Source organism: Miscanthus floridulus, chromosome 10 (genome assembly GCF_019320115.1).
Source record: "Miscanthus floridulus cultivar M001 chromosome 10, ASM1932011v1, whole genome shotgun sequence".
NCBI lineage: Eukaryota > Viridiplantae > Streptophyta > Magnoliopsida > Poales > Poaceae > Miscanthus > Miscanthus floridulus.
In genome coordinates, this window is record NC_089589.1 from 122694332 (window position 1) to 122766420 (window position 72089).

The window sequence follows — 72089 nt, forward strand, 5'->3', positions numbered from 1 at the left end:
TATACAAAAAGAAAACAGAGAATGAAAACAAGCAGACAACTGGACTCGATCGCGAGCTGGCGTAGTCCCGCAAGGTTTGTGAGCTCTATCTGCTGACACGACATGTACTTGCCTCTGTTCCCCTTCCCATCCATAACTTGGCAGTTGGCAGCAAACACGGCTCTCCCTCTTTCTCTCTCCCTCCCTACACAACCCAGCACAGATCGATCTCATCCATGGCTGCACTGAAAAACATTTTTTTTATTTTTTTATCCTTTTATTCAATATTTTAATAATAATGGCATCTAAAAAAATTACAGATCTAACCCTTTTGGTCACGCCACATCCAGAAAATTTTTACAAATCTAACCCTTTTGGTCGCGCCAGTGGTACTGGCGTGACCAAATAACACTGTCGCGCCAATGCATGTGTGAAAGGACCTAGGATGCCGCCTAGAGGGGGTGAATAGGCGTTTCTAAAAATTAATGCCTTTAAATGCGAAAATGATTAGTAAATGGGGTTTTCAAAATGGAAACTCCAAATAAAAAAGTAATACCACCCCTCATAAGTTAGACACAGAGTTTGCAAGGTATGAAGAATATATATATATATAGAAGCTACAACCCTGCAACACAAAGTTAGAACGGAGAACAAATATATTCAGCACAGGCACGAAATACCGGACGTGTCCGGTATACACGATTTCTGTAGAACAGTCCCAAACTTGCTCCTTTCGATTTTTATCATCAAACCAAACTGCAGGTACCTACTAGAGATGACAATAAACACAGAGAACCTGCACAAGAGCTGAAGCAATACAAATATCAAATGAAATGCAAATTGAGACATGATATTTATTTTACCGAAGTTCGGACTCGTTCGAGTCCTACTCTCCGTTGAGGGGGCTGCGGGCGGCCCAGCGAATATCAGCCCTAGAGGGTACCACGAAGGTCACTCTAGCCGGAGTCTTTTCCAACTCCTTTTCCTCCTTCCACTAGTTGATTCCGAGACGGCGGAATCGACCGTTACAAACTTTTCGAGGCACACCACAATCTCTCGGGTGCTCTCCGACGACGCCTAGCTGTCTAGGACCGAAGAGTCCAAGAGTAACAAATGCAAATCACGAGATTGACAATATGCACAAGTGCCCAAGTCGTTGGATTACTCTCTTTTTTATTTTCTCTCAACCCACTAATTGATTTGGCAATTTGGATCACACACTCACTAAGAGAGGGTTTGGGAGAGTTGGCAAGGCTTAAAAACGTGTATAACAACCAGCAGAATCAGCAGCCTCCAAAGGTGGAGGCTTGGGGATATTTATAGCCCCGTTGAAAAAACTAGCTATTTTATAGCTGTTGTCATACCGGACACATACCGGACACGCCCGGTATGACTTACACTGCCCTAACGGTAACTAAGTTACAGTGACAATGTGAGGCGTCGGAACTCCCGATGAATGTCAGAACTCCTGACCGTCGGAACTTTCGACTCGCGTCGGAACTCCTGACCCTCAACATATTTGAAAACTACGGTAACTGAGTTAAAGTATGTGAGGTGTCAGAACTCCCAACGCATGCCGGAACTTCTGACCCTCAAGGCTTTTGAAAACTAGCCGTTGGTCTCTGGCCGTCCATACCGGATACGTCCGGTATGAATACCGGACACGTTGACCAGGACAGTGAACACTTCCAAGTCAGTTAAGCCCAAGACATCGGAACTCCCGACGAACCAACCCGAGAACAACAAGAATTTTATCATGGCTGGGCACATACCGCACACGTCTGGTATTGCAAGATCAGCAAAACATAGGTTAGCTTTTTTTGTCTCTCAAACACTCAAAACCCACATGGGTTGGCTTGAGCACTTATAAAACATTATCTATCAACATGATGCATCCCTCTTAATAGTACGACATTCCTAATAATTCAAATTTAAAGAGTATAACAAATTTAAACCTTTTGAGTTGATCTTTTTCAACCGAAGCCGTGTATTCCAATCTTCATCAAGTGAGGGTGTCAACATGTCAACTTTGATCTTTTTCACTTGAGCATAGCCATCTTGAGCACATGACTTGATTCCATTCATCAAATATGAATAACTCCAAATGCATCAACTCACTTCCAACACTTTATCCAATATAGATTTGATCCTCCACATCAATGTGACCATCATAGCTTGATTAGTACATCAACTAAATGTAATTACTTTCTTCTTCACCCTAGCTAGGTTCTTCAGCCGCCAAGCTATCGCTTGCCCTTCACCCTTGCTTAGTACCTCGAAGCCTTTCCTTGCTATCTTCACCATCTCAAGCCATCAAGTCACATCTTGTGTTGAATCATTCATTCATTTGTATTATTATCTTTTTCATTTTAATTTAGCAAGCTTCAAATATGAGACCATTCCATATGCAATTCCTCATGTCTCATCAACTAATTTTTACTGGGCTTGCTTTCACATAGTACATGAAAATCCCACAATAAATAAGCCTTTGCATGAATTCCATTTGCATTGTTGTCTTGTGCTTGAACTACGTTGTTTATACAACAACACATCATTTTGACTTTCATTAAGTACCTGTGAGATAACCTATTACCTATCCACACTTAAAAAACGTGTTAGACCTTTAATCACGTTGTCACTCAATCATCCAAAACCCACTAAAGGGCTAGATGCACTTTCAATGTGGCGCAGCAAGACCTGCCATGTTGGATAGTATTTCCGACATAAAAAAGCTTGTCGCGCCACTTCCGTTGGCGTGATAGTATTGTTTTGTCGCACCACCGGGAGTTGCGTGACATGACTGAAATTTCAAAAAATCATAACTCTTCAATACGATATTGGATGAAGATAATTTTTATATGAAAATTATAGATCTCGACGAGATCCACAACTTTCTAGTTTTGAGTTTTTTCGTTTGAGGAAGTTAAGATGCTCAAAAAATAATATAAAATTTCAGCACTCTTGGTACATTATACCAGATCTTGCCAAATTAAACAAATAATATCTTTTTTGTACGGAGTCAAATGAAGATACTGTTTATACCAAAGTTGTAACTCTCAATGATATCTACAACTTTATAGTTTTGAATTTTTTTATTTGAGATTGTTAGAATGCTCGAGAAAACAATATAAAGCTCAACAGCACATTAATTGTGCACAAGGGCTTGTCGCCTCACAATATTTCTCTTGATATGTGTCAAACGAGGATATCTTTTATATCAAAGTTGTAGCTATCGACTAGGTCTACAATTTTGTAGTTTTCAGTTTTACATTTAAGGTTGTTAAGACGCTTGAGAAAATAATATAAAGTTTTAGCACATATTAATCGTGCATCAGGACTTTCGTCTCACAAAAATTATATTTTTCTTGAAAAGTGTCAAATGAAGATACTTTTAATATCAAAGTTATAGCTATTAATTAGGTCAACATCTTCTTACACTACTGGAAACTCGAATTGTTCTGTGGGTGACAAATTTTTTTGTGCGTTTTTTTGGGTACGCACAGAAAAATTACGATTTTTCTGTGGGTTTCAAAATATCCCGACAGAAAAATACAAAAACCCACAGAATAATTGTATGATTTTTCTGTGCGTGACAATACACACACGGAAAAAATCAGCACCCACAGAAAAATGAAACTTATTCTGTCGGTTCTTTAAAAACGCACAGAAAAAATATATACACGCACAGAAAAAATATAATTATTCTGTCGGTTATTTTAAAATGCACAGAAAAAAGGTACACACGCACGGAAAAAAACAAAGAAGTCCTAACCCTAACCCTAACCCGCCGCGGACTCGCCCGCTCGGCTCCTCACGCACGCACGCTCACCTCCCTCCCCTTCTTCTTTCCCGCCGCACCCTCCACAGCCCCCCCCACACTCCCCTCCCCTCCCCTCCTCCCGCACCCGCACCTGCCCCTCCCCTCCCTCCCCTTCTTCCTCGGCGCGGTACCTTCTTCCCGAGATCCGGATCGTACCTTCCCAAAATCGTTGTGCCGCGCACGCTCACCCCCCAATCCTCCAAATCGTACCTACCCTCCAAATCACGCTGCCGCCCTCCCATCCGCTGTTGACCCCAAATCTCATGCCACCCCGCCGCACTCACCTCCCTCCCCAACTTCCCTACCTCTCCGGCGACGCTCTTTCCCTCTCCGGCGGACATGGCGGCGGCGACGGCGGTGATGGTGAGCACGGCGGGCTCCCTGCTGTCGATGCGGCAAGAGCCGGCGCCGGAGCTCAAGCTCCACGCGCTCGCCAGCCCCAGCTCCCTCGTCCATGCCTTCTGGCACCAGATCTCCACCAGCGTCTCCTCCATGTAAGTCCCCTACTCCCTTGGCGCAGCCCCAGCCACGCGCTCGACTCCTGCCCCCCCCCCCCCCCCCCCTCAATTTGCCCGTTCTGCCGCTGCCCCGCGCGACAGCGGGTGCTGCAGCGCCCGCTTTGTTCTCGCGCGCATGCTTTGATTGCGTTGGTTACTGATAGCCTGATGCTACGTGGGTGGAAATATCCTGGAGATAGGAGACCTCTACAGATTCTATGCTTTTCAAGATATATTATATAATTTCTACTACATTAGTTCTGTTGCCATTCAGCACTGGTACCTCCAATGCAAAATAAGCAATATAATTTTTTGTTGTTGTTAACACCATGCCTATAAAATAGATATATGAATGATGAATAACCTTTGATGTACATGATTAGCTATACATTAGTCAACTCAAAAAGATGCAAGAGAATCATTTGACTTAAACATTAATAGATTTTTTTTTGTCTGTACATACCAGTCAGTCAGTCACCGGACCATCAATTTGTCTTCTTTGGTTTCAGAGGAAGAGACTCTGGCCTTTATTGAAAGGAATATCATGGATAAATTCGGTATGGACAGGTGATGATTCTGAAAATAGATTCCATAGTATCAAGGAGGTATTCTTGTGAATTTTGGACAGCTGAGCTCCCATCTCTGTAAACCACAGTGCGTTTATATTTTCTGAAGCTCTTATATTCTCCTACACATAGGTTAGGCAACATTGTATGAAGTAGCATTACTGAATTCTCACATGTGATTCAGCGAAATATTCTGCACTACTGCTGCCTTGATGTTGTTTCAGGTAATCGACCATATATGACTGTTTTAGTGTTTTACACAGCACTGCATATAGGCTTTAGTGTATTAGGAGTATGCTTCTTTCTAATTCCACCTTTTTTATATGGACTGTTTTAGTGTTTTACACAGCACTGCATATAGGCTTTAGTATATTAGGAGTATGCTTCTTTCTAATTCCACCTTTTTTACTGTGTGCAACACTGCAAATCAAGACCCGAGTTACAAAACTGATTTTTATTGTACAATTCTCTTAGTATGCACTATCATCATTCAAGTTATATCATGGTATGCAGAGATAGCACCTGCCTTGATGTTAGTCCTTTTTTTTAATGCCATTGTTGATAAAAAACAGACATACCCTGTTATGCTTAAGGAAGATGAAAGTGACATGTAAGATTACTCTGTGCACTTCATTTTTGCTCTTAGTTGATGTTCATGCTGTTTTGTCTTCTCTATTTTAAGTGCCTACTAGGTGTAATATTAAATTATTTTTGTAGTCAACAATCTATAGGCAACAGATAGAGCACACTATGTGATTGTAGTTAACAAAGATGGTATTGGTGAACCCAGCTAGACATACTAGGCATTCAGGGAATTTGCCAATATGAGATGACCCAAATGATTTAAGTGAATAGCTCTATCTTGAGTTGGTAGTTACTATCAGACACTATCTTGAGTTGGTAGCATCTGAATTGCCCATTGGTGTTGCAGCCAGATTACCCCAGGAGTCTTCTGCGCCAGATTACCTTAGCATGCACTTCCCATGAATTATCTTGATCTGCTGGCTTTGCAGCAGCTCCAACTCCACTACCCCAGCCTCCCCAGTCACCAGAATCATTCGCAGCACTAGCATTTTGTTCCCAACTTGAGTTCATTGTTGTGCCATTTTCCCATGAGCTGCCTTTTTGAATATTTTGCTCTCCAACTTAAGTATTATACAACACCTCAGAATATCTAATTAACCCAATCAAACTAGAATAGACACTGATCCTAAACAAGGCAAGATCTACCAATTCCCAAAAGTCCTTGGGTGGGGAATAAATGTCCCTGTGGTGTTGCTGCAGTCAAAACTGCTGACTTAACCATTAATATTAAAACATGCTTGGTTGACAAACCTGCACAACTTGATTGAAGGCACATGAGATGCCAATAAGTTCCCTCACTTGCTGAATGCCATATGGAATAGACCTCCGTGTGTCAATGAGGTCAAGTATAGGTAAGCAGGCATCAATTGTTGTCCTCCGAGCATCACCGTTGCTTACAGCATCATCTTTTTCAACAATGATTTCTAACGCCAGTCCTTGTTACCAGAATCAGTTGTCTCTTTCCATTGAGCAGTACCATTTCCTATGCTTGTGTTCTCTTGGCTTAAACCTTTTTTTAGTTCAAAATAAACTCAATTTGGTTGCACTGTTCACCCTGCCAAATGAATTTATCTTCTCACTTGTAGGTAATTTGGGCGTTTGTCATAATCTCTGATATATGAGGGAAGAGAAGGTAGTTTCTTTCATGGCCTTGCAATATCAGTTACTGCATTGATAATGAATAATCTTGTATTGCAATATTTGGTGAGACTGATGAATAGGACTCCTACTTATGCTTGCTATATTGTAACGATCATCTGCAAAATTCTTTAGTTATCATCCGAATGTTCTGCTGTTGCTGGGCATGCCCTAGCATAACTAATTTGTGCAATATTCTACTTCTTGGTTTACCTTGAACAGATGTATATATGCCCACACTTGTGCTCGGTCTGTAACCAATTACTTGGCTTTCCAAGTTCTTCATCCTTAAATAATTTTGTGATTAATAACTGTGCTTTTTTAACTCTCTCTTGTGGGAGTCCTTATGTTTTTTACTTAAATATGTAATGGTTATGAACACCTCTTTTTCTTTTGTTCCATCTTTCACTTTTTTTTTTGTCCTAATGGGGATCATTGGTGCTAACTACTCTGGATATTTTTTGTGTACTCTTTTTTTTATGGATCTTGTTTACTTGTATGGAAGGTATTTTATCGTCTGTGAGGAAAAGATCATTTTGATTTTTTTTTTGGTTCTTATGAGTTCACCTGAAAAATTAAAAGCTGAACAAGTTGTTGAACATTTGGTTCCTAGACTTTTACACTCCGACTTCTTCCAATGGAAAGGCAGTGCTGCTGCTGTGGTTCAAATAATCAAACCAGGTTCTTAAGTCCCTTTTTATTAATTCAAAGGGATTGTTGCTTAAGTGAATCACACGTACGTATTTTGTAGGAACAGAGATGTATGATTTTCCTATGTAGTTGGGCCAAGCTATGAAGCTTTTACACTAGCCTGTGCTCTCTTTTTTTTTGTAAATTTAATAAGCTTATGTCTCAGTGGAATGTTTTACCATCTTATTAGGTTCTTAACAAGGCTACTGTTTTCTCACATTGATGCATGTACCTTTTTAAGTGACTAAAACTCTAAGAGGCTTAGTTTCTTTCTATTAAATTTCCTGATATGAGACAGTGAGTTTCATGGATGTCAAAATTAGTCTGCTTCCTTTTCTTTGCTAGTAGTGTGCTGTATGCTAATGCTTGCATTTTGTTAGCACTGGCACCCCTTGTTTAGTAACTTCATTTTTCTTTTTATTGAATTATCTATTTTGATATATGGTTTTCATTTCATTGCTTCTTAATTTTTTTCTTTTCTTACTCTAGTAGCCGTGTTGTCTCATGCCATTTGGTCCTTTTGTGAAAAAAATGTAGTCATGTTATTTCTGATGATAATATGTTCAGGGATCTCATGTATATGTATTGTTTTGCCTATACTTATCTCTTACTGCCATTTCCTATGCTTGTGTTCTCTTGGCTTAAACCTTTTTTAGTTCAAAATAAACTCAATTTGGTTGCACTGCAGATAAATGCCGATGACGTGAAGAGGAACTTTTATCCTGGCAACAAGCTACCCCTGTGGCACGACGAGCTGGAGCCCCATAACTCTTTGCTTGATATTCTTGCTGATAGATCAGACTGATTCTATTTTTGACATAAGTGTTGACTCCATTCATGATGAACTACTGATTTGTGTATTATTTGAATAAAACCTTGTTGGTCATGCACAGAAATTACTGTATGGAAAATGTATATTTTAATATGCTGTTGCTACTGTTTTAAAATAATTTTTTTTGTGTGTTTAACTCTTTTTTTCTGTGAGGTTGGCTACACAGAAATATTTTTTTTAATCTGGGTGAAATGAATTTTTCTATGAGTTCACCTAGACCGACAGAAAAAAAAACATGTGTTTTTCTGTGCGTTTATTTCTTTTTTCCTGTGTGGATTAACACACAGAAAAATTAGTTTTAATCTGGACGAACACAATTTTTCTGTGCGTGTGAGACCCATAGAAAAATTATTTCTGGCGGTGAACCCACAGAAAAATTCGATTTTTCTGTCATTATATTTCTGTGGGTACACCGTCAGAAAAATATTTTTCTGATGGTATTCGCATTTTTCTGTGTGTTTTCGCACACACAGAAAAAAGCGAGATTCCAGTAGTGTTAGTTTTGAAATTTTTCATTTAACGTCGTTAAGATATTCAAGGAAATAATATAAAATTTAAGAAACATATTAATTGTGTACCAAAGCTTACCTTTTTTTAAAAAAAAAACATATACTTCATATCGGATGTCACATTAAAATAATTTTTGAATGGAAGATATAGATCTTATCAAGAGTTAAACCTTTCATATAAAAACTGTATTTATTCAACATTAAATGAAAATAAATTATTTTTTCCAAAAAAAAGTATGGTACAAGATTAGTGACGAGATTCAATGGTTTCCGAATGAAGAAGACCCCCGACCAATCCCTTCAGGATCGCCCGGGGACTCAGGGGCTATGCCCATCGGTCACGCTCACGCGCACCCTCCGGCAAAGAGATTCGGCCGAGCCTGCCTCGACCGCAGCCTTCACCTGGGGCTCGGGGGCTTCCACGAGCCTTGGGCTCCCGATCTACGGCACGACAAAGCCTAGTCCTTGGCTGCTGCCCGGCTCATGACGCCAGCCAAGGCCCAGGCACAAGAAGACAAGTCCCGAGCTACCGATGCTCGGGGGCTCCTCGGCATCGCTCCCCAGGCGTGGCCCTGCCAACTGCTCCTCTAACAGGGTCCTGTCCGGGGCGTGACACAAGATGACAAAGCTTCCCAAGCCCTCCGGGGGCTCGCGGGCTTCCAGGCCTACGCGTCAGCCCCTAGAGCCGATATCCTCCGCCACCAAGAAGACTGCAGAAGGTTTCACCCTGGGGAGGCCGATCCAAGCTCTCACCGCCTGACACGCAGAGTGTCAGAACAGAGCAGCCGGACGACGTCCAAGGCTTCTTCGGCTCTAAGACACCGCCACGGTCCACGGGACACCGCTGCAAGATCCTCCTAGACTCCGGTGCACGTAGATCGTAGACTAAACCCCCAAACCGCCATGTAGCCGACCTATCTCGTTATATAAGGGATAAGGTCAGACCTAGAGGAGAGAGGATCCAATTTCGATCACTAGACACTCCATTCCATCTGCCTCCGCTCTGCACAGAGGATAAGGCAACCCGGAGAGGGGCACCGAGATCCTCTCCTCCAGGGCATCCGTCGTCTTCCTTCTCTCCGACGAGGGAGAAGACTCCACTGGCGGCGAAGCAACCTTAGGATTAGCACCGAGCTAATCCCCTACCAAATCTTTTTCCTTTACATTCTGTTGTAACCCTCCGATTTTGGGTGCTCTTGAGTATAAGGATCATCAGCTACTGGACGTAGGGACCGAATTGACCCGAACTAGGATAAACCGGTGTGTCTCCTCTGCGTGATTCTTGTGTTTCTGAGTCCACCGAGCCACCGTAGACCCGTACTCTGACACCAACTCGAACAACAATGTTTGTCGCGGGTTCGACCCCGCGACAATTAGTATGCCTCTTAATTTTTGTGTTATTTTCTTGAGTATCTTAACGACCTTAAATGAAAAACTTCAAAACCAAAAACTTGTAGATCTTGTCGATAGCTACAACTTTTGGTATAAAAGGTATCCATATTGTTGTGAGGCGACAAGCCCTTGTGCACGCATATTGTTGAAGCTTTATATTATTTTCTTGAGCATAATATCAAATATAAAAAGGTATCTTCATTTGACTCCATACAAAAAATATAATTTTATTAATGCGGCAAGCGCTATTACGCGATTATTATGGTGCTGAAATTTTATATTATTTTTTTGAGCATCTTAACGTTCTCAAACAAAAAAAACGCAAAACTAGAAAGTTATTGATCTCGTTGAGATCTACAATTTTTATATAAAAATCGTCTTCATGAAGAGTTATGATTTTTCGAAAGTTCGGTTTTATCACGCCACTGTCGGTGGCGCAACAAAATAATACTGTCACGCCAACGGGAGTAGCGCGACAAGCTTTTCCACATCGGAAACGCGGTCCAACATGGTAAATCTTGTCACGCCACATGCGTTGGCACGACAGCGTTATTTGGTCGTGCCAGCAGGAATTGCGCAATCAAAAGGGTCATATCTGCAAATTTTTTGAGCGGTTATTATTAAAATATTGAATAAAAAATGATTAAAAATAAAAATTTGCCCACTGAATACCCGGCCTGCATGACGACGTTGCTACCTAGCCAACGGGAATGCCGAGTTTCCGGGTCACCGGTGCCTCTGGGCCACAACCGTGCCCACAAATACACCCCCACACGGACGAGTTCGCACAGCCTCCCGTAGTCTGTGACTTGGACACTTGTGCACTTGTGCGTACGTGCCGCAAGTCCCAACACATCTCATCGTCGTCTCTCTCGATCGGCCTTCTCTCCATCTCCCATGGCTCCTACTGCTCATCAGGTACGGCGTGCCAAAAGCATGAATGCATCTGCGATGGAACATTCAATCATGGCCTTCCTTTCGGCACCCCATCATGCATGCATGGCTGAGCCGCCGCCGCGCGTTATTATCTTGTTCACCAGCAGGGGGCGGCGCGGGAGGAGCTAGAGGAGAAGAGCCGCCGGAAGGCCATCGCCAACGCTGTCGCCAACGGCGGAGGCAAGGCGGTTGCGGTGCGGTGCCACCCGGCGCTGGCGGATCATCCGGGGCGCAAGGCGTCCATCAGGGGCGTGGTGGGCGAGCTGCTGGCGATGGCGGGGAGCGCCGGCGGCAAGGGCGGCGGCGGCAAGAGCCTTATCTCGCTCGGCGTCGGCGACGCGTCCTCCCACGCCTGCTTCCGCCGCGGCGGGGAGTTCGCCGCCGAGGCCGTCGCCGACGCCGCCAGGTCCGGCGCCTTCGACTGCTACGCGCCGTCCCACGGATTCCCCGACGCCCGCCGGTGAGTCGTCAGTCTCCCGTTTGATCGGTTTGTGTGGCTGGTCCACGTTCCAGTCTAAGCTACACTACGAGCTATTAATTTTTTGTGTGTGTGTGTGTCTATATATATATATATATATATATATATATATATATATATATATATATATATATATATATATATATATATATAACTACTATCTTGTAGCGGGCTACAAAATAACTTATTCTGTAGCCACTTTGAATTACGATAATTACTATGTTAATTTACGAGATTATAGTAACTCCTTGCTAAGTGATTTACTATAACGTTATGATAAATATTCCCATATGTTATAGTAACCCAACTATCGTAAATATGTATTGACATTATCGTAAATTAGTATATAAAATTATCGTAAATGGAGGTGGCTACAAAATAACTTATTTTGTAGCTGGCTACTGAATATATATATATATATATATATATATATAGAACTACTAACCTGACTACAAAATAACTTATTTTATAGCCACTTTGAGTTACAATAATTATTATGTTAATTTACGAATTTATAGTAACTCCTTACTAAGTGGTTTACTGTAATGTTATGATAAATATCCCCATGTGTTATAGCAACCCAACTATCGTAAATATATATTGACATTATCGTAAATTAGTATATAAAATTATCGTAAATGGAGGTAGCTACAAAATAACTTATTTTATAGCTGACCATCGGTTGAACCGAAACTTTCATCGAGAAATACACTCACATCATATATTTTCTATCCTATAAGGCCTGGTTTAGTTCCTCGAGAAGTTTGCATCCTATCCCATCGAATATTTGGATACATGCGCGAAGTATTAAATATAGACTAAAAAATAACTAATTGCACGGTTTGCGACTACTTTACGAGATGAATCTTTTAAGCCTAATTAGGCTATGATTTGACAATGTGGCGCTAAGTAATACATGTGCTAATGACGGATTAATTAGGCTTAATAAATTCGTCTCGCGGTTTACTGATGAATTTTGTAATTTATTTTTTATTAGTATCTGAACACCTCATGCGACAATTCTATGTGACACCTGATGTGACATCCCAAAACATTATACCCTAGAACTAAACCAGGCCTAAATTTTTAATTAACATGCTTAATCTAAAGAAGCCCGTGTTAAAAAAAACGAAACACAAGGACACTGCAGGGCAGGATGGCACTAACATATGGCTGCAGTACGCCAGTCACGCACATTGCGCGCTACATACACCACACCGTGAAACCTGGCCCATGCATTGCACGCCAATTCCCATTTTCATCAAAGCAAAGTACTACAGTTAGATATATATATTCAATTCAACGGAAGCAGTCCTGTCCACGTGGCACCAGGACCTCGAACCACGTGGTTTGTCAGCATCTTTAACTTTCCCCTCACAATCTGACCCAGATTCGATCTCCACGGACAAAGAAGTTACATGGAGTAAAAAAACACTGTCCACCGAAAATGAACTCCGCATCTGATGTCTCTGTCTCAATTGCAAATTTACACACTGCATTTTTATTTCCATGTTCGAGTTCGGTTTTTTTTTTTTTTTTTTACAAACTGCAAGGTAGTTGTACAGTGGCAGTTGCCGACCACGTTTTGTTAAATAGGCAACACGTGGCTGCGAAATGACCTCTCAAAAAAAAAAGTTGGAAAACAGAGCAAAGTTCGAAGCAGTAGGCATCGCTTTTCTTTTCTCAACACTATTCCAGTTTCTGTAGACTGAAGTCCGCACCTTTCACTTCAGCTTTGTCGGAGAAAAAAAGCTTTTTTTCTAAAAAGGAGTCAAGAAAACATGTTTCACAGGAGAAGTAATAGCAAAATCTGTTTTACACGCTCTGCCAAACACGTCTTAAATTGCACTACTCGTGACAATGCAAAAAAAAAAAAAAAAAATGAATGCGCAAATTCCAATTTTTTTCAAGCCGAAATAATTCTACGTGCACATTGATATAGGCCCCGTTTAGTTGAAGCCAAAAACCAAAATTTTTTTATAGTACCCGTTATATCAAATCTTGCGGCACATGCATGGAGTACTAAATGTAGATGAAAAAAAACTAATTGCATAGTTAGCCGAGAAATCGTGAGACGAATCTTTTAAGCCTAATTAGTCCATAATTGGACAATTTTTGCCAAATAAAAACGAAAATGCTACAGTAGTCAAAAGCCAAAAATTTTTTGAAGTAAACGGGGCCATAGTCTCAAGATAATTACCGAGCATGGTGCCATCTCTGACTAATGCCACGTTCTTCCGTGCACGTGCGCTCTGCTCCGTGTGCTGCTGAACTAACCAACCAACAGCGCGGTCGCCGAGTACCTGTCCGCGGGCGCGCGCCACCGCACGCACGACGCCGACGTGTTCATGACGGTGGGCGGCACGGGCGCCATCGCCGCCATCACCACGGTGCTCGGCGGCGCTCTAGGGGCCAACATCCTGCTGCCGCGCCCGGGTTTCTCGCCGTACGAGGCGGCCTGCGAGATCGCGGGCGCCGAGCCCCGGTTCTACGACCTGCTGCCGCGGCGTGGCTGGGAGGCCGACCTGGCCGGCGTCCGAGCGCTGGCTGACTCCGCCACGGCTGCCGTCGTTGTCATCAACCCCAATAATCCGTGCGGCGTCGTCTACTCAGCTCAGCACCTTCTACAGGTGAGGTGATTGTTCAACCGCAAAGTTCATGTCATTCAGTGGTAGTTCATGAATTATCCGTATATATTTCTAAGAATCTATCAAAACAAGCTTCTACTTCTACAAATACTAGGAACAAGTAGACCTCATGCTGGTATATACAATCTTGATGTCCATGTAGCAAAATTGCACAGTTGATATCTCGCTGATTACAAACTTCATATCACTGAATGCTGCAGATTGCTGAAACTGCAAGAGATTTGGGGATTCCAATCATAGCAGATGAGGTATATGCACACATGGTTTTTGGTGGCAGCAAGTTTGTGCCGATGGCCTCCTTAGCGCACATTGCGCCGGTTATCACCATCGGAGCTCTGTCAAAGAGATTCATGCTACCAGGATGGCGTCTTGGTTGGTTGGCCTTCTGTGATCCTAACGGCGCACTCAAGCATGTAAGGCACTTGGCTCTTGCCATGTCTTCACATTTCTCTGTATATATATGTTCAAATGTCGATTCATAATTTTGATCTTCAAAAGGTTAGAACTGCGACCGAGAGGCTGCTGAATGTGACTTCTGGACCTGCCTCCATAGTTCAGGTCAGGAAGCAATTGCTGAAAATAGCTCTGCATATAAATAAGTGAATACATACTGATGCAGATAAAATTTTTGGACACATAGGCGGCAGTTCCGAAGATTATTTCAGTTGAACATCAGGAGTTCCACAGGAATGTTGTTGACCTCCTTGAGTCTGCAGCTGACGCTCTGTACAGAAGAGTGAACCAAATTGAAGCTCTGAAGTGCTATTCAAAGCCTGAGGGTTCAATGTTTATCATGGTTAGTCAGAGATACACAAGATTTATTTATTATTCAAAACTTTGTTACTTACCAATAATACAAAGTATTGATTTTCACGAAATCCTACAGGTTGAGATCAACACTTCAATTCTATGCGGTGTTGCCGATGACATGGACTTTGCACGTGAATTGATCAAAGAAGAATGTGTCCTGGTTCTACCTGGTATAGTTCACTTGATTTGTTGCAATATTATTTATCCAAACTTAAATAGGTGCATTGGTTTCTCTGGCTGCTGAAAATTAAATGTTTGTTATAGGTTAACTTGTTATTCTAGTACAAGAGTCTTCATACTGGCATGCTTAATCTACTTTAAATTGATCTGTAGTGACAATTTCAATAACCTTTTTGTTTCTTATTATTTTACAGGTTCGATCATTGGGTTGAAGAACTGGGTTAGAATATTTTTCGGAGCACCTGTCAATTTAATACTAGAAGCCTGCGACAGGATTGAGTTGTTCTGCCGGAGGAGGATGCTTAAGCAAAACAACTGAAAAATTGACGATGTTCTGAAACCAGCAATTAGGGATTTTGTTAGCCCAGTAATAACATATATATAGCTTTTTTTTCCAAGATATCTGATGCACAACATGAGGTTTGTATATAGAATCTGAGAACAGATGCTTATCTATAGTTGAATATAGGTTATACATAATTCGGAAGTAACGGTGTACACACTTGTCACTTCTTTACTTGCACCACTTACTTGACAGATGCATTAAGGTTAGTCTTTTCAGTGATCAAACAACAAGGAAAAGAGCAAGAGCAAGCTAACTTCAAATTCATATACTGACAGTTCTTATTTGTTCAATCCATCTCAATTTCAGACTTCACCGGAATAGCAGGAGTTACAAATGTCAAATGCCATGTTTACAATTGTTCATACTAACAGGACGGTATAAAAATATATTGCTAGTTATGACATTTGGGCAAGGGAAAATCCAATCAGTTGTGACTTAACATTAACCGTCAATTTCCTACAGCAGCCTGACAAGGCCAAAAAGCCATAGAATCTGTGGAAAACTGAGTTCTTTGAATTGTGCTAAAACTGACAACTAAAATTCCCAACTAATCTAAACTCTATGCAAAAGAAGAAGCAGCAACAACAACAACAACAAAGCCTTTAAATCCTAAATAAGTTGAGGTAGGCTAGAGTTGAAACCCATCAGAAGCAATCAAGGTTCAGGCACGTGAATAACTGTTTTTCAAGCACTCCTATCTAAGGCTAAGGGTGTGTTTAGTTGAGCTGTGGCTGTGGGAAAAAGCTGTTGTGGGCTGTGAGCTGTGGGAAAGCTGCTGTGGGCTGTGAGCTGTAGAAAAGCTGAAAGTTGTTTGGCTAAACAAGTATAAAATATACCTTCTATCTTTATCTCTCTTCAAACAACTATGGAAGAGCTTTTTATTCCACCAATTTCGAAAAGCAGAAAGCCAAAAGCCAAAAGCAGAGTCAAACCAGCTTTCAAAAATGTACTACGGAAAAGTTGCTGCGTCTGAAAAAACAGCCTCCAAAAGCAGCCCCTTTGGTTAGGCTTTTGGCTTTTGGAGCCCAAAGCCAAAGCCAAAAGCCCAACCAAATGGACCCTAAATCTTTGGGGTATATTCCATCCTTTCAAGTCTCCTTTTATTGCTTCTACCTAAGTCAACTTCGTTCTTCCTCTGCCTCTCTTCACGTTACTATCCTGACTTAGGATTCCACTACGCACCGGTGCCTCTGGAGGTCTCCGTTAGACATGTCCAAACCATCTCAACCGGTGTTGGACAAGCTTTTCTTCAATTTGTGCTACCCCTAATCTATCACGTGTATCATCGTTCTGAACTCTATCTCTTCTTGTATGACCGCAAATCCAACGCAACATATGTATTTCTGCGATACTTATCTGTTGAACATGTCATCTTTTCGTAGGCCAACATTCTACACCATACAACATAGCAGGTCTAATCGCCATCCTATAAAACTTGCCTTTTAGCTTCTGTGGTATCCTTTTTGTCACATAGGACACCAGATGTTTGGCTCCACTTCATCCACCCTGTTTTGATTCTATGGCTAACATCTTCATCAATATCCCCGTCTCTCTGTAGCATTGATCCTAAATATCGAAAGGTATCCTTTCTAGGCACTACTTGCCCTTCCAAACTAATATGTTTCTCCTCCCTAGTAGTAGTGCCGAAGTCACATCTCATATACTCAGTTTTAGTTCTACTGAGTCTAAAACCTTTGGACTCCAAAGTCTCCCACCATAACTCCAGTTTCTGATTCACTCATGTCCGGCTTTCATCAACTAGCACTACATCATCCACGAAAAGCATACACCAAGGGATGTCGCCTTGTATGTCCCTTGTGACCTCATCCATCACTAAGGCAAACAGATAAGGGCTCAAAGCTGACCCTTGATGTAGTCCTATCCTAATCAGGAAGTCATCCGTGTCTCCATCACTTGTTCGAACACTAGTCACAACATTGTTGTACATGTCCTTAGTGAGCCCGACGTACTTCGTTGGGACTTTATGTTTGTCCAAAGCCCACCCATATAACATTCCTTGGTATTTTATCATAAGTCTTCTCTAAGTCAATAAAAACCATATGTAGGTCCTTTTTCTTCTTCCTATACCGCTCCATAACTTGTCTTATTAAGAAAATGGCTTCCATGGTTGACCTTCCGGACATAAAACCAAATTTGTTCATAAAGACCCGCGTTATTGCTCTCAAGCGATGCTCGATAACTCTCTCCCATAACTTCATAGTATGGCTCATCAACTTAATTCTCCGGTAATTAGTACAACTTTGAATATCCCTTTTATTCTTGTAGTTCAGTACCAATATACTTTTCCTCCACTCGTCAGACATCTTGTTCGATCGAAAAATATGGTTGAACAACTTGGTTAGCCAAACTATAGCTATGTCCCCGAGGCATCTCCACACCTCGATTGGGATACCATCCGGTCCCATCGCCTTACCTCCTTTCATCCTTTTCAACGCCTCTCTGACATCAGATTCTTGGATTTTCTGCACAAAGCGCCTATTGGTGTCATCAAAAGAATCATCCAACTGAAAGGTTGTGTCTGTATTCTCACCATTGAATAATTTATCAAAATACTCTTGCAATAGATGTCGGATCTCATCCTCCTTCACCAAGAGATGCTCTCTTTTATCCTTAATGCACTTAGCTTGGTTGAAGTCCCTTGTCTTTCTCTCACGAACCCTAGCCATCTTATAAATGTCCTTCTCTCATTCATTCATACTCAAATATTGGTAAATATCCTCGTACGCTCTACCCTTTGCCACACTTATAGCTCGCTTTGCCGTCTTCTTTGTCACCTTGTACTTCTCTATGTTGTCCACACTCCTGTCATGGTACAAGCGTCTATAGCATTCTTTCTTCTCCTTAATAGCCCTTTGGACTTTCTCGTTCCACCACCAAGTATCTTTAGCCTCGCCTCCACTTCCTTTGGTTATTCCACACACCTCTGAGGCCACCTTCCAAATGTTGGTTGTCATCTTCTCCCACATGTTGTTTATGTCCTCTTCTTCCTTCCAAGAGCCCTCTTTGATAACCATTTCCCTAAATATCTCTGGCGTCTCCCCTTTCAGTTTCCACCACTTTGTTCTTTCAATCTTAGCTTGTTTATCCCTACGGGCATGCACCTGAAAATGAAAGTCTAACACCAAAAGCTTATGTTGAGAAACAACACACTCCCCTGGTATCACCTTGCAACCTAAGCATGCTCGTTTGTCCTTTCTTCTTGCGAGGACAAAGTCAATCTGGCTAGAGTGTTGTCCGGTACTGAAGGTCACTAGATGAGATTCTCTCTTTCCAAAGAAAAGTGTTGGCTATCATCAAGTCAAAAGCTACCGCGAAGTCCATAACTTCCTCCCCCTCCTGATTCCTACTACCATACCCAAAACCTCCATGAACTGCCTCGAAACCTACACTTGTAGTACCTACGTGCCCATTAAAATCTCCTCCTATAAAAAGCTTCTCACTACTAGGTACAACTCTAATCAGGCCATCTAAGTCTTCCTAGAACTGTCTTTTAGCATTCTCGTCGAGGCCTACTTGGGGGCATACGCACTAATTACGTTCAAGACTATATCACCAACGACAAGATTGACTAAGATAATCCTATCTTCTTGCCTTCTCACTCCCACCACATCATTCTTGAGACTCTTATCAATCAAAACTCATACTCCATTTCTATTCGCAACTGTCCCTGTGTACCAAAGCTTGAAACATGTATTGTCCACCTTCTTCGTCTTCTGACCCTTCCATTTAGTCTCTTGAACGCATAATATATTTACACGCCTCCTAGTCGCGGTATCAACTAATTCTCTTAACTTACCTATAAGCAACCCTACATTCCAACTAACTAAATGGATCCTAGTTGGTTCAACTAGCTTCCTTACTCTATGCAAAAAGAAGCGAGAAAATAAAAATGGTTGTGCTTTAAGGAAATACAAAACTTCCCAATGATATTACTGTGTTTTCCTATTCATGTGGCTCTTGTTGGTTTTTATCGTAGCCTCCACACCTTGCTTTGTTATTGTTGAATGGTTAGAAAAGGCTGTACCTGACTAAAAAGCCACAAGGCTCTGTCTCGATGAAAAAAAATGTTCTGTCTGTTTAATGTGCGATGGAACAGCAACCACTTTAAGAGCAAGTATAATAAGGGGCTGACATGGAGGAGAAATGGAAGGAGAGAAGTGGGCGGTAAGCTTATAGCCAGCTTATGCACAGGAACCAAGAAAGTTATGTGAGACAGACAAGTGAGCTATAAACTGGCTAACTATTAGACGAGTGGGCTAATAGATTGGAAGTTTTCATACAGCCAGCAGTCCGCTGTATTATTAGCCTTGTTCTAACCAATCCAACAAGGACCTGTGCAGAAGCCAGCTGACATAGGCCCCGTTCGCTTGGAGGAATCTGGATGAATCTGGAGAAATTTGTGAGAGGAAAATACTATTTCGGATAAAAAAAATGGATCAAGCCAGGTTTAAGGGCACACGAACGGGGCCATAACTCTAAGCTAGTAAGCTTACATTAAATGTTTTAGAATCTTCTAACTACATATCTTTATAATTTGTTTAAAAACTACCCACATTATGAATATCTGATGTTAAATCCCTGAATCCTTTCATAAGTCAATCCTAAATGAGATTTGTCTACCAACCCACAGCCTGTTCGTTTGGCTGTGGCTTATCGTAAACGATCGTAAATTTTCAGTCGGAACAGTATTTTTCTCTCACACAAACCAGCCAGCAGTACTTACTTCTTCACGAACCAGCCAACCGAACAGGTCGCCAACTGTCTGCAACTATGCCATTACCTTACTAAGGCTAAAAACCAAGTGCCAAGTTTGACCAACAAGCATTTCTTTCCCAGAGGACTGATGAAAACAAAAATTGTCTGAACATAGCTTTATTTCATAGTATATAAGAAGCAGTTCACCATATACCAAGTATCATGATTCATGACTCATGAGTAAGAGCCTAGATTATTTCGAGCAAGTGAACAAAAAGCGAGTGAAAGAGCTAGCTGTTCACCGACTGCGTGCGGCGTAGATAAAGGAAGCAGCTGCTAACACGGTTGTGGTAGCCGGACCCAGCCACGTCCAGACCACATTGTCCCCCCTGCGATCCGCCTCGGGGACTGCGAGCTGCAGCAGCTCAAGCTCCCCAGTCAAGTCATTGATTTGTTTGTCCCTGTCTGCAACATCTGCCTTCAGTACCCCAATCTCACGATCATTGTCTCTGTTATAGGACTCAAGCTCCTGAATTTTGAACTTCAGCTTCTCTGCTTCAGCTTTCTCCTGCTCAAGTTCTTTCAGAACCAAACTTTTCTCATCTTCGAGGGAGGAAGACTTCCCATCAAGATCATCGCAGAGAGCACGCAGCTCATCCATTTCACTGTGGAGCTTCTTCAGTCCATCCCTCAACTTTGCAGCCTCAGCATCTTTAGCATGTACCATGCCTAAAGCATCATCTTTCTCAGCCTGAATCCTGTCAATGCTCCCTTTCAGCATCTCCAATTCAGCCTGGATCATTTTCTTCTCAGAGTCATGTGCCGCAGCAGCTGCTTCTTTCGTCTTCACCACTTGGTCAATCTCACTTTGGAGCCTAGCCACTTCAGCAACCACAACAATCTGCTTCTGATCCAGCTCCGCAAGCAAGGTTTGGAGCTTCTCCACCTCCTCGTTGGTAGCAGCCATCTCCGTCTCCATCTCGTGCACTTCAGACTCTAATTCATGGTTCCTAGCAACAGCCGCTGAGAGCTCTGCCTCCAAAGAATCCACCTTCGTCTCCAATTCCACCTTCCTGGATTGCAGAGCCTCCAATTCCTTCAATTGATTCTCAAGCTTCACCTCCATCTCCTGCTTGTAAACCTCGCCTTCCTTCTTGAACTCGTTGAAGGTTGATTCCAGCACTTCCTTCTGCGATTGGACATCACGAGCTGACGCGATCATAGCCTCCAATTGGCTCCCCAATTCGCTCATCTCCGCGCGCAGGTCCGAGCTCTGGGCCTCCAATCCGGCAACCACGGCCTCCAATCGGGCGACTTCCTGTGCCGCCGCCTCCGCCTCGTTCTCCTTCGCACGAAGGTGCTCCGAGAGCTGCCCGTTCACCGCAGCCTCGGCGGCGGTGCTGGCCTCGCGCGCCGCCTCCTCCTGGGCGCGGTCGAGCGAGTCCCGCGCCGCCGCGAGGCGCTCCAGCAGCGCGGCGCGCTCCTCCTCCGCGGCCCTGAGCGGGGCCGAGACGGCCGCGAGCAGCACCGCGCGCTCCGCGTCCGCGAGCGCGGCGGCGTCGGCGGCGAGCTCTGCGAGCCGCGCCTCCAGCGCCGCCACCCGCTTCCGCTCCTCGTCGGCCGCGCTGACGAGGATGCCGTTGAGGCGCTTCAGCGTCCCGGCGGCCTCCACGTCGCCGCTCTCCGGTGGCGAAGAGTCCCGCCTTGGCTCGTCCAGCTCCACCACCGCCGTCGCGTCCCCGTTGGCCGCGGCGGCCTCGCCGGCGTCGGTTCCCTCCGCAGGAGCCGGCGGCGGTGCCTGATGATGCTCCCCGCCGGGCGCCTCCGCGGAAGCCATGGCGTAGTCGGCGTCGGGAGCCACGGCGGCTGAGCGCTTGCACTTCCTGCTGCTCCTGCCCATGGCCGCCGGGTGACGTGTCCCTAATAAGCCCCCGTCGGCGCGGCAAGGCTGCCACCTAAATAGCTCGGGGCCGGGGTGACCGATGCCTGGGTCCCGGCGGCGGGAGACCGAGCGGTCAGTGGGCGGCAGGTCCGGGAGGCGGAGAGGGTGGCGCGACCGTTGGGAAGCGTGAATTCGAAACGGGCGGCCACGAAGCGCTGGAGCTTAACGCCTCCCGGGGCCCACCCGCACGCGTGCCATGCATGGTGGAGGGAGGGGATGCAAAAAGCGCTTCAGTGGATCGCGTGTGGAGAGGCACACGTGTGGCGATTCGTGCGTCTCCGATGCGCGCCACTGGGTGCGGGACCAGCGAGTGGTTTGAGTGGAACGTTGCCACATTGGGTGGCAGTGGGTTTTGGTGATCGAAAGCGCAAGGGGTGATGGGGAACTTGGATTCTGATGCGAGCGCACCACGGTCATCATTACTAGTATCAAGTACTGAATATTTTAGACGGGTTAGACCATCGGTCATCCGGTGAAGTATACACTGGCATTAGACCATCGGTCATCCGGTGAAGTATATACTGGCATAGTACAGTCCAATCCAAGCAGTTGTAGGCTCATAGCAGCCTAGGGGCAGCAGCTAGCTAGAGATGGCTACAGGGTTTTATAGTTTTTGATCATCTACACTCCCTCGGCTGTGTTTGAAGCTGCTCCTATTTGTAGCACAACCGATCAGGCAAAAGTTCTACTCATAACTATACAAGGGTTACATGTCTGGCCCGTTCAAATTTACGCTGCTCAGATTATCAGGCGAGCATATGGTTTACAAGAAATAGGTAAACGTCGTTTCATCTAATATAGTAGAGGGACGTGGTCAGGGGAAAGTTATGATCGTTTGTTGTAGAGTATACATCCGTGGTATGGTAACTAGTTGCTATCTGTAAGCATGATTTCGGTTAGATTAAATGTCAATCGAGATCCTCAAACCACAATGACACGCTTGACATTTGAATGCCTGGTGCAGTTATGATAGGTCTTTTATATACTTATTCCACTCCAATCTAAGTAGTCACAGTAGTCGAGGGGCAGACTGATTGCTACAACACTTTATGCTGTCCTACGAGACCAAATACACAGCGGGCGGACTTTGTTGCGTTCACAGTAAAAGTTAACAGCTATGATTCATCCGTTCTGCATTAGATTGAGGTGAGACTTGTTTAGATCAACTCCTCGCTGCATGGTTCTTTCAAGTTTAAAAATTTTATCAAAGAAAATTTCAACATCTATACACCCACGTCCTCTTATCAGAAAGGGCGAACACCGTTAGTATATTACAGATCAGAAAAAAAACCAGAAAGAAATCTGCAGGCAAAAGCAACCAACAGGGGCTAGAAACCAGTTACCAAATGTCCAAAGGACCTGAGCTACATCAAGCTCAACAGAGTTTAACTAAACTAATACAAAGTTCAACAAAAGTTAACACATACATGCATGTAAATAATTAAGACTCCACATACGGTCATCCCACGGACCAAACTTAGTCATGACTTGTACTACTAATACATCCCACAGATCAAGGGTCAACGTGGGCGTGCAATATCCCATCCACATTCACCTTCGCTAAGACGACGTTGGCGGCTGGCTCGACGCTCGCGAACAGATCATCCATAAAATCTTGATCATCCGGTACCGGCGGAAAAGCCTGGTGCACTACTAGGACTTTTACCTCTGCGCAAAACTAAAGCTAAGCAGCGGCCAGCACCGTGGCAGCCCCTTGGCGAACGGCTTTGGACACCACAACCCGAAAGGTGGGCCAACAGGGCTCAGAGGAGCTCCTCTGCAGTGACCGGATTGTCTGGAGCCTACAAGGGGAAGGCGGCGCCACTGGCGGCAGTAGTGTCGACAAGCAGGTTTTGGACCTCCGCGTCAGCGGCCGCCTTCTCGCCTCGCGCCAGGGTGGCTTCTTATTGGGTGACGTCCAGTGCGGCGCGCGCGGCTTTCAGCTCATCTCGCAGCTTGTCAGCATCCAGACTAGCCCCTGAATACAATTCTATCGCCTTGCAGCAAAACTCCTTTAACTTAAAGTATTCTTCGTCGTCTGACGCTGCATCACGATAAGACTGTCCGAGGTCAGACGAGATCGGCGACGGTGCGTGGCAATGTAACACCCTAAAAATTGATTTCTCAAATTTAGTAATTAAATTGAGCATTTATATAATTTTTGTGCATTTAATGGAGGTAAAATAATAATTTTTATTTAACTAAAACTAATATAAGGTTTAGAAACTTCTATGTTGAATTCATGCCGATTGCATGAATTTAATTGGTATGAAAAATGAATTGTAAAATTCGATTAAGCCTCGAATAGGGTTTTCTCTATTTTTGAGAAAACAAAGTTTAAAATAGATTTCAAAAATAAATTTACAAAATTAGTTGGAAAACTAGTTACAGATATATTTGAAAAGAATATTTGAGAAAGTTAGAAATATTTGAAAACCTGTCTTGGGTCAAATCTAGCCCAAATCTCTCTTCTCCTTCCTCCTTCTCTTTTCATTTTCAGCCTACTCCGAATTACTCCTTGGGCCGAGCCCAGCCAACTCCCACGCCTCCCTCAGCTCCCGCCCCGCAGCTGAGCCTTGGCCCAGCTCGGCAAGCCCAACAGGGCAAACCGGCCGGCACCCACCTCCTCCCCTCTCTTTACACTGGCAGGCGGGTCCCGCTTCCTTTCTCACCGACGGGTGGACCCCGCGTGTCATCCGCAACCTCCAGCGCGCGCTCTCTCTCCTTTTCTCCTTGCATCCATGGCCGATGGGTGAATCAAGCCAGGAAGGCGGCCAGCTGCGCCCCCCTCCTCTCCAGTCAGTCAAGCCGCAATCAAGCGCCATCAAAGACCTGCAGTAACGCCCCTCTTCACTCCCTTCATCACACCACATCAATCCGTGCATGCAGCAAATGACGCCATTAACGCCGCCACCCGAGGTCCGTAGCCGGCCCTTCGCCTCGCCTCCTCGTCATATGAAACGGCCCGCGGCCTTGCGCGCGGACACCGCCACCACTTTGCCTCTCCGCTTGGCCTTTCGCCCTCCCCAGCGCCACCAGTTGCCGCCGCCGCCATTGATAGAGCTCGGGTCGAGCTCTCGATGTCACACACGCCGCTATTCACCTCCCCTCTTCCTATTTTGGCACCGCAAGATACCGCCGCACGCAAAGCAGCACTTCTCGGCGTCTACCCGTGGCCGTCCGTGCAGGACCCGTGCTCGCTCGCCGGAGCTCCTCTTCCGCCTCCCCGTGGAGCACGTCTACGTTCGTCACTGAGATCACCTTCATCGGACACGTGGTGAGCTCCTCCTCTGCTTGCGCCTCTCTCTGACGTCCTCCGTGCCCTCTAGCTCGCAGCCGAGCCGCTCCGGCGGTCCGGTCATGGCACCACCGTGAGCTCCTCCCTTGCGGCGACCGCAGGGAACAAACAGCCGTCCGTGCTCAACTATCTCTTACTGGTGGACATGCACGTGCAACACGCACATGTCTATTAAAATATTTTTTTATAATAGAGCAATATCAAGAAAATCTTAATTCTTGGTTTTTTTCCTAACAATGCAACAAAAAAAACCAGTCACATCGAAGCGAGTATGTGCACAAGAAACAATATCAACTTAATTGCAACATTCATTACAAGGCTATGATTACTTCATATTTCACTTAGATCATTGTGATATGCATAAAGATGTCGAATACTTTATGAATAACAAAAATTGCACATCCTTCATTGCTGAGTGTTACATATATGCAAACAGGATCACATGTAAACTTATTATTATTGGAGATAAACAAAATGAGCATTTCTGTTCCATCTTACAAGGACAAACACAAAAGATCCAGTTTAAAATAGGCTACTTGAGGAATGCAACGCTCTTCATGTTACTTGTAGGGCGTTTTGAGTTTTTCTCTTCAATTATATGACACTTCTAGAGAATATAAAGCTTATGTAAATAAGCGGCTACATAACCAGGGAATACATGGAAGATTGTAAATAATCAGGTACATAACCAGGGAATAAATGGAATATTTTGTACAGATACATTTAGTGAGTCTAGCATACTCCCTTTTCCATCCAAAGGATATAAGAGCGCATAGGCTTATGATCAAACATGTTCTCCATTTTATATAGAAAAACTAATTGAGCATACTCCTTAAGGTGTTCCAATCTCTAAAATAACCCAAATATGCATTATTTTCTGCAGATACAAGAGTAACTGAAAAATTATCACGCACGCACACTCCGCTAAAGTGAGAAGGGTGGAGGTTTGATTATACCAAAACATAGTTTTTTAGGTCCCTAAGCCGGAGCACCGATTCAGTCATTGACAGAAGGAATCTCCCCAAGTGTTCAAGGCTGCATGTTGAAAGAATATAGAGTGTTTAACATTAGGACCTCCAACCAAAAACAAACTTAATAAAAACAACCAGTGATCTGAAGTAGTTCCACAAAAGGCATACTAATATGGTTCATGGAAAGATAAAAGAGCAAAGTAGCAAATATAACTTACTGTCTTACTGAGATATTTACAAGATCATCTTAATTATATCCAAAAAACTAACAAGTGAAATGTCAATCCCTAATTCCCTTTCTCCTTTTTCCCTCATACATGAAAGGATGGCTTTGGCCTGCTCCACATTCTCAAAGCAAATCAGAAAAAAAATACATCAAATTTGTGAAAGACGTAATTCTTGTACAAAAATTGTTTTTATCAATAAATATATAGAAATCAGTTAGAAATTTTGTTTGGATTTGATACAAGCTTTTCAAAAATAGACTCTGGGACCAATGGAGAGTATGTACATATTTAAGGCTAACCTTGTTTAGCAGATCAATAAAATCAACTGAAAAATGAATCAGCAGCAATAGATTTTTAGAATCAGTTTTGTGAAAGAAAAAAACCTACACATGACCACCCAGCAAATTAATTTGGATCACATTCTAATCTGAAATGCTAGAGTAGAAAAGTAAAAATAAAATTAAAAACAAAGGTATCATAATCAATAGATTCAACTGGAAAATGAATCAGACACCTGATCACCCAGCCAATTAATTTGAATCACATTCTAAGTTAAAAAGCCCTAGAGTAGAAAAGTAAAAAAATGAAGGGAAAACAACATCTGCCATAGAGTGGCTGGGAGACAACAAATGTGAACTTTAGGGCTCCAATGTAGCACTATGAATGCTTGCAAAATATGTCAAGGATTTTCAGAGGCCATGAGTAAATTTTTGTATTATCTTTCTTCTTAGATGCTTCTAAATGAACAACATCCTTAGGTGTTTTAGAGTGAACACTTAACAAACTTCAGAAGTGCAATTTCTTGAGAAACCTTTGCATGACTACCTGGGTCAGTAAGCAAGAGATGTTTCATTAGGGTTTCCTGGCAATCAACATGAGATTCAACCTTGATACTGGTAACATGAAAATGACTGACCAATTAATAAAGCCATGATAAATATGATTCTATTAGCTAAAAGAATATCGGAAAAATAAGTAAAAGAGTATAAAGCACATTATTTTTTACCACATTAGCTCAATCCACGTGTAGGTCAGAGCATCACATATTTCCACAGTTCCACACCGGCACATCGCCAAACCTTGTGAAACATCAGCAACCTAGCCAACCTAGCACCTAGTGTTAGTGAATCATGATTATAGTCTCAGTCCGCATCATAGTCTCACAGGAGAATTTCATCAAAATATTGGTGATCCCAAATCACAAGAATGCAAAGAATGTGCCAAAACTAAATCACCAAGTGGAGATTTTGGGATTAAAATTGAAGTGAAAGGTAGAATTGAGGTGACATGGTTTAGGTCTTTAGGCTCATGTTGTAATCTGACTAAAAAACCTGTTCCCTTCAAACAAAGATTATCTAGGTAAAAATGTGTTAGCTCCTACTAATTTGAACTACTGCATGATCTTGTCCATACTGCTAGGTGGTTAATGTTGTATTGAATGCAAACAAAATCAGAATATTAAGGTATATTTTGAGGGTTCATTCATAAATATTTGAATTATAGAAATAAGAAAGATAGATGGAAGTATGGAACCAAACCGTACCAGTGGAGAACATCACTTCGTTAAGCGAAACAATAGTAATCAATGCACAATCCTCTTGAGCATGAATCCTGGAGGCACCCAAGATGGCCTATCAAGCATTTACAAAAACAAATGATTATGCATATTTTGAGTAATTAATCAAATGCTAATCTAATGGTAAAATTACTTAATGGAAGCATGAAAATTGGCATTCAAAGTGAAATCCAACTTAAATCTTGAAGACTACAATTTGGCAAAAAAAATGAAGAAATTTTGGTTAGAGTAACATATGCAAACATATTTTTCACAGGCAGAGGATAAAGTTATGAATGTAACAAAATTACTTTCACATTATTTGGATCTATAATCATTTTCCTCCGATTTTCACAAGTTTCTGCACGGATTAGTACAAATGCGCAAGTTCTATTAGCTTGTAATGTTCATCTTTTGGCCGTAACAGCAACACACAGAGAGAATGGAAGAGGAATCTAGGCGGCGAGCATGCACCGGTGTGCTGCGAACATCCGGCCACCAACATCAAAGACCACGTTGGCGCCCTTCTCGCTCAGGAGGAGCTCAGCGGGCAGCGGCCCCTGGCCGCCTAGCAGCCGAGCAGGGCCAGGGCGCTGGGCCGGCCACCGCTAGGGCGCTGGGGCTAGGCAGTGGCCGGCGACCGACCGAGGGGCTAGGGTGTACTCGCGGCTTGGGGCCAAAGCAGATCTAATGGATTAGAGGCAGATCGAGAACACGACGATGCCGATGAGGAGAAGCGTGAAGGAGCGGAAGACACCCCCGAAGGCGTTGTCGAGTTGCCCTTGCCGTCCGGAGCCCGCCGCGGGGGAGACCTTGAACTGAGCCCACCATTGGACGCCCCACGCGCGGTCTTCTATGCCACCACCTTGGACACCACCGTCTCTCTCCGCGTTGCCGCCGCCGCTCCCACCGTATGCCGCCATGCTGCATACCCCGCATGCCCATAGCCGCTTCGCTCGAGGAACGGTGATGGAGGCATATTGGCGAAGGCGGAGTGGCATCTGAGGATAGAGAGACATCTGAGGAGAGAGAGGCAGAGGGAGAAATTTAGGGGAGAGAAGAGAGAGAAATGAGCACCGTGCCGCCGCTTCCCTTCTGCGTCGCCATCGCGTCTAGGCCCGTGCCGCCTGCAGTCGGATCCTGCGTGGCGGTGGCCGGGAAACCCTAGCCGCGTTGGGAACTAGGAGCGGCGGCGCGTGATGTTTTTTTTCTTCCGCGGTCGCTCTTGACGAAAAAAAGGAACGTGAGGGATCGAACCGTGCGCTTCTAGGCACGGGCGTGCGGGGGCTTGACGCGGGTGTGGGAGATGAGGCAGGCATGAGCCATCGGATTTAGATGAGTAATGAGAGAGAATGACTCAGAGATAATCTGGTGCATCTGTTTTGATAGTGTTATATTTTCTGGGTGTATTTATAGGTGTGGATGTAGCATAGGTCATGACTGTGGAACATACATTTATTGTGTGGCTGTAGATTTATTCAAACTGGTGTATTATAGGGTAGGATAGATTAGCTTGATGACATCATCTCCAAACGTCATGCTCTATTTGTGGCCGTTTTCCTTTACAAAATCAAATCCAGAAATACAATGAAAATACACCAATACATACCTCTTCACTCCTGGACTTGGTCCTCGGTGGACCGCACAGACATCCCTCCATCGGTCTGCGGCCCGAAGACTCAGTCTACAACATAGTGCACACGCACTTTGCGTTCTAACCCCTTAGCTTTCTCCTAATCGATCTACTGTTTTATGAGGCTTGTATATCTTCCATGCTAGCCCCTACAAGCTATAGTTAATCCTGTTTTAGGCCTGGTCAGAGTAGTTTTTCATCAAAATAAATTTGTATATGATTTGTTAATGTTGTAATAAATATACTTTTAATATAAAATGTTTATAAAGTTGTTTGAATCAATTTTGTCCTAGTAAAAGTAACTTTGAAAAATAAATTTATATATGTTTTATATATCCACAAAAATGTTAATACCATGCTTATGTTTTATAAAACTATTTAGAGACATGTTTTCAATATCTTGTCTTCATAAAAATAATTATGAAAATAATATGTTTTGCTTTTATAAAAGAATTATAAATAGATGTGTACTTTGTTTTCATAAAATGATTGATGATGCCATAATATTTTATTTGTGATGTCATTTATCTATTTTAATCCATATAATAATTCTAAAAATGACAAAAGACTTTTATGTTTATAAAATAGTTTTGTAGCCCAAATATTTATATTTTGGTAATTGCGTTTTGAAAACTATTTACATATATGCCTCTTTAATTATAAATAAATCCCTAAAACTTCAAAAGCTTATAACTTTTTAGCCGTAGCTCCGTTTTAGTTGGTTCTTGCGCTCACGAGTTCGTAATGATGAGTAGTAGTACATGTTAGTTATCTTTATAGTATGCTTTTGTACTCATTGGTGTACTATTTATAGGTTCTTGTGATGCTTGTACTGGTTCTTTGCCGACTTTAAAAGTGGAGCTACACGAGGAGTAGATTTGAGAAATGGAACTGTCGGTGCGACATGTGGCTGACAAGTAAATATTTGTAGTTTTATCGTACGCTGTAAAAGTGGAGCTAGCACGCGATGACACATGATTTATACTGGTTCAGGCAATGTGTCCTACATCCACTTTTGGTCGGTCGGTGACTTTATTCCTAAGCACAGGTGCTCGAAGTTTACTGTGGGGTTACAAATGAGTAAGGAATGAGAAGGGGGTGTTAGAGGCCCAGTCGGACTCTGAACCGTGTGGAAGAGAGTGATGGATGCTCAAACGTGCGCTAAGTGTTAGAGCCTATGCTTTGTGTGTCCAAGCTTATCAGCTATTGAGAGCGTATAGATTGTGTAGCTGTCGAGCTCTGTTTAGTTGTTGAGCCGTTGTCCTCTTAGAAGAGAGCGCATCCCCTTTTATAGATGAAGGAGCTTGCCTTACAAGTCAAAGACGAAATGGGAGAGAGTGTGTACGGGTCCTATCTAGTCTTGTTGCCCATGTCATCGGGTACGACACGCCAACGCCCACCTTACTGTTCATGACATGCTGCATCTGACAGGCTGCACAATGTTCACCCACCTTACTATTCATGACCTAGCAGGCTGCACAATGTTCGCTAGGGATGGCAAAGGATGGTGCCCACAATAATGTTTGTGCTCTGATGCGTCTAGAAGGTTGTATAGTGTTCGTCTGATATGGCCTGGTGGCACCGTCTTTCAGGTGCACAGGGCATGGCAGGGTATGGTCCTTGGTATTGTGGTTGACTTGAGCGTCTTACCTTATCTGCACTGCCTGCTCCCTAGGCCCACACCGAGCAGGCGGCCTGGTTGATCATTCCCAGTAGTCCCTGACCATGTCGGTCGAGAAAGAGAGGCGAGCAAAGGTCTAGCATAACCTTGGTCAGAGGAACTGGATCAGAGTCGGACTGCAGTCCCACCACGGCTAGGCCTTTCGGTTGGGGCTCCAACCAGGTCTCCTAGCTAGAGGTGCCGGTCGTGGACCGGATCGTGGGCTTGGCCTGTCATTTTGCGTCTAGGCCATCCCAGACGCACGCTATCGCTACGCTGCCTATTGGGCCAAGTATTGCAGGGAAGCGGGTCCATTGGGGACCCTGGGTTTATGAACCCAACAGGAGCCCCCGAGCCCCTTTGGGGCTTCTATGAAGCCATGAAGGGGCTATTGAGTTGCCGCTTTTGAGGGCGCACAGGAGTACAATGCTAGAAAATCTCTCATAAGGAGAGAGCATCGTACGTCTCAAACGGGCCCCTGTCTCGGATTCTGGATCAGATGGCGGAGAGAGATAGGAGAGCATTGTAGCAGGAGAACAAGGATCTTAGCTTCCTTGTTTTGCTTCATGCCCCAAGGTGCGGAGCAGTCCTGGGGCTATTCACACTCGCTTTGCGTGTTATTGTAAAAGCCTGGGGCTTGTGTTTTTAGCTTAATGAAAGCTTGTATTTGCTTTGTAATTCTTGTGCCCATTATGCTGTGGAGGCGGACTGTTTATTGGAACTTCGGTGTTTTCCCCCTTGGTTTGTTGTACCATGTAGGGTAACCAAGTAGCATTTAAGCGCCCAACTTCCATGGGGAGGACTGGCGAAGGCCGTGGAGGCACTCCTGGGGGACATAGGCGCCCAGCCCCCAAAGTGGGGGGAACTTGTCGATAGTCCGTCTTCTGCCGAGTGCACGCAAGCGCACCCGGTGGGTGTAGCCCCTGAGCCTACGGCTGACTGGTGAGTCGGTCGGAGGCTAAGCACTTTAGTACTACTTCCTGGGGCCGCAGACTCCTGTGTTCCTGCTGGTCGGGGTGTTCGCCCGTGTATGTCCCGCCCTTGACCTGCGTGGTCGGCTGGATTCCCAAGTCAGGGTCGGGTGGCCCAAGCTCCCGAACCCCATTAGGCTCGGTAGGGGTTAGTTGAGTTTCGTGCATCACCCCATCCATAGTTTCCACCACTGGAGGGGTTGAGCTAACGTTGCTTGCCTCGATGGCTCGAGTGACGCGCTTAGTGAGCTCACTAACGAGCATGTCCGAGTGGAATCCGGGTCCATCATTCGTAAAGGGGTTGGCATAGCCCTCATGTGGCATTCCACTACTCCTTAACCTGCCTCCTAGCAGATGCTCGAGCCATTCTAGAGACCGACTCAAGTGTCCCGCTGACCTCGCCTCGATGGAGATTCTGTGGGCATAGCTCGAGGTCAGGATCGAACGAGAAGGTCAAGATGAGCCTATCCCCTTCTGAGCGGATCAGGCGAGGGCCGCTAGAGCTCATCTGCATTTTCTCCCTTGGCTCTATTTGGCGTGAGGTAGCCTTGAGCCCTTTGCGGGCTGGCCGCTTATATCGAATGAGACGATTACCGCTTCATGACGCGACGCGAAGTGTTGTGATGCAACAATTGTATATTCAATGCTTGGATGTATGGGATGAATGTATGGATGAATATATGACAGAATGTATGAATGCATGCATGAGAATGGATGAAAGAATGCTCATGCACTAGAAAAGTAAGTCAGGGGTTAGTAAAGTTAGCTCGATGGCTGGAGTGTCGGGTTCTAGGAGCTCCTATCGGATATGTCCAAGTGGAATCCGGGTCCGTCATTCGTGGAGTCAGTATAACCTACATGGGGCATACCACTGCTCCTTACCCATTTCATGATAGCCGCTCGAGCCGTTCGATCAACTTGGGTGACCGGCTGGCTTCTCCTTGATGGAGATTCCATCAGTGGGCGCCTCCAAACCTTTCCTGGGAAGGCGGAGGGTCGTTTGCGTGTGGCTATGCCTCATTTCCCGCACCTAGGCCACATCCTGCCAGCCAAGTGATGTTCCGTTGGGCAGGCGTGTCTCGTCAGCCAGGCCATGTCCAGCCACACGTCCTTTCGCATTTAAATAGGGGGGAGGAGATGGTTTTTTCTCCCGTCTCTTCGCCTTCCATTCACCACCGCTGCTTCCTCTTCCTTCTTCTTGCTAAGCACCTTCGTGCATTGTGGGGGTTTCTAGGAGAGAGGAGAGCAGAGCGAGGGAGAGGAAAAACTTACAGATCCGCTCATAGATCCGTGGCGCGATGTCGAACTAGAGGCCTTCCAATGTGGATGAGGAGGTGCTGGCCGCCTTCACCGAGAAGGGGCTGCTCTCGTCGAAGGATGTGGCGTATTGGAGGGCTCCTGCACTGGAGGAGGTTGTTCGCTTTGATGCCTCTGTACGCCCTTGACATTGCGTATAGGGCCCATGTTGGGGATGGCCGTTATTTTTTTGGGGTTGGCTTTGATGCCACACTCGGACATGATGTATCCAAGCAGCTTCCCCTTCAGAAGCCCAAAAACACATTTTTTGGGATTCAATTTGACGTTGAACCTTCGGAGGTTCGCGAATGTGGTGGCCAAGTTTGCGATCAGGTCGCTAGCTTGTGCCGTTTTCGCCACTATGTCATCTAAATAGACGGTGATTGTTGGTTTCGGCCGCTCGACTTGGTTAGGTTGGTCGAGCGGGTTGATTTGGTTGGAGAAGCATCCCTGCATGCACTGTTGATGGGTGGCACCAGCATTCTTCAGACCAAAAGGCATGGTTACATAACAGGACAAACCATACGGGGTGATGAATGAAGTCGCAACCTGGTCGGACTCTTTCATCGCGATCTGGTGGTAGCCTAAGTAGGCATCCAGGAAGGAGAGGATTTCACACCTTGAGGTGGAGTCAACTATCTGATCTATGCATGATAAAGGGAAGTGGTCATTTGGGAACACCTTGTTGAGTCCAGTATAGTCAACACACATTCTGCATTTCTCATTCTTCTTTTTCACAAGAACAGGATTAGCTAGCCAGTCAGAGTGCTATACATCTTTGACAAATCCGGTTGCCAGAAGTTTGGTGATCTCCTCGCCTATGGCCCTGTGCCTCTCATCATCAAAGCGACGTAGGCGTTGCTTGGTGGGTTTGGAGCCCAGGACGATGTCTAGTGCATGCTCGGCGACCTCCCTCGGTATGCTCGGCATGTCAGAAGGCTTCCACATGAAGACATCGTGATTTGCGCATAGGAAGTTGGCGAGCTTGCTTTCCTATTTGGTGGGCACTTGGTCTTGATCTACACCATCTTGGTTGGGTTGCTAGGGTTGATCTCTACCGCCTTGGTTTCCTCGATCAGATGGAAGGTGCTTGAGGAGGTTTGCCTATTGCGGTCGGGGACTACTGGAGTCACCGAATTCCTGAGCTTTGGGAGCTCGGTGGAGTTGATGATGGTAGTGGCGAGCTCGTAATGCTCGTGGTCGCACGTGTAGGCATGCAAGAAGGTGCTACCTACGGTGATGAGGCCGTTTGGCCCTGACATCTTCAGCTTGAGGTAGGTGTAGTTGTGGATCACCATGAACTTGGCGTAGCATGGCCGCCCCAAGATGGAGTGGTAGGACCCTAGAAAGTCCATCACATCGAAGGTCAGGACTTCTAAGCAGAAGTTGGCTCGATCGTCAAATGTGACAGGCAGGTCAATCTACCCGAGTGGGTACGCCTATGTCCCCGGTATCACACCGTGGAAGGGAGAGGTCATGGGATAGAGCTCTGACCAGGGGATACACATGGCATCGACGGTGTCGATGTAGAGAATGTTGAGGCCACTGCCTCCGTCCATTAGCAGCTTGGTGAGGCGCTTCTTGCGGATGATGGGGTCGACGATGAGCAGGTAGCGACCCAGTCAGGTGATGTGGGAAGGATGGTCTATCTGATCAAAAGTGATTGGGGAGTCTGACTAGCTAAGGAAAGAGGGGATGGCTGACTCAGTGGCACATGCCTCTCTATAGCGTACCTTGTGCTGGTGCTTGGAGTGGATGGCGTCAGATCCCCCAAAGATCATTAGACATTTCTTGGGGTCGGGGAAGCCATCTTCATCCTTGCTCGCCGTGCCTCCTTTCTTGGCCACCTCCTCCTTGCCTTTCCCTTCCTTTGGCTTGGTGGTTTGCCACAGGAAGTGCTTGAGGAGCTCGCAGTCCTTGTAGATGTGCTTGACGGGATAGGCGTGGTTGGTGCATGGACTCTCCATGAGCTTGTTGAAGTGGTCAGGCTAGCCCTGCTGGGCTGCTTGCCCACACGGTCGGCCACGGTGACCAAAGCTAGGTTGGCCGGTCGTCCTTCTTGTTCTTTTGCCCTTTTGTGTGGAGGGGCATTCGCCTTGGTCCTCGCGCTTGGCCTTGCCTCTATCCTAACCATCGGTGAAGACTGCCCTAACCGCCTCCTTGCTGGAGGCATGTTTTGTGGTGATGTCGAGCAGGTCATGGATGGTACGAGGCTTCACACAGCCGAGCTTGTGGATCAGGGACTTGCAGGTTGTCCTAGAGAGGAACGCACTGACGACGTCCGCATTGATGACATCAGGAAGGGAGTTGCACTGCTTTGAGGACCTATGCATGTAATCCCACAGGGACTCATTAGGCTCTTGCTGGTAGCTCTTGAGGTGCCAGGAATTCCCAGGATGGACATACGTCCCCTAGAAATTTCTGATGAAGACCCTCTTGAGATCCGCACAGTCGCGGATGCTGTCGGGCGGAAGGAATTCTAGGCATGCTTGAACATGCTCCCCCACGTAGATGGGGAGGCACTGGATGATGAAGTAGTCATCATCCACTCCTTTGGCTCAACAGGCGAGTTGGAAGTCTTTGAGCCATATATTGGGGTTCGTCTCCCCGGTGTACCTAGCGATGTTGGTGGGAGGTCGGAAGCGCTATGGGAACAGTGCTTTCTAGATGTGGCGACCAAAGGCCCATGGCCCTGGGCCATCTAGGCTAGGGCTCCAGTTGTTTGGTCGACCACCATGCCTGGGGTGCATGTCCTCACACTCCTCGATGGTCAGGCCAGGGCCCACGCCACCTGCTCTCGCGACCATTTGATGGACATCATCATGTCAAGTGTGGCATCGATTGTTGATGACGCTGCGAGCATCACGGTTCGACCCGAGCCATTCGTGCATAGGTGGTTGGTGTGGAGCGGGCACCGGGTCGAGCTATGGTGCAGCTACGGCTTCCTGCATGACGTCCGACAACTACTGCGGTGAGTGGACAGAGCGATTCGACTAGTGTGGCCCTAGTCCCCTAGTTGGGCAAGATGGCGTGAGCCAGTGTCGCAACACAGAGCTCTCCGCCTACTGAACGGCGGTAGTCTCCACCAGCGCCCAGAGGGTCTGGTGGATTGCCTACTCTTTGGGGTCGGCAAGCTCAGGGAGGCCGCACCGGAGCATCCCCGCAACAGCGATGTTCTGGCTAGCCCGAGCAAACTGAGGGATTCATCCCCTCCATCCAGTATGTTACGCTGGACCTGACAGGCACGACCCCGAGTGCCGCTGGCCGGGTTACACGCATGAGGCGTAGTGTGATGCATCGGGTGCACTTGCGGAGGCGGCGACTGACTCTGCCACGTTTGTCATAACTCCTCGCCGTGCTCCTACGCACGTGCCAGGGCCTGCGCACGGGGGTTAGGAGGGGTGTGAGTCTGCAAGGGCTCCACTACCTTTGGTAGCTGTCCCAAGGAGTCCACCATAGTGCACTCCCAGGACAGAGGGTGTCCTGGTGCCATGATGTCGCCAATGCTGGAGCCGTCGCTTTCGACCTCATCATCGACGAGGTCGTGGAAGGAGGCGAGGGCGTAGCCCACCATCCCCATGAACTTAGACATGAGAGGGGGCAGCGTCAGCATCCTTCGGAGCCCTCATGCTCATGCGTCCATGGGGGACGTGAAGCCATAGGGGAACCGGTCGCACGGCGGTCATGGTGTGGACAATGGGGTCCCTCTAGAGAGTTGGTGGAAGCTGTTAAATAGTGAGTAAAGAACAATATGTACATCACTCACTATGGGGTTTGAGCCCAGCTTGGGCTTGAGGCGAAGCGTGGGTGTCTCGATGTTGAGGTCATTGAGTGGCTTGGGGCCGGTGGAGGGTGCTCCTTCTCCAGTGGACGCCAGGACGAGTGCCTCCTTGTAGAGGTGGAGCACGCCGAGCTAGTTAGTGATGAAGTCCAGACTTCCAAAGAGGAAGGTCTAGAGCAGCTCAAAGATGGGAGGAACCCACATCCCAACAAGTGGGAGAATGGGAAACTCCAGCGAGCTGAAGCGAATCATATCGCTCAAGCCCACCATGCCAAAGATGGTGGAAAGGTGGGCCATCCGATGACCAAAAGCGTGAACGCACGGCGTATCTCCCCACGGACGGTGCCAACTATTGGTGCAAAATGTGGCCGACAAGTAAATATTTGTAGTTTTTCCATGCGCTGTGATAGGATGTGGCCTAGCACGCAATGACATAGGATTTATACTAGTTCAGGCAACATGTCCTATATCTAGTTTTGATCGGTTAGTGACTTTAATCCTAAGCCTAGGTGCTCGAAGTTTGTTGTGGGGTTACAAATGAGTAAGGGATGAGAAGGGGGGTGTTAGAGGCCCGTTCTGACTCTGAACTGAGTGGAAGAGAGTGACGGATGCTCAAACATGCTTTATGTGTTGGAGCATATGCTCTGTGTGTCCGAGCTTATCAGCTGTTGAGAGCATGTAGACTGTGTAGCTGTCAAGCTCTAAAGCTATTTAGCTATTGAGCCGTTGTCCTCTTAGGAGAGAGCACATCCCCATTTATAAATGAAGGGGATTGCCTTACAAGTCAAAGACGGAAAGGGCGAGAGTGTGTATAGGTGCTACCTAGTCTTGTTGCTCATGCTGTCGGGTATGGCACGACATCACCCACCTCACTGATAATGACCTACTAAATCTGACAGGATGCACAGTGTTCGCCCACCATACTATTCATGACCTAGTAGGCTGCACAGTGTTCACCAGGGACAGCAAAGGACGGCACCCACAATACTGTTTGTGCTCTGACATGTCGGGAAGGCTGTATAGTGTCCGTCGGACATGGCCTGGTGGCACCGTCCTATAGGTGCACTAGGCATGGTAGGGTACGGTCCTCTGTATTGCGGTTGACTTGAGCGCCTTACCTTATCTACTCCGTCTGCTCCCTGGGCCCACATCGAGAAGGCGTCCTGGTCGGTCGTTCCCAGTTGGCCCTGATCGTGTCGGTCGGGAAAGAGAGGCGAGCAAAGGTCTGGCATATCCTCGATTGGAAGAATGGGGTCAGAGTCGGACTATGGTCCCACCATGGCCAGGCCTTCCGGTTGGGGCTCCGACCAGGTCTCCTGGCTAGAGGTGTCGGTCAGGGACTGGATCGTGGTCTCGGCTTGTCATTGTGTGTTTAGGTAGGTCTAGACGCGTGCTGTCGCTGCGCTGCCTGCTAGGCCAAATATTGCAAGGAAGCGGGTCCATTGGGGACCCTAGGTTTATGAACCCGGCAGGAACCATCGGCAAGTGTTTTGGAAGGCAAGTGTAACATGAGGCTCCTTGTTACCCAATAACCTTATAATAATCTTTCATATGCATGTGTCTAATTGATGAACCCCTAAGGATTTTACCTAGCACTCTTGTACCCCGTATTCCTTGATTACCTTCGGGTTTATGCATATGGGTAGTTGCTTAGTCTGCAATCACCAAACTATATAATGTTAATCTTGACTAATGGGTTATGGAATCAATGTTAAAATGATGCTTTTTAGCAACATGGACAGAAGGGGGCTAGACCATTGGGACTTTTTGGGTGCTCTAGTCTGCCCTCCGTAAGGACTAAATCTTAAAGCAGCAACCCAGGATTCACAGTACAACCATGAGAACTACATGGCTCAGGTCAGTATCTTGATCTATTCTAGTTTGTTAGCAGCTTACCAAAAGGGCAAGAGGAGGGCACCATGCTGCTTATGGCCCTTGTCCTACCAAGGTGAGTGCTAGACTAGGATCAAGTGTACCAGTCTTAGAGGAAGGTGTCCATGACACTTGGGAGACTGAAACCTTAGCGGCTACTACTTATTAGGACTACTGGTGAAAAGCTTCATAGTAATCCCTACTGACTTACCTTGGAAGTGAGTCAAGAGGCTGATCACTTCGGCAAAGGGTAATCATGACTCATGGTGAAAGTGTACACACTCTACAGAGTTATAAACTAATATATCAGCCGTGCTTACGGACACAAGCGGCCTAGATCCTTTTTGAGATAGATGGTTCTATGGATGGTTTGGGTGATCATTAATCTTGATCATAATTATTATACTTTCACCTTGGGAGCTTAAGCATAACCTAGCAACCTAGGTTTAATAAATAAAATATGACCAACTAAAAGTGCTTACCATAGTTCAGCCATGTCCAGCCTTTTGAGCCTTGCATCCCTCATGTTATACTTGTTGAGTATGGTACGCTCACACTTGCTTTATAATCAACAAAAATCCTAGATGGGTACTAGATGGTGGTTCAAGTGATGAGTTCATCAAAGGAGTTCCAAGAGTACTAGGCAAGTGCTCCCCCAGTTAACTTTCCCTATGGAGTATGGAGACCCAAAGAGAAGATATAGAATAGTTTCCATTATGCTTTGTAATAGATGTAAGTCTTGTTGTAACTTTGTTTTGATATGTAATAAAGCATTGTCTCTGATAATCTCCATATTTGTTGCTATATGTGTCATGTGGACATCCTAGGTACACATATAGTTATCGCTTGGTATTCTTTGGAAAACTGGGTGCGACAGGTGACGTTTCGTCTCTCTACACAATGCAGGCCAAGTTCAAGCCCACAGGATAAGGGGGAGAGCGATCTGATAGAGAAGGCAAACGACTCACCGGACCGTCTGAAATAGCAGGGGACAAAATCATTGCTGGTGGCTGCCCCCACTGGGGGATGGTTCCTCGGATCACTTTCCGAGCACGACCGCGGATGAAGAACCCGGCTCCAGGGCCAACAATCCTCGGGACGCCATCACGCCCACGTCCACCTATTTAGAAAGTAGGCAATTTCCAAATACTAGTTAAATTAATAAGCATCATGAACACAAATACTAGCATGGGCATTGCTTGCATACTCTAGTTAATTTAATGAAGAGAAACAACATGAATAGTGGTACACCAAAAAATCACATCGTCGGGAGGAACTGGCGGCGGGTGTGAGACCACTCCGATGAGAGGTCCATCTATCGGTGGGGGATGGCCGGTGCTAAAGGCCTACGAGGACTCCCCCCTGCCATTATCCAGCGTATACTCTCCCATAACCTTCATCACCCATTGGTCTATGTCATCCTCACAGATGGTGACCCTCAAATCGATTGACGGGTCCATTGGGCCTTGGAACTCCCACTAGGGTTGGTGCCTCATCTTCAAGGGGAGGACCCAACTGCCGATGAAGGTACGGATCACCCTCGTCCCCGTTAGGCCCCGGCCCTTCAGGTCTATTGGCAGTCCTTAACTCACACTTTTAACCGCCAACATTTATATAAAATCCATCCAAATGAACACCAAACTTAGAAATAGGGCACATAACTAACAAAGTTCCACAAGTTTTGGTGATTCATCAATTACAGGAGGACATGTCGGGATAACATAAGAAATGTGCCAAAAAGGCCAAAACCCATATCAAATCAAGTCCAAATGGTGCAAAACTTTGTAGGACCCACCTAGAGGCCCAAAGGAAGCATCCCAACAAAGATGGGGCCATTTGGGCCCAGTTGGGGTGCGCCTGCATCACCACTAGGGCCTCTCAGGCCCATCTTTCGCGTGTTGACAGATGCCTACCTTTTCCACGTAGGGTGTCATCCAGGTTCAGTTACACCTAGATGGTAGTTTGGAGGTCAGTTGGTACTTACCATGAGGGGATAAAGCATTTTCCAAGGAACCCCCTCCTCTCCACCTATAAAAGGAGGCCTCTCGCCTCCTCATTTGATCATCAAGGAAGAAACACAACACAAGAGAGCACAATGTAGCAAGAAGAGAAGAGCCACACTCTTATCTTAGCTTCTAGCTAGTTTTAGTGTAGGGAGTGAGTAAGAGTGGAGAAGTACCAGAGTTGTTGGCTACCTCCTCTTGTGTACTCAGGGCCCCTTGTACACTTAGTGGAAGGAATGTCGGGAATCATCGGCTCCTCTCTACTTGTACCTCTATGATCCGAATACCACTTGGAGTATAAGGTTCTTGTTTATCTACGGTGGTGAGTTCTACTTTAAGATTAGTTTTGTTCATTATTTACTTGCGGGTTCATTCATCCATCCCCGAGGCGGATAATCTAGTAGAGGGCCATGATAAGGACTGATAACTCTGATCACTTTAGAGTAGTAGTCGATAGCGTAGACTGTGGTGTCTAGGCTAGAGGCTACCTTCGTTTGCCTCATACCCTATAGTTGAGGGGTAGGCGGACAGGTGGTGATAGCCCTATCCATCCCTCGTAATGCCCCATGTCCGGGTACTGGCATAGAGCCATAGGCCTGGGATCGCCTAGTAGACCTAGGTGTGCTCCAGTGCCTGAAGTAAGTATATAGTGGCAAAGCTATCTTAGCTTAGGATCTCCATCCCTAGAAAACCTCACTACTCGAGCTATCTTTCTTCTTATTATCATTAGGTGAACTAGCTTAAGAGACTCTTACACCTCTGTTCCTCGTGGAAATACGATACCCTGGATACTTCCGGGTGAAATGCTACACCGGTAATTCCTGTGCTCTTTGCCGATTATTTTTGTATGCGTTAAGAAATACCAACAAGCATTTTTGCGTCAGTTGCCGGGGAACAGGTTGCTGTAATATCTCCTGATCCTAGTCCACCCATATATCGGTGTGTTTTATCATTCCTTTTAAAAAAAGTTATTCCTTTTATTATTTTTCATCATGAAGCCCTTCCATTGAAAAAAAATCTTTCTGCTCCTTAGGACGAGTTCTTAGAGCCACTACCATCGAAGCCAATCATAGCTTCTGGCTATGAACTTGTCCTGGATTTGGCGGTCAAGCTTATGACCATAAACTAAGCACTGCTAGGAGATAACCTGAATTATCATAAAAAACAAACTTTTCTTATCAATAAAAGGAAGAACATGTTTTCAAGTAAGTATGTACCTTCGAGTATTCTTGATCACTAACCATTTTAGGTCAAGATTGAGAAGAACAGGGGATATACAAGGCTACACTTAAAAAGGGAGACCCCGACATGGCACACTTGACTTTTACACAAAAGTCCAAGTCTGGGGGAGAATAGTGAGAGTCTCACAACAAGTTCCATACACACCAAAGGCTATCTTGGTTAAAAAAATGATGTCAGCTCTGCCTTGCTAAAAAGGGCTAAAAATATATATGAAAAAAGAAAGAAAGCTGAAAAAAAGAAAAATGAGAGAAAAAATAACATATGATAAAGGAGATGAAAAGAGAGAGAAATAAAGCTGCAAAAAGAAAAGAGAGAGAGAAACGTGGGTTCCCCTCTCCTAGACCTTTGCTACCACTAAGGTCCTTGGTCCATACACACTAGTTGTGTGTGTGGCCTAGCCTTGTGGTTCGCCTGAGTTGGACCATATGTAGTCATGCAACCACTGCAGCAACTTCAAAGCAACCATCCACATATGCTATCGGTAAGTATACTTAGGTATGCAAAGGTCAATCATTGTTCATCGACTCTTTTTACTCATAGTTATCTCCATTAGAATAAAACTTGATCATGCAAATCCATGCTTCCCTTGTTTATGTAGTATGCTCTAGTTTGGGTGTATTCATGAATACATCCATAGGCCTTTTAAATTAAGCATGGTGCTTAGGTTAAAATAGTCCTTCTTTAATCAAAATTTGACATGGTGTTGAAATTTGATTAATGAACTTTGGAGTATTACTTTCATAAAACAATGGAAGTAATTATGTTGGAGATAAGCCAAGGCCTAGGATTTATTGCACCTTTACCATCAGCCTTGCTTGAGTGTTGCTAAAAGATAAAAGTTAGGTGAACAAATAAATAAATAAAATATAATATAAATAATAATAATAATAAATGCAATAATAATCATAATAATAAAGTTTAGGCTCCTAGTGTTTAAGCTGGTAGAGCCCTTGTTTGTTTTATTTTTTGTTTTTCTTTATTAAATAAAAAGGTATAAAAATAAGTGTGGGGGAGATCTCTCATGCATAAGAACACACTTTTGAGATCTTCCGCCAACACGTTGCACAACCTCAGAAGGATCCACCATGTACGAAGGACAGGACAAAATGGCTCCAGAGTGGGTTAGCTGAACTTTTGATTTAGCCTAACCACATCTGAATCCCTTAAACTTCTTCCACTACAACGATGGTTTGTGCAACACTACCCTCAACTCCCAATAATTTTGAGTTTAAAACAAGCATAATTCTAGTCACTAAAAATAAACTCGATAAATTCAAAAATGCAAACTAAAAAGTGATGCTCCATCTCCATGTCATCCTATGATTAAAATTTTGCATACTTTTTATTCCTTGCCAATATTCCTACACTTGTGAATAACTTATCATAGGGAACCCATTTTATCTAAGTGATTGGAATATGAGATATAGTAGGATAGAAATGAAACTTGCTCACTTTTGCAAAAGTACTTGGGATTTATTTACAAAATCAAAAACTCAAATAGCATGCTCCTCAGATGATATTTAAATACCTACCAAGGCCAAAAGATGAATTCCTTTCAAACCTTGTTCACATGCTACTTATTCTTGTACTGAGCTTTGTCAAAATGTTGTGATACTTTGTGAAGAAATATTTCATGCTTTCATGATTCAAGAGGACGTAAACTGCCACCCACAAAATAAAGCTAAGCTTCTACACTAGAAGTTAGCACAAAAATTCCATCCATCCACACGCAAAGAGAAAGGTCCATGAAAATTCTTGATCTCGCTTCACCAAGGTTTCATAAAAAAAGAGAGCATGAAATGAAAAAAAGAGAAAAAAAATTGGACAAAGGAAAGTCCAAAATAAAAAGGACTCATAGAAAGTCCAAAGAGAAAAGAAAAAAAGAGATAAGAGTCAAAAGATTGCCATGACCTCTAGAAAATAAACCAATGGTGAAGAAAGATAAAAAACAATAAAGGAGTACTTCTTTCCACAGAAACCACAAAATACCACACACTTGCACCTCTTGATCAGATTGCATGACTTATTTCTCCTTAGATTTGGATTTTGACTTTGCAACATGTGTAAGGTAAGTATGCCACACTTTACCATACCTTGAGCTCCACATAAGCTTTTTCTAGAGGTAGGAAGCAAAGGAAACATCTTTTGCCTAAGTGAGGAACCTAGTTATACACATATGAGTGACCCTGAGTGAATCATTTTGAGGAGCAATGCTAACACTTACATTTTCAAAATCAGACAAAACCTAAGTTTCTAAGCAAAAGTAGAGTAGAAAGATTTGAATCATTACTATTCCATTATCCAATCACTCAAGATTTTATGGTAGACACACAGAATGTTCACAGGTCTAGGTGAGGTTTGGAATAACTTGTAAGCAGACTTCAATCGAGGAGATGAACCAGCTTAGTCCTTAGAACTTTACTCGAGGACGAGCAAAGGACTAAGTGTGGGGGAGCTTGTTGGCGGTCCTTAACTCGCACTTTTAACCGCCAACATTTATATAAAATCCATCCGAATGAACACCAAACTTAGAAATAGGGCTCATAACAAAATTCCATGAGTTTTGGTGATTCATTAATTGCATGGAGGACATGTCGGATAACACAAGAAATGTGTCAAAAGTACACAAAGAACAAGGTGTAACATCACCCGACAGGAGCCCATGGAGAGAAGGCCCACTTACTAGGCAAATTAGGGCCTAGTGAGGTGATGAAAAAAAGGACAAAACCCATATCAAATCAACTCCAAATGGCGCAAATCTTTGCAGAACCCACCTAGAGGCCCAAAGGAAGCATCCCACCGAAGATGGGGCCATTTTGGCCCAATTGGGGTGCGGCAGCACCACTAGTGCGCCCGTACCACCACTGGGGCCTCTCGAGCCCATCTTTCACGTGTTGATAGATGCTGCCTTACCCACGTCAGGTTCCTAGTGTGTCATCCTAGGTTCAGTGCACCTAGATGGCGGTTTGGAGGTTGGTTTGGTGCTTTCCATGAGGGGATGAAGCATTTTCAAAGGAGCCCCCTCCTCTCTACCTATAAAAGGAGGCCTCTCCCCTCCTCATTAGATCATCAAGGATGAAACACAACACAAGAGAGCACAATGTAGCAAGAAGAGAAGAAGAGCCACACTCTTATCTTAGCTTCTAGCTAGTTTTAGTGTAGGGTGTGAGTGAGTAAGAGTGGAGAAGTACCAGGAGTTGTCGACTACCTCCTGTTGTGTACTCGGGGTCCCTTGTACACTTAGCAGAAGGAATGCCGAAAATCATCGGCTCCTCTCCACTTGCACCTCTATGATCCGAATACTACTTGGAGTATAAGGTTCATGTTTATCTTCGGTGGTGAGTTCTACTTTAAGTTTGTTTTGTTCATTATTTACTTGTAGGTTCATCGTCCAGTCACCAAGGCGGATGCTCTAGTAGAGGACCCTGATAAAGACGAATAACCATTGATCACTGCTAGAGTAGTAGTCGATAGCGTAGATGTGGTGTTTAGGCTAGAGGCTACCTTCGTTTGCCTCCTACCCAACGGTTGAGGGGTAGGTGGTAGGTGGTGACAGCTCTGTCCATCCCTTGTAATCCCCTATGTCCTGGTATGGGGTAGAGCCGTAGGCTAGGATTGCCTAGGCAGACCAGCTTGCTCCGGTGCCCGAAGTAAGTATATAGTGGCAAAGCTATCTTAGCTTAGGATCTCTGTCCCTAGAAAACCTCACTACTCAAGCTATCTTTCTTCTTGTTATCATTAGGTGAACTTGCATAAGAGACTCTTACACCTCCGTTCCTCATGGAAATACGATACCCTGAATACTTCTGATGAAATGCTACAATGGTAATTCCGTGCGTTTGTGGGTTATTTCTGTATGTGTCAAGAAATACCAACAAGGTCCATGATCGCATCCAACAAGTAGGGCCACACCTTGCGTGTCCTCCCGGGGCGGTAGTTCCTCCCACGACTCCAGGGAGGTCACCACATAACCGATTAGGAGAATAAGACGACAGCGGCGGGCTCTCATTGGGGATGTATAGCCACCAAGTTGGATCAAGGCGCCCCCATCCAAGAAAGATGGATGCCCCGGGCACTGAGCGAACCACCTAGAATAAAGACCACCACAACTCATAGTGGGCAGGGACTTCTTGGAAGCCCTCGCATAGCATGATGAAGACAGAGAGGTGGAGGATCCCCTGTTGGGTCAAGTCGTGGAGGCGGAGCACGTAGTAGTACAGCAACTATCGGAGTAAGGGGTGCACTGGCACCCCGAACCCAAAAGATTGGAAATGGGCGAAAGAGACAACCTCATTCTCCTCTGGCCTCAGCTCCATGTCAGTTCTCGGTGAGACTCTCCACCCGATCGCATCAGTGGCCTCTGGGATCACCGCGTTCAGTTGTAGCTCATCGAACGCCTTGCTGTCGACGGACGACTTTGTCCACTGTGTGGTCATGGTCCTCAAAGGAGGCGTCGGTGGCTCAAGGGGCACAAAAGGGTGGAGGGCAAAAGCTTTGGGATGGATGGAGGAGATCTAGGGAGGGAATGTTGATGATCACAAAAGGCAGCAGATAACCTTCCCTCTTGCGCCCTTGTGTCTTCTATAGTTTGGGGGCCGTGGAACCACCCCATGCCCCACGCCCACTAACATGTTTGCGTGGGCGGGCAGTTCGACTTCGCCCCATCACATCAATGCAACGGGCCACGAGGCAACATCCCTGCTGGAACTGCTTGCTGACGCCACCCACGTGCGTGCGCCTGTGCAGGGAATCTAGGAGCCTATAAGATGAAAATGGATGTCGCACGTCGTTCATCAATACTATCCTGGGTAGTTACGATTTCAAACCGTCAGACCTTCTATGATAAACCTTATCGCTCCACTAGTGTCCTGACTAGTGAAAATTTTAAAGGATCATTCCATCTATAGGGTGTAGAAACATTTCAATAGCTAGTGCATCCATCCTTTGATGGATTGCGATTAGCCCAAATCTAAATTCAACTACTCCCTCCATCCCAAATCGACGAGTCAGAATTGTGAAATTTGACAAAATAAAAAAAACTCAATGTAATAAGAATCAACCGAAGTATATGAAGTATGAAAGTAATAAAGGAAGATAAATATAGTTGGACCAACATAAAAGCTTCATTCCATTATATACAAAAGTACATTACTGTAGTATTTCTCTAATCTCTAATGTCTAAAATAACTCATCTTACCAAGATGACTCGTGTCAGATGGTTGATAAATTTCATTCAGTCGATCAACATGAGTAAAGATGACAGAGTCTCCTCCCACAAACATAGTAACACTACCTAGTCTTTTCATTTGCTTGAAATTCCTAACACGCACAAAAATCTCGCCACTATCATAGTCTTCGACAACTGTAACAAAGCAATCTTTACCAAGCATATAATGAACTGTAGCTTCAACAACGATCCATTGGGCTGTTGATGAACATGACGTCCCCTAAGCAACAAGCACCCCTTATACGATACCTGGCGACACTCCTAGCTACCAAAGTGCAAGCTTGCTGATGGAGTAAATATGGGTGTTGTGGTACAACAACATCTCTCTCTATACATACAGAACAAAAAAACACAAGTTTAGAAAAAACCACTTATGAAACAATACACCTTGAACAAGCAAGAACCTAGCACAAAGCAATAGAATAAAATGACAAACAAACTAAAACTCACCTCAATAAGGAAGATCACTATTGTTCTATGGGCAATAACTGCTAACGAAAGTTGTAATACTGCCTCCTATCATTGGCTAGCAACTTCCAAGTGAAAAGTAAAAGAGACCAGGAAGGATATTTATACTCGATGCAGACGCTAACAAATGTTAGAAGACATGAATCCTCATAGCATTACTAATTACTAATCAAATAGATTCAGAATACGAGTAGTCAGAGTAGTAGTCGAGGGGTTGGCATTTTTCCAGATCAGATTACGAGAAAGTCTAGCACATTAAATACATAGAGCTATGGACTTTTTTGTTATCAGGAGCAGGAAAATGCGTCAACCTCTCGACTCCTACACTGGTGATTCGAGTAGTAACGGTGATGAGCAATGGGAACGTACTCGAACTGATGGCATGTACAGCACTGACTGTGACTCCAGCGAGGAGGAGGATGATCTGGAGTACTGCGACTCATCCAACGATGAGTCTAGCGAGTTGGTGAATCGCTAGAGCACTAGCGAGAAGGAGGATGCTTTTTTTTCATCCGCTTTTAGATTTATGTTTATTTATATTATTATGAAAAAACAAAAAAGGCAACAACTAACTCATCGGATATATAAACAGGTCAACAGGTGAAAAAAATGAAAAGACAGATATTAGGTAAGTAACATTTTGTCGTAATCATTTTCTATTAAAATATGGAATAAATTATGGTCTCTGCTGAGCACCGCGCCGAGCAGTCCCGCCAACGCGCCCCAAAAATTTGATTTCACACCGCGTCGAGTAGTGCCGCCAACACGCACCAAAAATTAGATGTCTCGCTTTTGCCCTCCACGCGGAAAATAGGTTTACCACGCCATCGATTTTAGACAAGGGCATTTGCGGTAATATGATGGCCATATAAAAGTGCAAAGAGTCACCATCTCCACCTCCATCTCCATTTTTTGGCCGCATCTTCTCTCCTCTAGCTCCAAATCCTAGTCCCATGGCCTCGCTCTCCACTCTCTAGCCACCCTGCTCCTGACCCTAGGCGCCATCGACATAGTAGCTCGACTCCCTCTCCACTCTCCAGCCGCACCCTCTCTCATACATTTTCGAACTCTAGACTCAATGACGGTACAAGCTAGATCCGGATCCCCTACCTCAGCACCTGTCATGACCGACCGATCTAAACCCTAGCCGAAGCTAGATCTGTTACCCCTTCGTCAATGCTAGACACACCTGCTCTGCTACCACGATGACAAGATCAGATATGAACACGGACATGAAGGAAGAGGTACCCAAATTCCTTTTATGATGTGTGCCCTACTGTAGAGGCTTGAACTAAGGATATGAAGATAGCGATGGGGTTACATATTTCCTATAGTTGAGTGTAGCTAACATGTGCTTTATTGGATTAATGACTTCAGTATAAGCTTGTAGCTACTAGTTAGGCACTTATTTGCATAATCTTGCTCTGTTGTGTTGACATTCCGTAGAAGCTTTAGTTAATAAATGCCTTTGTAATCTAGAAATATGGAAGAACTTGGAATACATGTGGGCCAAAAACCTATGTCTCCAAAGGGAAAAAAAGTCAAGCACAAAGGGTAGACACAGTGAAGATTTAGAATATATCCCTGAACCAGGGGAGGTAGTTGAGGGATTTGATGTCACAGATGCAACAGATTCAAATTTAGAAGATGAGCCTATACTCCTAGCAATTGAGGTGCTTATTCTATCTTGTTTTTTAGTTCGGAGGGGGGAGGGGGTAGGTAGCAATGCAATGATTTACTGTTTGGACAGGAATGCAATTTGTACATGCTTGCTGCTTAAGGCTCTGTTCGCTTGAGCTTATCAGCTAGAATCAACCAGCCAGAAAATAGTGTTTTTCTCTCACAACAAATCAGCCATACAAATTAGCCGGAGCCAAAATAAGTCCTGCCGAACAGAGCCTAAGTTTGTATCTCCAATTTCAGTGTCTGGGTCAAAGGAGCCATAGAGGAGGCTCTGCCAGCAGGATAAAAGGCAGCGCTGCCATGAGTCCTAGGTGAAGGGACTGCAAGCGAGTGAATTCAGCATGACTAGGTGAGTTTGTTCATGGAGTTCGTACTCAGAGGGTTGCCGCTGGTAAAAGGGTGGAGGTATCAGCAGTAGGTGAACATAATTCTCGATCATCACGGACACCTGTATCCAGGGATCAATTCAAACTTCATGAATTGATTAGAGACATTTGTTGAGACAGTACCCTACCTAGCCATGTGAGAGACTGCCCACGGCCAGATGATGATAGCCATGCTGAAGAGGAGCCCTTTGAGCTACCTAACCCTGTGAGAGACTGCCCACGACCAGATGATGATAGCCATGCTGAAGAGGAGCCCTCAGAGCTACCTAGCCCTATGAGAGACTACCCACGGCTAGATGATGATAGCCATGCCAAAGAGGAGCCCTCTGAGCAACCTCCCGTCTCTACCCACCCATAGAACAATGAAAGTTGCCTAGGTTGGTATTACCTTATAGATGTCTATCAATCAATATGCACTATCTATTTGATATCCATGTTACTTTTCTAACAATCTGAATGTATGAAAACTTTGTAGTACCATTGCCAAGAAGTGCGAGGAAGCTGAGGCCTCAAACTCATGGAATTTTGCTTGACAAAATGAGCAAATCAATGGGAGAATTGAGGATGCCCATCTCTATTGCCGAGAGGAACAGAAGGCCACATGATCTAGTGCATGCTGCCAAGTTTGCCTCAGAGGTAGGTGTAGTAGTCAGGCATCAAATACCAATTTTGACACATTGGAAACATTACAAGAAGCTGTCCAGTGTCGTCCATTACCAAAATTTTGTTGAGAGGCTAACTATATGTATGGGTATCCTCTCTTGACATTCAACTCTGCTTTGAGTAACTTTAATGGATTTACTTTTCATTCACACTACTGTGTGCAGTCATGGCTGGACATTGACAAGGCTAACCCACCAACACAAGAAGCTTGCTGGAATGTATTGTAGCATGGGGTATGACAGGCACGCTATAGGAGAAGCAAACCTATTTCAATGGCGTCCCTGCTGATCAGATCTATACGACCTCACCCGTCCCATCCATGAGCGATGAACAGTGGTGTGAACTTGTTGAGACTTGGTCTAGTGCTAAAAACAAGGTGTGTGTGAACCCATCAATTTTCTATCTAGTCTTGCTATGGTCTACTTGAGTTGTAATCTAACACAAATGAAGCTATAGGAAACATCTGAGACGAACAAGCAAAACTGTGCAAAAGTGAAGTACCACCAGTCTACAGGATCTCGCTCCTATGTTGTCTAGCTGCAAACATTTGTAATTTATGGTTGTGTTTTATTATTACTCTTGCATTTGTATAAATATAAACAGAAACTGATGTGCAATGTGAACAGAAGGAGAACAAGAGGAAGGCCACAACACGATCAAGGACTTGATGAACAACATGATGATCCAGGACTTGAACATTATGGTTGACCTAATGAAGATGTTAATGTTGTGGAAGTCTTCAAGGACTTCCATACCAGTATGAAAAAGGGCCTGAGCGATGCTGCAAGAGCAGCAGTTGTAAGTACCTTTATTTGCTTTCCTTGAAATCTACTGAACCCATTGCCATAAAAGAAGGAAACACAGTAGGAGCCTAATGTGGCAACATCATTTAATTTTGTAGTTGCAATTTTACACCAATCAATATGGTACCTGTACATTGTTCTTATGTAATCTCTATCGGCAGTAGGCTGCAAAAGACATATGTATTGTGCTTATGTAATCTCTATTAGCAGTAGGCTGAGGAAGTCCTATGCATTACTTGTTATGAATTAATCTCTTGGGTTTTTAATTGAAGTCATCTTCCACTATTTGTAACCTAATGTTTTACTGATTGAATTTCGTAGGAAGCTATGCAAGCAGAACCTATTGCTGATGGGCAGCAACCAATGACTAGTGCTGATGTTGTTTCCAAGGTCCTCTGCCTCTCCTAGGGCAAGCCCCTCCCAGGTACGCAGGGAAAACTTTTTTGAAGAATGCTGATATCCTGATAAGCTCCACCAGAGCAGAGATATCGGCAGAGGTGACATGTTGGGAGCAGCTTGCTGGTGAATAGGAAAGTATCACTGGCCTCGTTGAACTAGTGGATGAACTGAAGAGAAAGACAGAAGAGTCTGAAAAGGAGTTTGAGGAATTCAAGAATCGGCAACAGGACGAGTACAATAGGCTCTGTGAACAAGTCATGCGCTTAATCTCTCCTGGTAATTAACTCTCAGTCTTCAAGTCCTACGGCTTGATGCGGTGAACATTTATGGTCTATTGTATGGACTCATGTGATGGTTTGTTGTGGTGATACTCTGTTAGTGGTTTACTACTAACGTGTGAAATGTTAATTGTTGGTATTTGATTGCCAACTTGAATAATTATGTTGTCAATCTGCGTAGTAGTGAGGATCTCAAATTACTTTTCTGATGTAATTAGTCGTGCATACGGTAGAACCAGGATAGGCCACGTGATCCAATAAAAATATGTCACATGGATGAACCAGTGTATGACACGTGAATTGGCCAGTGCATGACACGTGGGCTATTAAAAATCCGACATGCGAAAGGAAATCATCAAGCCACGTGGATGTAAAAAAATACGACACATGGATGGACAACATCGTGATGCGTGGTCAAATAAGAAACGGACACGTGAACCAATAATAATACGACATGTGGTCCAATGAAGAAGAGATACGTGATCCAACGGCAACACGACACGTGTGCCAGTAGAAAACTGACATGTGGAACAATAGGGAACCGACATGTGGTCCAGTAAGAACCTGAAACTTGCAAGAACCAGAGATGGCCACATTGTGCAATAAGAAGGTGACACGTACCCGAACCATCTCTAATGCAACCGGCTATAGCATGTACACGTGGAAAGCATCTCCAATGGAAGCACCCACCAGCGTGGCAGCCCCCTGCCACGCATGCTAAAATAGTTCTACGACAATATGTTTTCATCATAGATCTATCCAATTCTATGATGATTTTCTAGATTCATCATAGAAGTTCAAGTATGATGCGACTTTTATGACGAACCGGTTTTCATCATAAATTCGTTATAAAACAGAAATTATGACGAATTTGGCTCCTTTTATGACGAAAGCTGATCGTCATAGAAGTGGATATTCCTCGTAATGAATCACTGTTTTTCTGTTTTTGCGTGGGTGTGGCTGCACCCACTTACCACTATATACATCCGCCCATGGGTTGGCGTAGGTGCTTCTGTTGTTGCGCTGGAGCCTTCCCCCGCGAAGGCTTTTCTTTTGGTTTCCTCCGTCTTCCTCATTCTTCGGTAGTAAAAAGAAGAAGGAAGATACAAGAAAGAAGAAGTTTCTCAACTCTGCCCACATGAATGTTGGCCGTCGTTCATTGGACATCTGTTCTCAGGCCTTTTGCTGAGTGTTTGCGTGTGCGGTCATCTATACTGTAAAGCATCGTACATTTTTTGTTTTGAGATCTGGAGCAATTCACAGTGTGGGTACAATTTAGATGAAAAATAGTTTCTGGATATTTATGTAATCCAGAGTGCTGATAACGTGTTTATGTCCCAGCTATTATCTAATATAATTCTTCTTTCTTCGCAAAAAAAATGTTGGGTTTATCTGTGGCCTAAAACGGCATGGGTGCCAATGTTGGGAAGCTATGGTTCCCAACAGGAAGGACGAGGGTCGAGCACGGTGCTGCTCGGTTCTATCACCGTGGCTAGTGCCTTCCCCGGAGATGCCTGATTACCGAGGTAAAGACGCTTAGGCCCTGTTTAGATGTAAAGTATTTTTAAAGTATTGAAGAAATACCATGGTTTTACAAAATACTTTGGTTTTTAAAAGCTACTAGATGTTTGGATTCAACAAATCTCATAGTCTCTAAAACCATGGTTTCGTCAAAACTGTAGTCTTTTTGGAGTTTTAGAAACTCCACTCATAACCTCTTTTTTCTAAACCACGATTTTGTGTCTCTTTAGCTTATAAAATAACCATAATTTTGTGATACTGCAGTTTTTGAAAACCGTATCATCCAAACAGGCCCTTAGCGTTTTGCACCAAAAGTCATCTCCTTTTTTGGGGTCTGAGCGCCACTTTTATATGGTATGGCCATCCATGAACCCAGCGTTGAAATTCTTGCTGGTCGATTAGGCCTGTGCACATGAGTGCGTTTGAATAGATTTGGATCACTCTGATGCGCTCGTTTATGAATGTATATAGTTTCACTTTTGATAGTTTGGAACTTTGGATAGCATTGGATTGGATTGGGGCGGGGCTTAGACTTAGTCGGTTCCAAGACACATATAGTTTCTTCTCCGACCGAGGCAGACTCACTCAGCAGACTAAGACCGTTTCCATCCTTTATTCCGACCATACTACAGTTTCTTCCTCGTCGTCACGCTGCTGAGGTGTCCAAACGTGCCTGGGTGATACGCTGCGGAGGTGGAGTCTGAGACACGCCGACGTGTGGAGCTTCGTTCGGCGGAGTGTGCATGCTTGGAGGACACCTCATCAGTTGTGTTGATGGTATAGATGGCCTAAGGAGCCAGGCACCCCACACCCCAGCAACTCTCCCCGCGCCCCAGGCCGGCACGCCCCCAGCAGCTCACCATCATGACCCTTGTTTGTGGGGTTCCAAGAAAGAAGAAGCACGCGGACCAAAAAAACAGAGGAAAATACATTGAGTTGATGACACGTGGGTCATACAAATGAGATGTGGGACCAGCTGACAGCCCTTTTTTAAAAGCCACGCGTGTTCACCCAAACAAACTTTAGCTTTTTCCACATCCCACAACTCACGATAGCTTTTCTAAAAGCCATAGCTCAACCAAACATGACCTAAATCTAAAGCCAAAACAGAAAAAAAAAAACCGAGACTTAGTCTTGGTTCTGTTTGTTGGCTAGTTTTTTTTATTGTTAAGAAATGCCCAGCCCTGAGTTTTGAACCTGACTACCAACTATCCAACTTTCTCTCCACCTCCCCCTCCGTGCCCACTCTATATCCCATTCCTCCCACTGTTTATGTCCACGCCCACCGGACGCACCACCAGGGCACCATCTCCTTGTCTCCACCAGGGCCTCCGGTCTCTCTCTCTCTCTCTCTCTCTCTCTCTCCTCTCTCTCTCTCTCTCTCTCTCCTCTTCCTCCTCTTCCTCCTCCTCCTTAGTCCCTAACCGTGCGTGAGCAACTTTGGGTGGCAGTGGAGGCACTGCATGCTGGCTACAATGGTATTGGCATGAGTGTGGTGTTCTCAACCTTACTACTCCTCTCCTTCTCCCTAGGGACGATAGTGTGGGTTTCTCCAGCAATTAGCAGTTGTGTGGATGGTATAGATGGCCTAAGGGGCCAGGCACGATGGGCCGGCTTGGGCCTAGCCCAAAAAAGCACGACACCAACCAAGCTGTACATGAAGCCCATAGTGCTAGTGTCGGCACGAGCACGGGCGTAATGTCATGCCTAGGCCACGAGTCTGGCCTGCAATGTCAGCATGGGCACAGCGCGACTAATAATGGGCCGGCACGATTGTGGCCCAATAGCTAGTAGCTATTGGAGTATTGTTCCCTAGCCGCTGGATTACAAACCATAGCTATAAAACGAATGCCCTCCACACCACTGAGTTTTTCCCCATCCACAGACCGCCGCTCACGGTCCGACTCCCTCCCGTCAACTGCTGCTTCACTCCAAGGCCGTCGTTCCTCCACTCCCTCCCGCAGCTTCGCCTTTGTGGCCTTGCCTGATGCTTCTGCTCCTCCCTCGATCTTGCGGCTTCCTCAGGGCTCCTGCCACCGGTCGCCTCTCCCCGACGCCCTCAACAGTGACTCTGGCACGGTGCGGCAACCTTCTTCAACAGCGATGGCGCTAGATCTGAAAGCTGAAAGGTGGACATGTACGAAGTTTTGAAATATATGATTTTGTAAGTTTTGAACTGCGTCTATGAAGTTGCACACATGTACCTTCATCTTGATAGATAGAATTATGATAATTTGTTAATATGCAATTTCAAAGTCTCATCATTCCAATCGCAAATGTTTTATTGTTCCACGTCCCAACTAGATTCATTCAGAGATTTGAATATATAATCCAAAACTAGAAAACTTTGAAGTGTGGCACATTGGTACTATAACGTTTCATAGTGCGTAGTCAAAAGTTAATAGAGTCATAGTTCAAAGTTTATAGAATTGGTGGATGGAGTTCGAGTTCAGCTTTTTTGGGTTATAGAAGTTGAAATTTCTAGGGATGTGCTGCATGAAGCCTGTGGATGTAGATGGAAAACTTTACAAGTAAAAGGTTTTCATAGTTTAGTGTACAAAGTTTTAGAATGTTATAGTTAAATGTCGCAACATTTGTGTTGAAAGTTTTTGAATTACCTTTTGCATCTTCAAGTACACAAGTATATAGTTTAGTGTATAAAGTTTTTGAATTACTTTACAGCACTTGGGGGCAAATTTTTGAATCATATTTCTATATATATATATGGAAGTGTAAAGTCTGAAATCAATTTTATAATTTGGTAGTATTCATTTCTTTGACATATAGAAATGTAAATTTCTCTATAACTTCATACATTTTAATTTGTTTATCTTGTCTTGCTATTTTTGCGGGGTATTAAGGACAACTACTATAACTAAAAATAGAAGTCATATGTCCTTTTATATTAGCTTTTTGGAAGACATATATATATCTCGACAAATGAGATGTACTCTATTTTTTAGTTTTTTCCGCTAAAAACTTTTCATGCCTTTTTTATGGATATTTTTTTTATTTTTCTGTATCGGTTGAATCAGTAATGCCATATAAAGTATTATGGAACATAAGATAGTACGAATTTTGAAAATTACTACTTGTGCATCTATATAGGCATCACACCATCCCCGCGCCCTTTTCATCTCCCACAAATCAACTCATAGAATCCAAATCAGCCCATTGGCACAAATTATAAACAAGAGAAACGCCAATGGACGGATTATGGGCTCGCCAAAAAAAAGTAGACATGAGAAGGGAGAACCGGCACATATTACGCACCCCTTGACCCGCCTCCAGCACATTGGGAATCGGCACGCTGCTCAGGTTCCCATACCCGCTGCTAATCTTTTGGCTGCACGTGGGTCGGTATCACTAGGAGCGCACCTTGTGGGTTTCTCCAGCAATTAGCAATTGTGTGGATAGTATAGATGGCCTAATGGGCCTGACATGATGGGCTGGCTTGAGCCTAGCCCAAAAAAGCACGACACCGACCTAGCTCTACACGAAGCCCAAGCACGGGCGTAGTGTCATGCTTGGGCCACGAGTCTGGCCCGCAATGCTGGTATGGGCACAGCGCGACTAATGGGCCGGCACGATCGCGACCCGATAGCTAGTAGCCGTTGGATGTCTTGTATTGTTCCCTAGCCGTTGGATTACAAACCATCGTTATAAAAGGAATGGCCTCCACACCACTGAGGTTTCTCCATCCTCAGACCGCCGCTCACGGTCTGACTCCCTCCCGTCAACCGCAGCTTCACTCCAAGGATGTTGTTCCTCCACTGCCTCCCACAGCTTCTCCTTTGTTCCTCCAGTGCCTCCCACAGCTTCTCCTTTGTTCCCCTCCACTGCCTCCCACAGCTTCTCCTTCATGGCTTCGCCTGATGCTTCTACTCCTCCCTCCTGTGGCTTCCTCATGGCTCCTGCCGCCGGTCACCTCTCCCCCGACGCCTTCCTTCTCGCCCGCAACAGTGACTCTGGCATGGTGCGGCAGCCTTCTTCAACAGCGATGGTGCCAGCTCTGGAAGCTGAAAGGTGGACATGTACAAAGTTTAGAAATATATGATTTTGTATGTTTTGACCTGTGTTTATGAAGTTATACACATGTACTTTCATCTTTTGAGCAAAACAGAAGGGAAACCCCTACTGAACTCATTTTTATAAATTATAGGTCTGTACAAAAGACAAAGAACTGTACAAAAATAATTCTGATAATTTATTAATATGTAATTTGAAAGTCTCAAAATCCCAATCGCAAATGTTTTATCGTCCACGTCCAAACTAGATTCATTCATAGATTTGAATATATAATCCACAACTAGAAAACTTTGAAGTGTGGCACATTGGTACTATAAAGTTTCATAGTGCATAGTCAATAGTTTATTTTCTGTATCGGTTGAATCATTTAGGGTTCGGGTCTCTCCACGTCAAGTTTCTTGGTTTTGGGGATTAATTTCCTCCTCTCCGGCGATGGCAACAGGGTAGGGTGGAATTGTTTTCTCCATGGCGGCTCCGTTAAAGATGAGGGCGACAACTACGATGTCAGCATCATCACCGGTTTGACAATATGGAGACTTTTATTTCCAGACAGTGACACCAGAAAGAAGAAGTTACTCAACTCCGCTTATATGAATGTTGGCAGTCGTTCCTTGGCCATCTATTCTGAGGCATTTTGTCAAGTGTTTGCCTGTGCGGTCATCCATACTACAAAGCGTCGTATATGTTTGGATTTGAGATCTGGAGCTATTCAGAGCGTGGGTACAATTTAGATGAAAATCAATTTCTAGATATTTGTGTAATCCACGGGGCTTGTAACATGTGTTATGTACCCGCTATTATCTATTATATAATTCTTCTTTCGTCGTAAAATAAAATCGTTTTGGCACGTGCTCTCGAGGATTTGTAGAATGTGCTGACGTGCTGCCGCAGTGGCGTCTGGCGTACATACTTGTGTACACGTACAATTAGCATGGGCCATGCACAAATCACTTCCTGGAGGCCCATAATTAAGATTAGTGACCGCTAATGGCCGGTACCAATCAGGCCAAATAATCTTTACGTACCCAGCCTTGCATGCTTGCGCAAATCGGGCACAATAATATACAATTCTTATGCCGCAGCAACTGTACATTTGTACCCGTTTTTGTACATGTATACGCCGGGCAATGGGCTTATTTAGCAATACACTAATTATTTTATTCAAAAATTGATCATGGGCCTGGTGCTCTCGGCAAGCCACGCGTGTGCCATTATTTGGATATGGGCCATGTGCCCTGAGCCCAATATTATTGTTACATCTTTGAGGCCCAAATATTTATATAGCCCATATTTCGTTGGCATCATGTTGATACACTAGCACACATGCTGCTACTAATAAACAAGTGCTACTGCTAGTTAGACATTTCATTTCTGCAGCATAAAAAGAGCACAAGAAAGAAGACCATGCTGAATTGAATGAACCACAAACCTGAAAGCAGTGTCGGTCTCTGAACTTGTCAAATTTTTGCTGTTACATGCTGCTACAAATAAACAAGTGCTACTGCTAGTTAGACATTTCATTTCTGCAGCATAAAAAGAGCACAAGAAATTAGACCACACTGAGTTGAATGAACCACAAACCTGAAAGCAGTGTCAGTCTCTGAACTTGTCAAATTTTTGCTGTTATTGATGCTGAATAGCAGCTTCACCACTTGCTAAATGAGATGCTAAAAGGCATGCTATGCTCGAGCTATTACACTGCAGCTGTAGATAACAACCATTGAGCAGCAGCTGAAAAGAGAAAAAGCAAAAGACAATAACAGCAAATTAAATGGCACTTATTATTCATGGAAACAAACAACGAAGTATCCATAAAAAATGAACAAGTCATGAGTCTGCATCTAGATCACGGTAAGCACGGCGAGCTTGTCGGGGGCTCTCGTGATGAGACGCAACAATATTATTGTTAATTAGCCTTTGTGCTAATTGATAGTTATTAGGCAACTCGTACATCTTTATTTGGATATGGGCCATGTGCCCTGAGCCCAATATTATTGTTAATTAGCCTTTGTGCTAATTGATAGTTATTAGGCAACTCGTACATCTTTGAGGCCCAAATATTTATATAGCCCATATTTGGTAGGCATCATGTTCTTATCAAATTATTTTATATGCCTCATTCGAGTCATGCTACATATGCTGTGTAATATTACAACATGCCAAAATTTCGTCATACACACACCACTGAGGTTTTCCCCAATATTACAACATGCTCATGGTCCGACCCCCTCGCGTCGTCAACCACAGCTTCAATTCCAAGCATGTCGTTCCTCCGCTGCCCCCCGCAGCTTCTCCTTTGTGGCCACGCCTGATGCCTTCTGCTCCTCCCTCTTGCGGCTTCCTCATGGCTCCTGCCGCCGGTCGCCTCTCCCCGAAGCCCTCCTTCTCGCCCTCAACAGTGACTCTGGCTCGGTGCGGCAGCCTTCTTCAACAGCGATGGCACGAGATCTGGAAGCCGAAAGGCGGACATGTACAAAGTACTGAAATATATATATATATGATTTTGTAAGTTTTGAACTGTGTGACTGTGTCTATGAAGTTATACACATGTACCTGTATCTTACTGAACTCATTTTATAAATTATAAGTCTGTACAAAAGAAAAAGATCTATAAAAAAGAATTGTGATAATTTATTAATATGTAATTTGAAAGTATCATAATCCCAATCAAAAATGTTTTATTGTTCCACGTCCAAACAAGATTCTTTCAGAGATTTGCATATATAATCCAAAACTAGAAAACTTTGAAGTGTGGCACATTGGTACTATAAAGTTTCATAGCGTGCATAGTCAGAAGTTTGAAGTGTCACTAGTAGAGAACAGACCTTTGATCCTCGGTCAAAATGGGCTCTAGTCCCGGAATTTTTTGCCCCCGGGACTAGAAATACCTTTAGTCCCGGTTGGTGGATCCAACCGGGACTAAAGGCCCCTGCCCAACGGCTACTGCGCCAGACAGAGGTGGCAGGGACCTTTAGTCCCGGTTGGAGCCACCAACCGGGACTAAAGGTAGACTTCTACTCCCGGTTGGTGGCTCCAACCGGGAGTAAAGGTCTACTCCCGGGCCGTGGCTGCGCCCGGGGTTGGAAAGTTACCTTTAGTCCCGGTTGGATCTATCAACCGGGACTAAATGTTCTCCCTTTATAAATCGGCCGTCTCCTCCTTCCTCCCCGAGCCCGAGCTCAGCACATTTTGAAGCTCACTGCAGTAGTGTTCTTGCTTCCTCCCTCCCTCCATTGTTCCTCCATCCATTCTTCGATTCCTCCGTCGATTCTTCAGTTGTAAAGGTTACCAATCTCATACTCTCATTTTTTACCATTTTCTTATGCCATTTTATTCACTATATATATTTATGGTTCTTTATTATGGTTTTTTTTCATTTGTAAGCAATTTGAGCTCAAAATCACTTTAAGCTTGCATATTTACATGAAAGAAGGTTAAAGTATATATAAATATAAAGTTAGAAAATAGTTAGAAAATTATAGCAAATCCTTACTAGTTGAACTTGCGGACCGTGTTCAGGTCGGCGAGGATGTTCTCTGCCGAGCGGTAACGGACGTCAAGGAGGAGCTTTGATTCTACGAGGGAGAGCGATAACGGTCGTGGAAGACCGTGTTCCCTTCCTCGTAGAATCGGAGCTCTTCCTTGACCAAGTACGGTGCCGTCCGGTGGAGAAATCCTCGCCAAGCTGATCACGTAAGCAAGGTCAACTAGTACGGATGGTTATTTATTCACATGTCCCGATATCGTCGTAGTAGTCTGTCAATCACCGTACCTAAACGTAGTATATATAAATAAAAACTTAGAAAATAGTTAGAAAATTATAGAAAATCCGTATTAGTTGAACTTGCGGACCGTGTTCAGCTCGGCAAGCATGTTCTCTGTCGAGCGGTAACGGACATCAAGGAGGAGCTTTGATTCTACGAGGGAGAGCGACAACGGTCGTGGGAGACCGTGTTCCCTTCCTCATAGAATCGGAGCTCTTCCTTGACCAAGTACGGTGCTGTCCGGTGGAGAAATGCTCGCCGAGATGATCACGTAAGCAAGGTCAACTAGTACGGATGGTTATTTATTCACACGTCCCGATATCGTCGTAGTAGTCTGTTATGTGTGTACATTCCCATTCTTCTGTTAATTTGCGGAAATATCATATGAATTACTTACCTGCCGCAGTAAAAGACGAGAACACAATGACCATTAAAAATATCATTGTTTAGAGATCTAGATAATTTTATAGTTTGTTAATTTTATTTGTTTATAAAAGAAGAAATTTATAGTGTATTAAAAAATGAGTATAGAGAGTAGATGGCAACTGCTTCCGGGTCCTCGGCCTCTCATGGGTTTCCGAAGCGACTTAGGCCGGGCCTTCCTCTCATTCCATGCGGCAAGTGTCGTGATGAGATGAAGATTGTGATGGAGTACCGAGTGAAGAAGGAGGGTCCCAACAAGGATCGTATCTTCTACAAGTGTCCGGATCGCAATGTGAGTTATTTTATCGTATTTAATGATTATGGTTAGTTTATACCTATTTTCATGATGGTTGTGATTAAAGTTCTAATTTTTTGTTTTAATTTCAGTGGGATGGCAGTGGACGATGTTCAGGCTTCTACTGGGAGGAAGAGTATGTTGAACTCGTGCAAAAATATCTTGCACAACAGGCAGATACGGCGGCTAATGAGGCAGTGATCCAGCCGAAGAAGCCCAAAGATGTTGCACAATCGGGGGATCTGTCTGTTTTAGTTGAGATTGGTCGCGAAATCCTTGTGCTCCTGAAATGTATTTTAGCTTTAGTTCTTTTAGTGGTAGTTGGGATTGTCTACATTGTAGCGATGCTTTCATAAATTTGTATCTTTTGTGGTGGCACGCATGTTGTATAAATAATTAATTATGATCTAGGTTTTAATATGATATTTATGTCATGTAATGCAGATGAGCCGTCATTGGATGTATAATGCTGATCGCCGCTCACAAGAGTTCATTGACGGCGTGCATTCTTTATTACGTGCAGCCGAGACAGACAAACGCGACGGTTTCATGTGCTGCCCATGTGCCATATGTAAGAATACGGTGGAATATCCTTGCTCAAGGACTCTTCATTCACACTTGTTCAAGTCGGGTTTCATGCCAAACTATATTTGTTGGACAAAGCACGGAGAAACCGGTGTTGTAATGGAAGAAGATGAAGAAGAACAATGGGACGACAATGATATTATTCCTGATGGTGCGTGCTTCAATGATACTGCAATGGGAGAAGCTGAAGAAGAGGTAGTCGCAGAAGATGAGCTGGCTGATGATCTTTGTCAGGTCATTCGTGATGCACAAAGAGAATGTGAAAGTGAAAAGGAGAAGATCAAGTTCGAGCGGATGCTAGAAGATCACAAGAAATTGTTGTACCCAACTTGTGATGCAGGGCAGAAAAAGTTGGGAACCACACTAGAATTGCTGCAATGGAAGGCAAAGAATGGTGTATCTGACAAGGGATTTGGAGAGTTACTAAAAATCCAAAAGAAGATGCTTCCGAAGTACAATGAATTGCCCGCCACTACCTACGAAGCAAAACAAGTTGTCTGTCCTATGGGGCTAGAAATAGAGAAGATACATGCATGTCCTAATGACTGCATCCTATACCGTGGCAAAGAGTACGAGAAATTGGATGCATGCCCGGTATGCCATGCGTCGCGGTATAAGATCAGGCGAGATGACCCTGGTGATGTTGAGGGCGAACGTCCACGTAAGAAAATCCCTGCCAAGGTTATGTGGTATGCTCCTATAATACCACGCTTGAAACGTCTGTTCAGAAACAAAGAACATGCAAAATTGTTACGATGGCACAAAGAAGACCGTAAGGTAGACAATATGTTGAGACACCCTGCTGATGGGTCCCAGTGGAGAGCAATCGACAGAGAATTCCCGGAGTTTGCAAATGACGCAAGAAACTTAAGGTTTGCTTTAAGTACAGATGGTATCAATCCTTTTGGAGAGCAGAACAGTAGTCATAGCACTTGGCCTGTTACTCTAAGTATCTACAACATTCCTCCTTGGTTATGCATGAAGCGGAAGTTCATTATGATGCCTGTGCTCATCCAAGGCCCGAAGCAACCTGGCAATGACATCGATGTGTACCTGAGACCACTTATTGATGAACTTCTCATTTTGTGGAATAAAGAAGGTGTACGTGTGTGGGATGAGTACAAACAGGAACACTTTGATCTGCGAGCATTGTTGTTCGTAACAATCAATGATTGGCCTGCTCTAAGTAATCTTTCAGGACAGTCAAACAAGGGATATAATGCATGCACACACTGCTTCGGTGATATTAGAGGTGTATTCTTGAAAAAATGTCGAAAGGTCGTGTACCTTGGCCATCGTCGATTTCTTCCTGCAAATCACCCCGTAAGAAAGAAAGGTAAGCATTTTAAAGGGAAATCAGACCACCTGACCAAGCCTCGCAACCGAACCGGTGAGGATGTACTCGATATGGTCAATGATGTGAAAGTCGTCTTTGGAAAAGGACATGGAAGCCAACCTATTCCGAAAGACGCTACCGGTCACGCACCCATGTGGAAGAAAAAGTCCATATTTTGGGACCTACCCTATTGGCAAGTCCTGGAGGTCCGTAGCTCGATCGACGTGATGCACCTGACGAAGAATCTTTGTGTGAACCTGCTAGGCTTTATGGGTGTGTATGGAAAGCCTAAGGACACATTTGAAGCACGACAGGACCTGCGTTGTTTGAGAGAAAGAGACAACCTACATCCAGAGAAGACAGATGATGGACGCCATTACTTACGTCCTGCTAGCTACACTCTAAGCAAAGAGGAGAAGGAAATCATGTTTGAATGCTTAAACAACATCAAGGTACCATCTGGATTCTCCTCGAATATAAAGGGTATTATAAATGTGCCAGAGAAGAAATTCTGTAACTTAAAGTCCCATGACTGTCACGTTCTCATGACGCAATTACTTCCAGTTGCATTAAGAGGAATTCTACCTCCAAATGTACGTCTAGCCACCGTAAAGCTATGTGCATTCCTCAATGCAATTTCTCAGAAGGCAATTGATCCAACTGATCTAGCTAAACTACAGAATGATGTGGTTCAATGTCTCGTCAGCTTTGAGTTAGTGTTCCCTCCTTCCTTCTTTGATATTATGACACACCTCCTAGTTCACCTAGTCAAGGAGATTTTCACTCTCGGTCCTGTGTTCCTACACAACATGTTCCCCTTAGAGAGATTCATGGGAGTCCTAAAGAAATATGTTCACAACCGTGCTCGCCCAGAAGGAAGCATCGCCAAGGGCTATGGAACAGAAGAGGTCATTGAGTTCTGTGTTGACTTTATTCCCGACCTTGACTCGATTGGTGTTCCTGAATCGAGACATGAGGGGAGACTAAGCGGAAAGGGGACACTAGGGAGGAAAACATATATTGGTACGGATGATGATTATTTCAATAAAGCGCACTACACAGTTCTACAGAACTCCTCTTTGGTAGATCCGTATATTGAGACACACAAGGATCTCTTACGATCCGAGTTTCCTGGGAAGACTGAAGCTTGGATTACGCATAAGCACATGGAAACTTTCAGCGGTTGGTTGCGAAAAAAATGTCAAGGTGATGAGAGCATCCATGAGCAACTGTATTTATTGGCTATGCAACCATCATGGCATATCGTCACATACAAAGGGTACGAGATAAATGGGAACATATTCTACACAGTAGCCCAAGATAAAAGGAGTACCAACCAAAACAGTGGTGTCCGCATAGATGCCACAGACCCGAATGGGAATAAGCAGACATATTATGGACGCATAGATGAAATATGGGAACTAGAATATGCACCTACTTTGAAGATCCCATTGTTCAAGTGCCAATGGGTCAAGGTGACCGGAGGCGGAGTAACAGTAGACAACGAGTATGGAATGACAACAGTAGACCTTAGTAATATTGGGTACAAAGACGAACCATTCGTCCTTGCCAAGGATGTGAATCAGGTGTTCTATGTCAATGATATGTCTACCAAACCAAAAAGAGGGAAAAATGATAATGACTCAACCAAAGAGCCAAAGCGCCACATAGTTCTTTCAGGGAAAAGAGTCATCGTGGGAATTGAGGACAAGTCGGACATGTCAGAAGAATATGAAAAGGATGACCGAATTCCGCCCTTCAAAGTGAACAAAGACCCTAGCATCTTGGTAAATGATGAGGACACTCCATGGTTACGAAGCGATCATAACCAAGGGACATACGTAAAGAAGAAGTTCACTGCTGTGCCCACTTGATGATATAGTGATTTAATATAGTGTGTGTTTGAGATATTATGTAATAATTGTGAATTCAGATGTTTATTATGTCATGTTTTAAATTAAATCAATGTTTGATTTGGTGGGATTTCTCTCTCAAAAAGGTAAATTATTAGGATACTGAGTGATGAAAAATTAAAATATTAACGTTAAAATGATATGAAAACAAATTTCCTGTCCAAAACCAATAATTTTAATAATTTTAATTAAACACTACATTTTTGCATTAACGAAATAATAAATATTAGTTACATTATGTTTTATAATTCTAACAAAAAATAAAAAAAGTTAGGTTATCGATTTTTCCTATGTGCAATAAACAAAAATAAAATTCATATTTTTAACAAAATAATTTTATGCCTTTTATTTAATTTACTATGTATTTAATAAAAACTATTGCATTTCTATTGTATGTAACAAGACTATTGCTTAAAACAGGCGGGAAACGAAACTGCAGGCCACCTTTACTCCCGGGTGGGAAGCCCACCCGGGAGTAAAGGTGGGCTGCAGTTTCGCGGCCCGCCAAAAAAAAATCCTTTACTCCCGGTGCGTGTTACCAACCGGGAGTAAACCTTTACTCCCGGTTGGTAACACGCACCGGGAGTAAAGGTACCTTTACTCCCGGTTGGTAACACGCACCGGGAGTAAAGGGTTTTTACTCCCGGTTGGTGGATGGCACCGGGAGTAATTCTCCTCTGCTATATAACCTCCAGCGCCTGGCAGATCGATCCGCTCGTCTTCTTCCTCGTCGAACACCGCCGCCCTCTTCTTCCTCGCGCCGCGTCCGTTCGCCTTCCGTGACACCGGCGTCGCCGTCTTCTTCCTCGTGCGGCCTCCACCGCGCGCGCCCGTGCCCCTCCTCCGCGCTTGCCCGTGGCCCTCCACCGCGCCCTCCTCCGCGCCCGACACGCCCTCCACCGCGCGTTGCCCCACCGCGCCGGCCCGAGGCCCTCCAGTAGGTACACTGCCGATATTTGGAACTCTAAATGATTTTAAATAAAAACATATCTTAAGGCAAGTTTTGAATATTTGGAACTCTAAATGACAAGTATAATTAAGGATCACCAATAAAATTACTTTAGAAATTAATTGGATCGATATAAATCCATGGCTTGTATAATAAACACGCTATATATTATTCGGAAACAACGCTACGAACCATCCGCTTGCTGTTAAGATATGTTTGTTAATAAACACGCTATATATTATTCGGAAACAACGCTACATTAATAGAAGAATTTTTTCTATCTTCATAGATCAATGTTTGTTAACGAAATTTTATCCAAATATATTCATGTAGGGTCTTTTTTTTTGAAGGATTTGTTGTAGGATATATAATGGTCAAATAGGAACTCAATTTTGATACCCAGTTTGTAAACTAAGCGTTTTTTAGTTTATCAAAAATATCACATGTTTCTTCATTTGTGAACTTTGAATATACAGATATAATATATTAATGTTGCTAAAGTAATATGAGCATTACATATTTTTTCCGGGAAGACTATCTTCAAACTTTATATCATAGCATCAGAGATCGCCTGTAAAAGAAGAAAATAAATTCTTATCATTTCGGAAATAGTAATGGTTATATGAGCAATAAGACACATATACTTACATTTCATAATGACTTATACTTATATTATTAACATAGAATTTTCTCATATGATGAATGACTACATGGTTGATCACATGGTACATAGGATCACAACATCACGCACCGACACCGCCCCGGCCCGCCTCACGTCGTCGTCGTCGTCGTCAGCACGCCGGCCCGCCTCACGTCATCGTCGTCAGCACACCGGCCACCGCGCCGACACGTATATATACGTCATTTGTATTCATATGCATTTCGTCCATGCGTTTCTATGTATACGGCGGAGCACCGCCGCCCTCGTTCACCCATGTGTACAGACATATATACGGCGGAGTGGAGCACCGCCACTCTTGTCACACCGCCCTTTCTCGTGCCCTAATTCGCCCTAGTACCGACGTAGTTCGTCCTAGTGTGGCGAATTGCGTCCGTGATCGAGGGGCAAGATTTAATAATGCATATTGTTTGTAGATTTTACGCATGTAATAAGCAAAGATTTGACGTACTATATATTGGTTTTGTTTTTTGAAGCTAGATGGCCGACCCGAGAAATATGGATGAGGAGGAGTTGATGATGAATTTGATCAACACTGGCACTCAAGTTGCCGGCGATGATGGTGCTAAAAATAACATGCAAGAGGATGTAGATGACGGGAGTCAGTACTTAGCTCTTGAACAAAATGAGCAACAACATATTGGCCAAGTATATATTTTTTATTATTAGCTATATATATATATTATCATATGTCCTATGTGTGCTCATGACATTAAAAATAATGTTTATGTTTTGTAGCCCTCTGGATCGACATCAACAACTACAACGAAGAGTAAAAATGTTCGAGGTCCCAAAAAGCCATTGGAGGGTCGCTTCATCATCTCAGAGTTCAATGTGGATACAGGAGAACCGGGGGGGGCCGAATAAAATGAAATTTGTGCACCACTGTGGTTACCTTGTACGGGACCGACTCCCGATTAGTACCCGTGAATGGAAGAAGAAGACCAATGCTCCTCATATCAGTTTTGTCTCCGATCGTGACAAGGCGTTAATTTGGAATGATGTCTTGGTACATTTCACGCTCCAAACAGATGATTATGATGATATAATAGATGGTGATGAATTGAAGGAGCGAGTTAGGGATTGGGCAATGAAGAAGATGGCCACCCAGTTTCAGACTTGGAAGAAACACCTATACACGACGTATGTCAAGAAGAACATAGCACCAGATTTTACTGTCCCAGGCCCGATCTCAAAGCAGAGGCCCTATTGGGATGAGTTTGTACAGTACAAGACTTCGGAAGAGGGTGTGAGTCGGGTGATAAAGAACCAACATAATGCCCAACAGAAGACATACCACCATACCTTGGGATCAGGTGGCTACCCGACTGCCATTAAGAAGTGGAACAAAATGGAAGCAGACCTTCTTGCCAAGGGTATCAGACCAGAATCACTCGAGTGGGGAGAACGTGCAAAGAATTGGTTTTTCGCTCATGGGGGAACACTAGACCAGGAGACAGGGAAGTGCGTTTATGGCGCAAGACTGCAAGAAGCAGCAGAAAGATTGTTTTATGCTCAGAGAGCTACTGCTAGTGGTGCGTTCAGGCCCAACAGAGAGAAGGATGAGCTGACATACGCCATCGGGACTATTGAACATGGTGGCCGAACTAGAGGCAAAGGAAGTGTCTCGTGGGAGCATGGATTCCCTCAGGACAGACCTTCCTACAGAAGTCGCCAGAGAAAGAAGGAAGAAGAGGCACACCGGCTCCAGAGGTTGGAGGAAGCGGTGCGTGAAGCACAGGAGCGGGAAAAAAACCTTGAAGCGAGAATGCAGGAGGAAATCAAAAGGCAAGTGCAAATAGCAGTGAGTGCAAGCAAGCAGGCATCAGAGCCAGGAATCAACATTAGCCAATCTGTTCAGTTGAAAAGCAGCTGCGCTTCCACGGAGATACCAAATCAAGGGGACACAGGACTGCGCTTCCCTGTGGATGACGTCACTGAACCTTGTACAACGTGTGAGCTACACATTCCGAAGGAGAATTCCACAATCAAGGTGGCTATCGGTCTTGTTAATCCTATCGACCGAACCAAGACACCAAGGATTCATGGGAATATAATCCAAGAAGGATATGCCACCATCTCGGTAGATAAAGCTGAAAAAGGTTTTAGTGATTTGCCTCTTGACATTCCTGGAGGTGATGGCGAGAAGACTCTAGGAGAAGCGGAGAAGACATTCATTCTATGGCGCAAGCGCTACATCATCATTCCAGGGATGTCGGCTCCACCTCCTCCTGAACTACCTCACCATAGGTATGTGCGGATGAAAACACTACATCATTAATTTGTATTGGCTTAAATAATTAACAATCTGCTCATAATAATATGTCATTCCTTTTTTTGTAGCAGATCCTCCCCCAATCTAAATCCAATTGTTCAATCGCCAGATCATCATAGTGCTCTGTACGATGACATTGTGTTGGAAGACGAGGCTGCATCCACACCCTCTCCAAGGAGGTCTCCAACGCCGCAGCCGCCACCTCCAAGGAGGTCTCCAACGCCGCTGCCAACACCTCCAAGGAGGTCTCCAACGCCGCTGCCAACACCTCCAAGGAGGTCTCCAACGCCTCCCCCGCCCCCGCCTACCAAGAAGCCTAGCAAGAGGCCAGCCCCTCAAACGAAGAACCAGTCCCCGCCTGCAAAGAAAGCCACCGTGAAACCAAGGGTTATTCCCAAAATAATATCTGAAGAGAAGGAAGAAGGAACTGATGCATATAAAAAAGACATGTCTAGATTCTATGACAAACTTAAAATGAATCAAGAAGCAAGGAGAAACCCAGAGAAACCGTACTTCTTCGTAGCTCCGGATATTTTAAGAAAAAAGGTGATTTCTTACCAGCATCAACAGCGGGAATCTCGTAAGCCGTCCAAATCAACGTTATCAGACTATGACCGCACTCTCACCAAGTCAATTGAGGCGGCACAGAAAAAGAAGCGGGCAGGGAAAGGAGTTGCCCAACTCGGACAACAAGCGCACCAATCAATCCCCCCGCTAGTTGTTGGTAATGAATATGGTTCGAATTTAGGATTAATGCATCAGGCAAACATACCTCCGGATGTCGATTTGGATCACCTTGGTGAATTTCTTGATGAGACTGGTCTCGACCTTTACCAGATGTTTGGTGATGGAAACATTGAGAGTGCGGCGGAGGTTGATATTTGGAAGAAAAAATTTGTACTAGGCCAGAGTCTATACAACCCTCAAGCCTTATCTGATCTGGGGACGCAAATGTACCTGCTAAACAAGTGGTACATGCAGGCGTCTACCAGTGGAGACTTCTGCGTTGGTGTCAGAATTAGAGACGAACATTGGTTCCGTGGCGATGATGTTATGTATGTTGACTTTGCAGAATTTCATCAACTATGCCACCTGACCTCTCTGGACAAAGTTATCATTAGCTGCTATTGCCTGTAAGTAATAATTCTTTCGATCTATTATTAAACTCATCATATGTGTGTATATGCATATAAATTATCCTAACAAGTACTATATATATGCAGATTTACAATGACAGAGCTCAGAAAGGAAGGCTGCAATGAAATTGGTTTTGTTGATCCCCATATAGTATTCAAAGACCCAATTACTCCAATGACTAATTGGAAGTCTGAGTCAGAGAGTAACCTCATGAACTTCTTAGTGAACCAACGCCACAAGAAGGATATACTCTTTCCCTATAACTTCAAGTGAGTGTTAATCATGTCGATCATAGCCTTAATGGCTCATATGTTGATTCTAGTTAATTAATGAGTGTTATGCGTTATATCCTATAAACACATGCAGCAATCACTGGATATTGATGGACATCGATCTGGTGAAAAGTCACTTGATAATCTATGACTCGATGAGAAAACCACAACAAGACTACCAAGATATGATAGATATTATCCAGAGGTAATTTCGAGATCTCTAGCAACTATATATACACACAAACATGATGATTAACTATATCTGATGACGTGGCAAATTTTTTATTGGGCAGTGTTTGGAAAACCTTTATTGAGAAGCAACACATGGAAAAATGCAAAGCGCCACTGAATGTAATCCCATTGAAAGTAAGTCCCCTGAATCGCATCATCTTTATTAATTAAACATATAGCTTTCACCGGATCACCAGATTG

General features: G+C 44.4%; 2 protein-coding genes and 2 long non-coding RNA genes across 7 annotated transcripts; 2 read left to right on the forward strand and 2 right to left on the reverse strand.

Annotated features, from left to right (window-relative positions):
* The first annotated feature begins 4044 nt into the window (after window positions 1-4044).
* Window positions 4045-8143, forward strand: LOC136486287 (uncharacterized). Its single transcript, XR_010766759.1, has 4 exons — window positions 4045-4293; window positions 4806-4901; window positions 6533-6579; window positions 7963-8143. It is a non-coding gene; the product is annotated as an uncharacterized lncRNA (long non-coding RNA).
* A 2627-nt stretch (window positions 8144-10770) lies between these two features.
* LOC136485557 (nicotianamine aminotransferase 1-like) lies at window positions 10771-15674 on the forward strand. Of its 2 annotated transcripts, none has more exons than XM_066482409.1 (8): window positions 10771-10925; window positions 11048-11403; window positions 13709-14051; window positions 14270-14482; window positions 14568-14627; window positions 14710-14865; window positions 14956-15049; window positions 15254-15674. In XM_066482409.1, exons 1-8 carry the CDS (start codon window positions 10905-10907, stop codon window positions 15376-15378), a joined length of 1368 nt encoding a protein of 455 aa, XP_066338506.1. In that variant the 5' UTR covers window positions 10771-10904; the 3' UTR covers window positions 15379-15674. The 2 variants fall into 2 exon arrangements, with proteins under 2 accessions (XP_066338506.1, XP_066338507.1); XM_066482410.1 differs by having other exon boundaries at window positions 11051-11403.
* A 4614-nt stretch (window positions 15675-20288) lies between these two features.
* LOC136485558 (uncharacterized) lies at window positions 20289-22047 on the reverse strand. Its single transcript, XM_066482411.1, has one exon. The coding sequence runs from the start codon at window positions 22019-22021 to the stop codon at window positions 20420-20422; it is 1602 nt and encodes a 533-aa protein (XP_066338508.1). The 5' UTR covers window positions 22022-22047; the 3' UTR covers window positions 20289-20419.
* Window positions 22048-25988: 3941 nt separating this feature from the next.
* Window positions 25989-28485, reverse strand: LOC136485559 (uncharacterized). 3 transcript variants are annotated; one of them, XR_010766475.1, is made up of 4 exons: window positions 28103-28485; window positions 26859-27657; window positions 26551-26668; window positions 25989-26396 (listed from the first exon to the last, which is right to left on the reverse strand). It is a non-coding gene; the product is annotated as an uncharacterized lncRNA (long non-coding RNA). The 3 variants fall into 3 exon arrangements; XR_010766476.1 differs by having other exon boundaries at window positions 26859-27666; XR_010766474.1 differs by having other exon boundaries at window positions 26859-27673.
* Between the last annotated feature and the right edge of the window lie 43604 nt (window positions 28486-72089).

Bases quoted from the DNA above. Each gene is read 5' to 3' on its own strand.
- LOC136485557 (XM_066482409.1), top strand. From the start codon at position 10,905: ATGGCTCCTACTGCTCATCAG. The intron at 11,404-13,708 runs GTGAGTCGTCAG...ACCAACCAACAG, and splicing joins GGATTCCCCGACGCCCGCCG to CGCGGTCGCCGAGTACCTGT. The intron at 14,628-14,709 runs GTCAGGAAGCAA...TTGGACACATAG, and splicing joins GACCTGCCTCCATAGTTCAG to GCGGCAGTTCCGAAGATTAT.
- LOC136485558 (XM_066482411.1), bottom strand. From the start codon at position 22,021: ATGGGCAGGAGCAGCAGGAAGTGCAAGCGCTCAGCCGCCGTGGCTCCC.